A 72,089-nucleotide genomic window follows, 5' to 3' on the forward strand; every position below is an offset into this window, starting at 1 on the left:
ATTTTGGTGATCAGGCCTACATTTTATTCCCCTATCCTTTGATATCAAGGCAACCTGGGTCAAAATTATATCAAAATCTTTGGACAGCATGGAACAAGTGGCAATGACTGAGGGAAACCCATATCGATCGGCATGTTTCCACCATAGGGCAAGCAACAGCACCATGTGGTTGTTTTATGTAGTGAAATGGTGTGAAGTTAGCTTTAAATCTTCCCTCTGCTTCTGTCAGTGCCCTGATCTGAATTGGATACCTGAGCCTATTCAGTAGACTCACTCCTGGTGTTATCTCATGCTCTGAGCACTGGTTTGACCTGGCTTTCACTCTTGGAACTCCCCTCAGACTCTGGCATTAAGGTTTGGACTTGAACCACCCTGCTTGGGCTGGCCCAGCCCATGACAAAGTCACTGGCAGATCACCTCCACGTCTCACCTGCCCTGACAGCCCCTTGCAGGAGTCGCCAAAATTTGATTGTGTCTTGATGACACATACAGACATATTTTATATTATTATAGTATATTATATTCTTGACACTCAACTCGGAAGAGTGGCAGACACCCTTGAAGATTGACACAGTATTCAACAAGATCTGAACACTCTGGGAAAGTGGGAGACTTGACTGATGCAGTTTAACATGGATGAGTTCCAGTTTCTGCACCTTGATAAAACAAAGCTCTGTGAACAAGATCTTGAGAAATGGGTGGATTGGAAAATAAATATGAGCAGTCAATGTAATGTAGCAGCAAAAAAGGCAAACACAGTCCTAGAGTATATCTACAAAGGCATTACATTCAAATCACAGGGTGTTGTTGTCCCACTGTAAGAGTTACCCTTCAATTGCCTTGTTCTGGCCCATATGCCAACCTGTGTCTGGCATGGTCAAAGTAGACACTTGGGTGTGCCTAGACTCCTTCAATCTTTGGCTAAAGTCAAATTTTAATCCTTTGATCCTTAAAGACAGCTATGAGTCTGTATGGCTAAAGGCAGTCAACAGTAAGTTACAGAATTTGGGTTTTTCTCATTCTTTGTTGGAGTTGGGAAACAAACGAACAAAACAAACCCTAAAACAAAGGGTATCGAGTGGCAGATGAACTTAGAAAAGTCACTGATCTTCTTATCAGTAGATAAATATGTACTTTCCCTGGCCACCTATTTGGCAAGACTTCATAACCTGACTCCATAACCTGACACCATAGATGTATCGTGTCAAGTTTGATGATATGATGGATGGGCCCAGTGATGTCATAGCGTAGAACTTGGTGATGTCAGACTGAATAGCTCAATGAGATTGAAAGGTTGATTTGATGCTACTGTTTTTAAACATTTGGGTTGGCAATGGGGTCTCTTTAAGAAGACGGTATATGTGATTGCAGGACTTTATCCCAGTGGTGAGTATATAACTGCTAGTAAAAAGACACTCTCAAAATGGTTGCTGAAATGAATTAAATGCTTTATTGGAAGGCAAAATGCATAAAAAGCACAATAGCCGAAGGACTCAAATGCATAATACATGAATAAATGGCAATAATGGTGGTTGTGGTTTTTCCGGGCTGTATTGTGGTGGTCTGGGCATTGTAGTTCCAGACGTTTTGCCAGCAGCTGTGGCTGGCATCTTCAGAGGTGTAGCACCAAAAGCTTCTTTTGGTGCTACACCTCCGAAGATGCCAGCCACAGATGCTGGTGAAATGTCAGGAACTACAATGCCAAGACCACGGCAATACAGCCCCGAAAAACCACAACAACCATCGTTCTCCAGCCGTGAATGTCTTGGACAATACAAATGGCAATAAATCATTATCTACAGCTAATAATATGGATTACATATATTTTATGTATATAGCAAGTAACATGGAATAGATATGCAGTAAAAAAGCAAATCAGGTGGGAATTTTCAGAATTCTTTCTCAAACAGCCCTCAGTAGGAGACGCACTGGGCAGTGGAGAGATAAACCATCGAGCACTATGAAATATGAATATATCTGGAAAACCTTGCCAGGAGATTAGAACCAGCATAGTGCTTGAGAATGCTAGTCATTCTCAAACCTTCTAAATATGAAAAGTTTATTAGCCTCCCTACCACCCTCTTATGCTCCTACTATACAGCTCAGGGCCAAGCTACACATGATGAATGACACTTGAACGGCAAGTGTATTTCTTCCTGTTCACTTGCCCTCCACTCAATCCACTTGCCGTTCAAGTGTCATTCGTCATGTGTAGCTTAGCCCTAAGTTCCATAAGGAGCAAAAGCTCTATTCAAGAATCCAGTCATCTTGGAAGGGCTTGTGGGACTCTCAGACTCCTGAGCTCTAGGAAGAGGTGGGGTCAAGACATAGCATAGCCCTTTGCAAGCCTTAAGAGACAGCAAGAACGTATCTCCAAGGAAGGCACCGAGAGGAGGCTGGTTTCCCAGTCATCCTTCTACTGTCTGCAGCGGCAATACAGCTTGTGAGGGCGAGGGGACAAGAAGTTGCAGCAGTGCTTGGTTCTCGTGTCATTCTTACATGCCCAGGGGAATGCCGACTGCCACCTTGGGGATAGGTAGCAATTTACCACAGGCCAGTTTGGTGAGAGATACTTTGCCATATTCTGAGCATGGAGCAAGGGTCACTGGGGCAGTCAGAGGGGGGGGGGGTAGTTGTGAATTTCCTGCATTGTGCAGAGGGTTGGACTAGATGACCCTAGAGATCCCTTCCAACACTATGATTCTAGGATTCTATGAATACAATGGTGGCACCACACTCATTACTTGCCCAACCAGGAGTAATATCCATATATCCATAACATCTTCCAGCCCCCCCCCCCCAATATGCCAGCCAAAATGCTGTGGGGAGGGAAGGGTATGATACTAGAAGGTATATTCATTATTGAAGATGGGTAAGATTTCTCTTGCTGTTAGTGTTCGGTCTGGAGTGAAAGGAATCCATGCCATCCAACGATCTGCATCTACGTAGATTTCCCCTCATTATTAATTAGGAGATAGAAGAATGAGAAGGAATTGACTATACAAATCTGAACAAATGTGCCAGTTATTTTTTTTCCTTCCTAGCTGCTCCCTGGTATTTAGTTGAGATCTGAATATAATAAAGTATCATTTGGGGAAGAAGATAGAAGCCAATAAGCCTCCACTAGAGGCCAAGATGGTAGCACTGCACTCATTAGAGGTGGGTGCAGAGATGTGGACTTAATTCCCCTCATATGTGGTTTCCTTTCCCTCCCAGGGGCAACAGCCTCATTCCCATAATATCTCCCAGTATGCCCTAAAAACAGGAGACCAAAAGGCTTGTGGAAGAGGGCATGACAGCTGAAGGTATGTCCATTATTGAAGACGGGTGAGATTTCTCTTCGTGTCATTATTTGGTCTGTAGTGATCGGACTCCATGCCATCCAAGGATCCTGGACCAATACAGCCTTCCCCTCATCATTAATATGGAGAGAGATAGAAGAGAAGAAATCAATTTGAATTTTTTAAAAAAAATTAAAGAATTATGTGCCAGTTATTTTTTCCTTCCTAGCTGCTCCCTGGTGTTCAGTTGAGATCTGAATAAAATAATGTAGCATTTGGGGAAGAAGATACAAGCCAATAAGCCTCCACTAGAGGCCAAGATGGAGAAGATCTCCACAGCCACCATGTCTTTCCCTTTGGTGCTCAGATAGGTGGGGACAAAGGAGATCCAAACACTGCAGAAGACCAGCATGCTGAAGGTGATCAGCTTGGCTTCATTGAAAGAATCAGGCAATGTCCTTGCTAGGAAGGCCACCATGAAACTGATGGTGGCCAGAAGACCCATGTAGCCCAGTACAAGGTAGAACATGATGTCTGAGCCTTCATTGCACTGTATGATGATGTGAGAGATTTGGGAATGCAAGTCAAACTCTGGGAAGGGTGGTGAAGTTGCCAACCACTGTGCACAGATGCCAGTTTGAATGAAACAACAAGGAATGATGACTGATATGGCCAGTCTCTTCCCCACCCATTTCCTCATCCTATTCCCTGGCTCGGTGGCCATGAAGGCAACCACCACAGTGACTGTTTTGGCCAAAACAGAAGACAGAGCTATGGTGAAGATGATGCCAAACAGTGGTTGCCGGAGAAGGCAGGTCACCGTCCCAGGCGGGCCAATGAATAGGAAGGAACACAGAAAGCCAAGCAGCAGAGAGGAGAGCAGGACACAAGTGATGCTTCGATTGTTGGCCTTGACAATGGGTGTGTTCCAGTGTGTACGAAAGATCCCCATCACTATAACTGTGGCCACAAAACATAAAGCAGCGATAGAAGCCAAGCCTACTCCCATGGAGTCCTCATAGGATAAGTAGGTTATGAATTTGGGAATGCACTGATCCCTCTTCTGGTTTGGATATTCATCTTCTGGGCATTTCTCACATTGGTCTGCATCTGAAATTCATAATTTTTCCTATCATTTATGAATGTACTGTTTTATATTGTGCCAGTCCAAAGATGCTGCTGAGAAGGGCTTTTAAGGGAAATTCTCTTAATTCCTCTTTGCTCAGTTCCTTCCGGGAATCCACAATTCCCATGAAGGAAGGAAATAGAGGGATCCTGACCAGGATTAGGCACAGATGTCACCTGCTGCTCTTGCAAGAGAAGTTCAGATTGGCTGTAGAAGTTAGCAGAACTCAGGAGAAACTTCAAAATTGGGCAAGTGCTTCAGGGTAATCACGGGAATCTCAGAGGAAGGAAAAAAGGGGGTTGGGAGCATCCTGTCCCACCTGATCCTTACAAACCCCAGCCCCTGCTGAGTATAATGATTCCTTGACTTATCAGATACTATTGGATGCAGTGGTTAAACTGTCAGAATAGGATCGAGGAGATCCGGGTTCTAAAACTACCAGGGAAGGTTGTTGACTGATTGTGGGTACGTCACACTCTCTTGGCCTGATCTGTTTCATAGGGCAGTTGTGCTGGTGAGATCATGGAGAACAATGTCAGTTATTTTGGGTCTCCAATGGGGAGGAATTCAGGTGATGATATTTGTTATCAATCTGTTCTGAATTACAGCTCACTAGCAAAAACAGATGGTTCTTGATGTTGCTCATTCTGCTATTGCTGTAGCTCTCTTGGCATGAGGAAGAAGTGCTTCTTCTCTATTCAAACTACTGTTAAATATGACAAACAGATAGAGCTTCCAGGTTGTTATACTGAGCCCCAGTAAAGTATAAAACAAATACCCGGGCTGATGTTGCAATAGGGCTCATTAACTTCTTTTTCAAATGGAAATAACAGAAAAAAATGGCTCTTTTAAGAGGCAATAAGAGGAACTGTAGTTAAGGAACTGAAGTTTGGAAAGGAAATTCCCCTCCCTGTACCAAGCCTGCTAATAGAGTTTATGCAAGGAAACCTTGTTTAATACCTGTTGAGAATACTTTGTCAATACTGCATGCATATGTGTTAAAGTGAGTTAGTATTAGAGGCAGGCACGATCCCTCCCAAAATACCGATCAAGACGATTGCCGATCGCCAAACCCAGGTCACCGATTTTCTCCAATCAAGTCCCGTTTCTGATCTGGAATCAGGAATCGGGAACTGGGGAGGCCAAAGCAGGAGGGTGTGCCACTATTTCCAGCGATATAGAAATGGTGGTTGGTGGCAACGACCGCCAGGCCTGGGGGTCACGGGGAGGTGGTGATGAGCTGCCTCCCCTCAGGGGCTGGTGGGTCTGGCTGCTCGCCGCCGACACTCTCCATGTGCCTGAGGTGCCCACTGAGCTTGGCCCCAGAGCTAGGCAGCAGCCCTGGAACCAGAGAGAGAGACTAGAGCCCTAGCCCACCACCACTCCCCCAAACCTGACCAGGCAATAACGTATGTAGCTGAGCCCTCAGCCGAGGTTGCCACTGAGCTTGGCCACAGAGCTAGGCAGCAGCCCAGGAACCAGAGGGAAGAGATCCCTAATTCCGTATCCGCTGAAGCCCAGCACAAAGCTAAAGCTCTCTCTCTTTCTCTCTCCAAAAGTGGCAAGCAAGAGCTCTGTGTCCCACTCCACCTCAAGCAGAAAGTGAAACTTAGCCATGGAGCACATGGCTATTTAGAAGCCTGGGTCCCTATCTGCAACGCAGCAGGGCTGTGTTTGGCCATCAGAGCTGCCTCTCAGGGTTTGCAGGGATGAGATTCGAGTGCCCATGGCTACAGAAGAACACCCCCTCCCCTCCCTCCCCTCTCTTCTCCCAAATGGTGATGTGTTGCTGGCCGCTCTGTGGCTGGAAGGAAGGCCTGCTGATCAAGGAAAGTTGGGCTTCCATTCGCATTTCCAGGGCAACAGAAGGAGGGTGAACATGGCTCAGGCATTCCCCGGGCTCCGTTTCCCCAGAATAGATTACTGATGCCAGACTGTGTGCAATCTCGAATAGAAACCACTTGATCCAATCAAGCCACGAATGAGCGCCCCCCCCTCCTGACCGCTGATCAGTTGCCATGGATGGAACCAATCAGCAGGGTCCCGATGGCGCAAACACCATTATTGGGGTTTTTTTTCAAATCGTGATTCCGATCGTGCCCATCTCTAGTTAGTATAACAGAATATGAAGCCCCTGTTGGGAATTGCTATTGTGATGCTGCTTCACATTCCCTTGGAGCTGATCTCTTAGGCTGCACCCACCTTGGATGGACCTGGGATGGTTTCCAATCCTTTTGTGCACATATCACTTTGTCTGGCCATCACTCTGACAGAACATATATTTTAGTACTAGCCCATTGTGGGGGGAAATACAATAGGTACTAGAAAGGGTGGGGCAGGCAGGGCAGGCATTGCTGCTTCCACCACGGTCTATCTATCCCAGGTCTATCTGTAGGGCGACCTGTCCTCAAAATCCCAAGAGTTGCCATGGACTCAACTATGTTAAGGAATGCTGTCCTTAGTGGACACATTGTTTAAACATTATAAAATTGGTGGGGAAAGGGGAAATTCTACATCAGGTGGAAGCAGGCCATGAGACTCACTGACTGTCCATTTTCCAGAAGGTAGAGATTGGCAAATCCATTGTATAGGAAAGCTCGAGTAACTGGAGTAGCAGCACATTTGAAACATTTGGAGCTTTTCTCTTGTAGCTTCATATCCTTTTACTTACCAATCTGGAGTGCAATTTTCCCTTCCGGGCAGTGAGCACAATCGTAGCAGCAAACTTGCTTCCCCTCTTGAACAATCCTGCTGTGCCCGGTGGGGCAGCTCTCGACACACGTACTGCGTGGGACACTCTGAGAGAAAAGCACCAGAAAGGGGTGGGAGATGGAAATGTGCTGCTTGTCCCTTCCAGCTATGATTCTTGATTCTAACCCCTTTGCCCAAGAACACACCAGAAATGACAAGCTCCCCACTTGTATACGTACATACGTAGCTACAAAGATCAAGCAAAGTGATAAGAGAAAGAAAAGGAGCTGTGTAAGCAGAGGGACAAGTGTTATGTCCTCCACATGCATTTCTACTTCCCTCAACAGATATCCCTCATTGTGCATCTTCATGAGCTAGAAATGTTGTTATTCTTGCATCAGAATTCCTGTTCTGAGGAAATACAGATTTGGGATCTTTTGAGACAAAAATTGCCTGCAAGCAAGAAAACTAGCACATCAGGGAAGAAGTTGTTGTGTAACTTGTTCTAGTTTTTCATTGCTAGAGAATTTTCACATTGAAACTGTGACTCTCCGTCTATATAAGTACAGTGTAATCTCTCTCAACTCATCCCCATCTCTTCTGGTTAGTTTGTAGAGTCCAGGGCAAAAACTAAGCAGAGTAATATTGTCTCTGGATTCTTGCATACATTGGATCCATTATGACTGCACTATGAAATTTGGCCAATGGAAATCTTCCAATAGATCCAGAACCATTCAGTGTCCATCCCATGTTACTTTTTTATACATTATGGGAAAGGGTGCCATTCTGAAAAGTCAAGTGACATAGCACAAATCTCGTGTGAGAAAACGGGATCTTCTGCGTTTCTTTCGTGACGTTCCGTGTTGTTACAAGCAGCGGGGGGGCCGTGTGGAAACAGCCCCAATCTGATAATGGTGGCTGCTGTTTGATGGCTGCAGTATAGAGGAATTGGCTGCAGCTTCGAAGGACATATCCATGGCTTTGATTTGCAAGGATATAGGAGGTAACTAAATGCTTCTCCTCTATTCCAAAGAAGTATCATAACGTTGAAAAAACATCATCCATACCTGCTGAAATTTGTGATTCCATATCAGCAAACTTTGATTAATAGTGAACTCTTCACCTGCAGTTGTCTTAGATTCCATCGAACCAACTTGGATTTTTTGAAAAGATTGATTCGAGAATGTGACCAAGTTCACAATATCATAGCCAGCCACCAGGTCCCCGTCTTCATCAAAAAAGATTTCATCTCCAGCAGAATTGTTAAAGCGAACTTTTCTCAAAAATGAACAAAGCTAGGTTGGTAAAGAAGCAGTTCACGTATTTAAAAAAGGTAGCGGTAAATAAATGAATATACCTTTCTGAAATTTGTTAACATGGAACTACTTGTTCTGCGATAATGATTTGCAATTTTATTAATATGACTAAATATGAATTAATCTGGTTTTTGAAATTTGATTGAAATGCTAAACTGAAAAATGAAGCATTTTTTGAGAAAAGAAATGATTACTATTATACTTAATACTGTATATAAATTCTGTTATACTTAAGGGTGCACTGAATTTTCAGATGGAGCCAACTCATAGATCTGACATCAGATTAGGAGCCAGATTGAAGATGGCAGCGCTGGTGGGAACATGGGTAGCTGCTCATGCCATTTGAGTTGTTTTAATTTGCTCTCTCTCCCTTTTATCACCTTACTGAGTGTTTGTCGCATAATAGAGGGAAGATTTTATTATTCTATTGCAATATACTTTACCAGCTGCTTTGCAGTCTACCAAACCTCAGATGCTGAGTGAATTATTCCAGCACTTACTATTGATACCTTGACGCCTCTGTGATGAATTTAGCATTCGGATTGCTCTCTCGTGTTCTCATGCATGATATGAGCCATCACAGATATATGCTATCTATGTAAGGGGAGGGGAAGAGAGGGAAAGGCTCTTTGCTACTGGGGGGAGATTCGTGACAAGGACAAAGGCTATGCGAGAGGGGTAACTCTGTGATGAATTCACCAATTTTTATGGGGTCCCTTCCCCAAGGTTGTAGACGAGGCTGGTGATCTTAAGCAAAAGGAATATTTTTTAATTAACTGATGAAAATACACACACACAAGAAGCAATGCACAAGCACTCAGGCTCCTAAGAAAAGCTGCGGTGGAAGTGGGATAGAGTTGATGGATTTCAGGGCAATGATTACGTATCCAAGGAGAGGGAATCCATGGAGGAAGAAAGTTCCATTCTTTCTCTCCTGTTGCCTCAAAAAGGGGCAGTTTGTTCATGGATCTTCCCAGAGCTGAGTTGATGAATTTAGATATGAAATGCATTTTCCCAGAGACAAATAAAACTTATTTGTGTTGATTGATTGCTCTTTGGTTGCAGGCTGGCGATCTAATCATAGAAGGAGGATATTGGAATGTGCTCAGGGGGAGACTTGGCAAGGCCCTCTATTCATTTATTTATTATTTATTTATTTTATTCAATTTATATCCCGCTGTCCCCACAGATGAGCTCAGGGTAGCTAACAACATTAAAAAGTACTTTAAAATTGGGACTTCTGGTTTGGGATTCATGAAGGTCTAATGCAGCTTGGGGAGCTGAGCTGTCCGTGTTGCTGTTTGTAAGGGCTGGAGGGGCGCAAATTGCCCGTAGCCCCCTGCTCTCAGGTGGAGAACAGACAAGTATGCTCAAGACATTGAGGGCACGTTGATCTCGGGTGTGAGGGGGGTTCTACGCAATGAGCCCCCACCCACCCTTGAGGTCCCACCTGAAGAAAGGTTGCCAAGATCTCTGCAGTGGCTCTGGAGTCAATTTTTTTTGGCATAAGACCTACATGCCCAAGCTTCAGGAAACTAAGAAGGGAACCTGAATCGATTGGATAATCGAAGCAGCTATTACAAACCAAGAGAAGCATCTAAGAAGGTAAACATTGCTATCTCTCAATATGGGACAGATTACAATAAGAAATAAAGTGACAAAGAGAATTAGAAAACTGCAAAAGACTCGATATATAATTGAGAAAATTCCGGCACATGAATTACTAAAAAGTGACATTGTAAAGAAAAGTTAGTACGGAAAAACGATCATTGTTTACATACCTGCGGCTAGGAAGAGATAGCGGACTGTGAGAAAGTTTTAACATCGCGAGAACTGCTGTGAAACAGAGAGAACAGGAAGTGCGTCAGAACTATAAAGAGTCTGGCGAGAAGTGGCTTGTAAACAACGGAAGTGGAATATCACCATTTTGAAGCAGGGCAAAGCTGCGGCTTCAAGGAAAACAGAAGTAGGCCATCTTTGATAAGGGTAAGGGCGGCTGCCTCAAACAAAAACCATAGAGAAAAGACGCTCGACATTTTGCATTTCGTAAATATTAGCTTTCAGAAAAACAACCTAAATTTTGACTTTTAAAAATAAAAGAAAATAATAATGTAGTGCCATGGAGTTAAGGAAAAGAGCAGACTCGTGGGAGCAAAGTAGAGCTAGCCCCACGATGTCAAAGAAGGAATGGCAAACGGCGCTGAAAAATTTAGACAAAAAAGTTTCGGAAGGAAACAAAGAGCTTAAAGATATGATGCAAGAGCTGGCAAAAAATTTGAAAGACTTTAAAGAGGCACTTAAATCAGAGATGGCAGAACTAGCTAAGAATATGGATCAAGTTCAAAAAGATATGCAAGTCACACAGCAGAGAGTTAACGCAATAGAAAATGCGGCTGACACCTTGGCAGATGTGCAGAGAATGGAGTTGAGAGGCGTGAACGGAAGAATGGCCGTAGCTGAATGTAAACAAATGGAAAGACAAGTTAGATTTCGTGAAATCCCGGAAGTTTTGGAAAAAACACCCCAAGAACAGATTACTGAAATTTTGGCGGGATACCTGGGAAAAGAAGAAGAGGAGATTGCAGCGCTTCTGGACGTGGCATACAGAATTAATTCAAAATTTGCAGCTCAAAAGAAGTTACCAAGAGATATGATTGTGCAATTTACAACTAGAAATACAAGAGAGCCAATTGTGAGTAAACAATTTCAGGATCCATTAGAAGTTGATGGGAAGGTGGTGAGAATCATGAAAGAACTGCCCAGATCGGTGTTGTTGGAGAGGAAAAAGTATAGAGAGTTGGTCCAGATGTTAAAAGATTTGAAAATTAGATACAGATGGGAAATACCTGAAGGACTGTCTTTCGAATTTGGTGGAGTAAGAAGAAGCATCTGATCTGGTCAGGAGGTGGAAAAGTTTATTAAGGACAATGAAAAAGACTTACCCGAAAGAGCTAAAATTTGATCATGGAGTGTAAAATTATATCTTGGAATGTAAATGGACTAAATTCACCTTTTAAATGTAAGACTATTTTCCACTGGCTTTTAAAACAAAAATGTAATATAGTGTGTTTGCAAGAGACACATATTAAAAAGCAGGATGTAAAATATTTGAAACTTGCAAAACTTGGAAATGAATTTGCAGCAGCTTCCAAAAAGAAAAAGAGAGGAGTTGTATTGTATATAAAGGAGGAGCTGCAGCCAAAATTAATTTTAAGCGATACAGAAGCCAGATATATAGCAGTGGAAATAATCTGGAATTCTAAGAAGATTTTGGTGATTGGAATTTATGCGCCTAATGGGGCAAAAGAAAACTTTTTCAAGGACTTACAGAAACAATTAGATGAACTGACCTATGATCAAATCATTTTGACAGGTGACTTCAATGGAGTTACAAACTTGGAAGAGGACAAGAAATCTAAAAGTGCACAGAAGAAGAGAGGACTTTTGCCAAAAATGTTTTTTGCGATTAAGGAACAAGAAAGTCTGGAAGATGTATGGAAGAGACAAAATCCTAAAAATAGACAATATACATTTTACTCTGCAAGACATTTTACACTATCAAGAACTGACATGATCTGGGCCTCCAAAGAATTTGTGGTATGGACTAGAGATGTGGAGATAATGCCGAAGGTAGGCTCAGACCCTAACCCAATTATGTGGAGATTTGGGGAAAATACTAAAAGAAGAGGATGGAGGATAAATGAAGACTTGCTGCAGACGGAAGAAAACATTGCGTTATTATGAAGAGAAACCAAATTCTTTATACAGTACAATTTGAACAAGGATGTACCAACTTATAAGGTATGGGATACATATAAAGCTGTGATTAGAGGAATACTAATGGATCTGAATGCAAGAGCTAGGAGGAGAAGGGAAGAAAAGAGACTTGAAATTATGGAAAAAATTAAGGCCAAAGAGATACAACTCAAAAAAAGACCAGGGAAAAGGAAAATATATCAGGACATGAAAATCCTGCAGGAACAATTGACGGCAATGGATAACAGAGAATTGGAGTGGAATTTAAAAAAATGAAACAGAAGTCGTTTGAAGGTGCAAATAAACCTGGGAAATATCTAGCGTGGCAATTAAAAAAAAGGGGGAGAAGAAAACCAAAACTAAGAAGAAGACAAAACATTGATGGATCAATCAGCCATTAGCAGAGCTTTTTTAAAATTTTATGCAAAACTGTATCAAAAAAAGGAGGTGAATAGAGATTCAATAGCGGAATATTTGGAGAAAGTGAAGCTTCCAGTAATTTCAGAGGAACGGAAAGAGAAGTTAAATAGGGAGGTGACAGAGGAAGAAATAAAAGAAGCTATACAATCAACAAAATTAGGGAAAGCGCCGGGACCGGATGGAATAACAGCAAAGTTTTATAGAATGATGGCCAATGATCTGACACCGTTTCTAAGGGAGGTAATTAATGGAATATTACAAGGCCAAAAGATTCCTGATTCATGGAACGAAGCTAATATATCATTGATCCCAAAAGATGGACAGGATTTGACTAACGTTAAGAACTATCGGCCAATTTCGTTGCTGAACAATGATTATAAAATATTTGCGAAAATTATGGCGGAAAGATTAAAGGGATGGATGTCGGAATTTATTGCAGAAGAACAAGCTGGATTCCTACCTAATAGACAAATTAAGGACAATTTAAGGACAGTAATAAACACTATTGAATACTACGACAAGCACTGTGATAGGGAAGTTGGTTTCTTTTTTGTGGATGCGGAAAAAGCTTTTGACAATTTGAACTGGGACTTTATGTTTGCCACTATGGAAAAGCTGCAAATGGGAGAAAAGTTCATACAAGCAGTTAAAGGAATTTATAGAGACCAGTGTGCAGCGATTGTAGTTAATGATGATTTGTCTAAAAAATTGAAAATAAGTAAAGGTACAAGACAAGGCTGCCCATTGTCTCCATTGTTGTTTATTTTGATTTTGGAAATTTTGCTGATTCAAATTCGAGAGGACGACATAATTCGTGGCATAAAAATAAAGGAATTTTCCTACAAAGTCAGGGCATTTGCGGATGATGTAATGTTGATAGTGGAAGATCCAATAGACAACATGCCAAAAATAATGGATAAAATAAAGGAATTTAGTGATTTGGCGGTATTTTATGTGAATAAAAAGAAGCCGAAGATACTGTGCAAGAATATGACGAAGCAAAAACAGCAAGAATTAATGGAGACAACAGACTGTGAGGTAACTAATAAAGTGAAATATTTAGGAATTGAGCTGACTGCGAAAAATATAGACTTATTTAAGAATAACTATGAGAAACTGTGGCAACAAATAGAAAGAGATTTGATAAAATGGAATAAATTAAATTTGTCATGGTTGGGAAGAATAGCAGCAGTGAAGATGAATGTGTTACCACGAGTGATGTTTTTTCTGCAAACAATTCCAATTATCCGAGACTTCAAACAATTTGACAAATGGCAAAGAAAAATTTCAGACTTCGTCTGGGCAGGCAGGAAACCCCGAGTGAAAATGAAAGTATTACAAGATTCGAAAGAAAGAGGGGGACTGCAACTGCCAAACATAAGATTATATTACGAAGCAATTTGTCTGGCCGGGTTAAAAGATTGGATAACATTAAAAGACCGTAAATTGCTGGCCTTGGAGAGACACAAAAAATTGTTTGGATGGCATGCCTACTTGTGGTACGATAAAGTTAAAGCGGACTCTATGTTTTTGCATCACTATATTAGAAGAAGCCTTTCACAATCTGGAAGAAATACAAGACTTACATGGAAAGTGGTATCCCGTTGTGGGTGGTACCATACGAAGTAATAGATCCAAGAGCTGTTTATATTTAAGTGGAGGAATAAGACTGAAAAACTCTGAGTTAGAAGAAGTGATTTTACAAGAAGGTAAAAAAGACATTTCGAAAATATATAAAATACTTTTAAAATGGTATACGGAAGACGAGACAGTTAAAGTCGAGATGGTGAAATGGGGAATAAATTTTCATAAAGAAATGAGATTCGGTTTCGTTTTCTCAGCCATGTCGGACGCTCCTCTTCGCGGGCTCGAGAGGAAGCGCCCGAGCACCCTGTCCGGGCGGCTGATCTGCGAAGATTAGCCCCCAAAACTCCCAGTGAGGGAGGCTGGGTCCGGGACGCTGCGGGAAGAGCCCCCCGGAATCAATGCAGGGGGTTAATTGCCCGTTTGTCTCTACGGAGGCCGGCGGACGTGCGCGGCACCTCGAGTGCTGCCGGGCCATGGAAAACAGCAAAGAGCAGAATTAGGCGAGAGCCTGCAAGTAAGCGAATCCCTTCTGTTACTACAAGCGTACGTGAAGGAGTGGTGGGATCTGAAGCTAAGAAGGTTCGTTCTTCCCCTTTGCTGAGTTTCAGAATCCGGCAGGCGGTTCCCCCCCCCCTAAAATGGCAACAAAAAAACAAAGTCCTGCCCTGGGCAAGTAAGTTTCGGCTGCCCTAAAGGGAGAGTCGTTGGAGGAGGTAGTGCGGAGGGCGGTTGGTGAAGCTATAAAACCCTTTGTTGACAAGCTGAATGAAATAGATCAAAGGGTGGGCTTAATTGAGAGCGAAGTGAAAACCATTAAGGAAGCAGCGGGGGGGGGCAGAGAAGTCTGCTCGGGAAAGTGCGTCACTCGTGAAGGCTACGAATAAAGAGCTTAAACTGGTGGAGAATCAGCTGATCAGGCTACAAGTAGAACGAACACAGACAATTTTGCGCCTCCAGAATGTGAAAGAGGAGGAAAATGAGGATTTACGGGGTCTGGTCTCGGAACTATTGGCGACACCCACGAGGGCAACTAAAGAAGAAGTAAAAAACGCCATTTTGGAAGTCCGTTGGGCTACTTCAAAATATGCAATGAAGCGTCAGTTGCCTCGTGAGATCATCATTGATTTTTCATCTAAGAGGATCCGGGACACTATCCTATATAATTCATACAATGCGGATTTGGACTTTTTGGGTAATAAAGTTAAGATGTTGAAAGACGTCCCATTTCTAGTTCGGAAAAGACGCTTTAAGTATAAAAAGTTCGCAGCTCTTCTGAGAGAACATGGAATAAAGTACAAATGGTTATTTCCAGAAGGAATCTGGTTCAGTCACAAAGATCAAGCTTTCAAGTTATTATCAGAAGATCAATTAAGGGATTTTGAGGATAAAAATCCGGAATTTCAGTGCACCAAGCAAGACGAAAAGGAGAAGTCTGAGGGGGGGGGAGGAAATGAGCACTGCGGCTGCAGCTGCTCAGAGAGAATTGCGTCCGGGACCCAGGAGGGGAAGAAAAATTTAATTTGAATTTAAATTGTAATTTGCATTTAGTAAGGTCAACCACTCCATCAATATAACATAAAGCTTTAACTTTTGAATAATGGCAGTATGAAGGGAAAACATTTTGTGTAGCATAGCTGTTGCATGTTGTAGTTGTTGTGGTTTTTTTCCTTCCTCCCCTTGTTCCCTTTCTTCCCTTTGTATTGTTAGTTAATGTAGTTAATAAAAAATAAAAAATATATATAAAAAAAAATTCATAAAGAAATAACAATGGAATCATGGGAATATCTGTGGAAAAATACTTTGAAGACTTCAACTTGTACCAATATTAAAGAGAATGTTTATAAAATGATGTATAGGTGGTATTTAACGCCTAAGAAGATTGCGCTTGGAAATGCAAATATGTCAGATAAATGCTGGAAATGTAAAAAACACGAAGGATCATTGTATCATATGTGGTGGACTTGTGAGGTAGCTAAGCAATACTGGGGAGATATAATTAAAATAATTAATGAGGTGTTGCAAACCCAAATAAATAAGAACCCAGAATTGCTGCTACTGAACTTGGGAATGGAAGATGTTCCAAAGCAGCATAGAACATTGCTATTTTACATGATTACAGCAGCAAGACTTTTGTTTGCGCAGAAATGGAAAGTGCAAGAAATACCAACTATAGAAGATTGGATTTACAAATTGTTGTACATGGCAGAAATGGACAAAATGACAAGAAAATTGAAAGATCTTGATCCAGGAGAATACATTGCAGACTGGGAGAAGTTGAAAAAATATCTAGAAAAAAAATGGGATGTGAAAGGAGAGCTGTGGCAGTTTGAGAATTATTAATATGTGACTTTATAAAGGGGAGAGAGAAGTAACTTTAACATTAATGGGGAAATTTAGTTATTAACTAATCTAAGCAAATATTTGTAATAAAAAATTGTATTAAAAATAGTTTAAACAGTGAAATGTAGATTGATATATTAGAAAATTGGATATATAGAAGAATCTGAATATGCTTAGAATAAGTGATACAATATATATAAGATTTAGAAAAATTATAGTTAAGAGTAATTTAAATAATAAGGGGCTAGGGGTTGGAAAGCTGTTGGAAGTCAATAAGGAGGGGGGAAAGGGTAGGGGCTGATAGATAAGACGGGAAATTTGTGTATTTAATAATACTTTATGTACTCACCAATAAAATTCTTTTTAAAAAAAAGTACATTAAAATCACAAAAACAGAAAACCAATAATAATTTTTAAAAAATCATTAAAATAGTCCAGGAGCAGGCTATTTAAACAAATATTGAGAGTCCGTATATGGGCATAGCGGATGGCCAAGGGCAGCCCCAGAAGAAGTGGTTGTCTTAGATGAAAGAAGGAGGATAACCGCTGGCACTCAGCCAAAGGCCCGCAGGAACATCTCCGTTTTACATGTCCCGTGAAATTGTAACAGGTCCCGCAGGGCCCCGGATCTCCAGCAGGAGAGCATTCCACCAGGTCTGGGCCAGGGCAGAAAAAGCCCTGGCCCTGGTTCAGGCCAGATGGATGTCCTTTGGGTCAGGAACCACCAGAAATTGCTTTTCTGAAGAGCACAACACTCTGCAGGGGACGTAGTGGAAGAGGCGGTCCCACAGGTATGCAGGTCCCAGTACATGAAGGACCATGAAGGGTTGATTTTAGTACTGTTGTTTCTTGTTTTTATCGATTTTAACTGTTCACCACCCAGAGCCCCTTGGGATGGGTGGTATATAAATTAAAATATAAATATAAATAAATAAATAAACACCAAAACCTTGAACCAGATCTGGAACTTCACTGGGAGCCAGTGCAGCTGGCACAGCACAGGATGAATGTGTGCTCGGATTGGCGTTCCAGTCAGGATGCTTGCCACTCATTCTGGACCAGCTGTAACTTCTGGGTGAGGCCCAAGAGCAGCCCAGCTTAGTCTAGCTTGGAGGTGACCGTTGCACGGATTACTGTGGCCAGGTCCCAGGGCGAAAGATAGGGCACCAGTTGCCTGGCCTGTCGAAGATGAAAAAAGGCAGACCTGGCAATGGTTGTGTGACCTGAGCCTCCAGTGCCCGTTGCTGGGAGGATAGTCAATCAATCACCACCACCCCCCAGCATTAACATGCGTCAGACTGTTCTTAACTCAATTTCTCGGGTGGGTTTCTGCATTGCTCTGCCCAGCCAGCTTGGAATTCCCTCTGATGCAGATCAACCTGCATTAATCCAGGGCCCTGTGATTTTGATAGCACAGGCTTCTATCAAATATGGTGGAGGCCTGGGCCAACTACTTACACCATGTGTGAGGAACAGTTAGTCAGCTCTTTTCTCTGACACATTATTGTGCCCACCTTTGCTTCTTCAATGCACATGGAACAGTTTTATTACGGAGTCTGAATCTATAAAATGAAGTTTGTGTTCTTGCAAACAAAGCAGTTCATAATATATAATATAACAACAACTGGGCTTATATAAAGCTTTTCCCGACAGATTAATATAATCTGGCATTGTTATTAGTATCCCCTCAATACAGCTAGGGAGTTGAGGCTCAGAGGAGTGGATTACCCAAGGCCCCCTGCACTGGGATTCAAAAAAGCAGAGCGCTGATTCACAGTACAACTACTTAACAAATTTGCTATAGCAACTCTCAAAATGGATGAAAACTGTGACTGACCTGCCATGGCTGAGCATAGAGAAGACCTCCTTTCCCCATCACTCTGTGCTCAGATCTTGGACTTCCGGTTTGGGATTTATGGAGGTCTGATGCAGCTCCACTTGCGGAGCTGACCGGACTGCCGTTTTAAGCGGCCGGCGGGGGCAATTTAGCCCGCGGCTGACTGCTCTCAGGCGGAGATCAGGCAAAGAACGCTCAAGACCTCAGGGCGCGTCGATCTTGGGCGAGGGGGGGTTCTGCGCAATGGACCCTCTCCCGACCCTTGAGGTCCCACCCTGTGACAGGTCGGCTACGATCTCTGCGGCAGTTTCGGGGCCAATGCGGTTGGCATAAGACCTACGTACCCAAGCTTCAATAGGGGAAAGAAGAGTAGAGGAGAAACTAAGATTGAAACAGTGATTACAACCCAAGGAAAGTGGATGAGAAGGTAAAGATCACTATCTTCTGATACGGGACAGATTGTTAAAAGTAAAGAAGAATAAAAGTAGAGTTTCAAACTGCAACAGGCTAATTACAAGGAGGGGAAGACTCGGCAAGAGTTGTATTAGAAAAAAGACTAAGTTTAAAGAAGTTATTAAAGAAATTGGACTATTGTTTTGAATACTTGCGGTTATGGAGCTGTGAGAAAATTTTACCATCGCGAGAGCTACTGTGGGAAGTCGGGAAACAGGAAGTACGTAACAACAATAGAGTTGCTGGAGAGAAGCGGCCCCTGCCGGAGGGCAGGAAGAAGGGAATCACCATCCTTGAAAGGGGAAGAGTCGCGGCTTCAGCGGAAGAGGAAGTAAGCCATTTTGGATTACAAAAATAATAGAAGAACCATAGAGAAAAGACGCCCGACATTTTGGATTTTCTAAAAGCTTTTTTGCGAGAAGACTGGGACATTTAAATTAAAAAGACATTAAATTTTACGCCACAGAGTTAAGGAAGAGAGCGGACTCGTGGGAGCGAGCTAAAGCAAGCCCCACGATGTCGAAAAAAGAGTGGCAATCGGCAATAGAAAATCTAGACAAAAAACTCTTAGAAGTGATTAAGGAACTTAAGGACATGAAACCGGAGCTGATCAAAGAGGTTAAACAGACAGTGAAAAGTGAGCTGTCAGAAGTGAAGAAAGGTATGGAAACAATGCAAAATGAATTGCAAGGAACACAGCAGAGAGTCAAAGTAGTGGAAGGCACGGTGGAGAATTTAGCTGATACGCAACAAACAGAGATGAGACTGATGAGGGGAAGAATGGCGGTTGCGGAAAGTAAACACATGGAGAAGCAGCTGAGATTTCGCGGCTTGCCGGAAGTGGAAGGAAAGACAGCGCAAGAACAGATTACTGAGGTGTTAGCTGAATACCTGGGAAAGGAGGAGGAGGAAGTTGTGGCTATCCTGGACGTGGTATATCGTGTAAATTCAAGAATTGTGACCCAGAGGAAATTACCAAGAGACATGATTGTGCAGTTCACGACTCGAAATATGAAAGAGAAGATTGTGACTAAACAGTTTCAAGATCCATTGGAGATTGATGGCAAGATGATTATCATTATGAAGGAACTACCCAGATCGGTGTTACTAGATCGGAAAAAATACAAAGCGCTAATTCAGATTCTGAAGGACATGAAAATCAGGTATAGATGGGAATTACCAGAAGGAGTGTCCTTTGAATTTGGAGGGACTAAAAAGCGTATCAGATCTGAACGAGAGATGGAGCGGTTTTTAAGGGACAATGAAAAGGACTTACCAGCAACAAGATTATGATTATGGAGTGTAAAGTTTTATCTTGGAATGTAAATGGACTTAATTCACCGAATAAGAGAAAAAGCATTTTCCACTGGCTATTAAAACAAAAATGTGATATTGTATGTTTGCAAGAGACCCATATTTGAAAACAGGACGTAAAATATCTAAAATCGAAAAAATTGGGTAATGATTTTGCAGCGGCCTCTAATAAGAAAAAAAGAGGAGTGGTGCTGTATATAAAAGAGGAGCTGCAGCCAAAGTTTGTAATGAAGGATGTGGAAGCCAGATTCATAGCAGTGGAATGTATATGGAATTTAAAGAGAGTGCTGGTAGTCGAAATTTATGCACCTAATGGAGCAAAAGAAAGCTTCTTTGAGGATTTGAGGAAGCAACTAGATGAACTTTCATATGACCAGATAATTCTTGCTGGAGATTTCAATGGAGTGACAAATTTGGAATTAGATAAAAAATCGCCAACTGCACAAAAGAAAAGAGGACTGCTACCAAAGCTGTTTTTTGAATTGACACAACAGGAAACCTTAGAAGATGTATGGAGAAGACAAAACCCTAAAAGTAGACAATTTACGTTTTTCTCCGCAAGACATTCTACACTATCGAGAATTGACATGATCTGGGCCTAAAAAGACTTAGCGTTATGGACTAAGGAGGTGGAAATAATGCCGATGGTAGGCTCGGATCACAATCCAATTATGTGGAAATTGGGGAGAAGGAGCAAAAGGAAAGGATGGAGAATAAATGAGGACTTGTTACAAGAGGGAGAGAACATGGAGATGCTGAGAAGAGAGACAAAGTTCTTCATACAATACAACATGAATAAACAAGTACCAACCAATAAGGTTTGGGACACCTACAAGGCGGTAATTAGGGGCATACTAATGGACTTAAATGGAAGAGCCAGAAAAAAGAAAGAGGAGAAGAGACAGGAGATTATGGAGAAAATAAAAGCCAAAGAAATACAGTTAAAGAAGAGATCAGGGAAAAAGAAAATTTATCAGGACATTAAAATACTTCAAGAACAGCTGACAGCAATGAATAATAAAGAATTGGAGTGGAATCTTAAAAGATTGAATCAAAAAGCGTTTGAAGGTGCAAACAAACCTGGGAAATATTTGGCATGGCAACTGAAAAAGAGAAAGGAAAAGAAAACAATAAATAAAATTTGTGAAGATAACAAAACGTATTTGGAACAGACAGCCATTAGTAGAGCCTTCTATAAATTTTATGCTAAATTGTATAATAAGAAAGAGGTGAACAAAGAATCAATAGCGACATATTTGGAGAAAATGAAGCTCCCAGTAATTTCGGAAGCTTGGAGAGATAGATTGAATAACGAAGTAATGGATGAGGAAATAAGAAAGGCAATACAGTCAACAAATCTGGGAAAGGCGCCAGGGCCAGATGGACTTACAGCTAAATTTTATAAGGTAATGGCCAACGAACTGGCACCATTCCTAAAAGAGGTGATCAATGGAGTCTTAAAGGATCAACCGATTCCAGATACCTGGAATGAAGCTTACATATCATTGATCCCCAAAGAGGGCCAAGATTTGACTAATGTGAAAAATTACAGACCTATATCGTTACTTAATAATGACTATAAAATCTTTGCGAAGATACTGGCGGAGAGAGTGAAGGGATGGCTTTCGGAAGTTATTGAGGAGGAACAAGCAGGCTTCTTGCCAGATAGACAAATCAGAGATAACCTAAGGACAGTGATTAATGCTATTGAATATTATGATAAGCGTTGTGATAAAGAGGTTGGTTTCTTCTTTGTTGATGCTGAAAAAGTGTTTGACAACTTGAACTGGGACTTTATGTTTGCCACTATGGAAAAAAGCTACAAATGGGAGAAAGATTCATAAGAGCAATTAAAGAAATCTATAGAGACCAGAATGCAGCAATTGTGGTGAATGACGAGGCTACTAAGAAACTGACTATAAGTAAAGGAACAAGACAAGGTTGCCCGTTGTCTCCGCTGTTATTTATTCTGGTATTGGAGATTCTGATGATACAAATACGACAAAATGAAGAAATTCGTGGAATAAAAATAAAGGATTTTTCTTATAAGGTCAGAGCATTTGTGGACGATATAATGTTAATTGTAGAAGATCCAACGGAGAACATGCCAAAAGTGATAGAGAAGATTAAGGAGTTTGGAGATTTGGCAGGGTTTTATATTAACAAAAAGAAGTCAAAGATATTATGTAAAAATATGACTAAGCAAAAACAACAATTGTTAATGGAAATAACAGACTGTGAAGTAACAAGCAAGGTGAAATATTTGGGAATTGAACTGACTGCAAAGAACATAGATCTATTCAAAATAATTATGAAAAATTATGGACTCAGATAGAGCAAGATCTGATTAAATGGAATAGACTGAATTTGTCATGGTTGGGAAGGATTGCAGCAGTTAAGATGAATGTGTTACCAAGAGTAATGTTTTTGCTACAGACAATACCAATTATCCGAGATTCTAAGCAGTTTGAAAAATGGCAGAGGAAAATATCAGATTTTGTTTGGGCAGGCAAGAAGCCTCGAGTGAAAATGAAAGTTTTACAAGATGCAAAAGAAAGAGGCGGAATGCAATTGCCCAATCTAAGACTTTACTACAATGCAATCTGCCTAGTGTGGTTGAAAGACTGGATGATGCTGAAAAATAAGAAATTATTGGCCCTAGAAGGATATAAAAAAATATTTGGATGGCATGCATACCTATGGTATGATAAAGTAAAAGCGAACTCTATGTTTTTACACCATTACATATGGAGAAGCCTATACGCAACTTGGAAGAAGTACAGAGACTATTTACAAGAAGAAACCCCCCTATGGGTAGTTCCATATGAGGTAATAGATCCGAGAGCTGTCGATACTGAGCAACAGTGTTTAACGTATAAGGAGATAACCCGAATAGAATCTTCTAAACTTAAAATAAAGACACAGGACGAGTTATCACCAAACTATGATTGGTTTCAGTATAGACAGATCAGAGATCTCTACAATTCGGACTGTGCAAAGGGAGGCATAAGAACAGAGAATTCGGAACTAGAGCAGACACTTTTAAAAGAGGATAAGAAGGAAATTTCCAAGGTATACCAAGTACTGCTGAAATGGTATACTGAAGATGAAATAGTTAAAGTACAAATGGTGAAGTGAACCATAAATTTCAACAAAGAAATAACAATGGAGGCATGGGAATACTTGTGGAAGAATACAATGAAGACTACGACGTGCACTAATATCAAAGAGAACATTTACAAAATGATTTATCGTTGGTACATGACACCAAAGAAGATTGCGCTAGGGAATTTGAACACTTCTAACAAATGCTGGAAATGTAAAAAGCATGAGGGTTCCCTGTATCATATGTGGTGGATGTGTGAGGTACCTAGGCAGTACTGGGGGGAAATAATAAGAGTAATAAGTGAGATTTTACAATTTCAAATTAATAAGAACCCAGAACTCCTGCTACTGAACTTGGGAATGGAGGACATTCCAGCTCAACACAGGACATTGTTATTTTACATGACAGCAGCGGCTAGACTTTTGTATGCGCAAAAATGGAAAGTACAAGAAGTGCCAACTATTAAGGATTGGATTTACAAATTGCTGTATATGGTGGAAATGGACAAAATGACAAGAAAATTGAGAAACCTTGATCCAGGACAGTTCAACACAGACTGGGAGAAGCTGAAACAATATTTAGTGAAGAAATGGGAGGTGGGAGGAGAACTGTGGCAGTTTGAGAACTATTGAAACATAATAAAATGCAGAGGGGGGTGACTTTACCGGGGGGTGGAGAGGTAAATGAGAATTTCTAAGCAGTTACTTTGTTAGATTATTATATATAGAATAATATATAGAATAATGATAGAAAATAACTAATTATAAGGACTGACTAATTAATACTACTTTTGGTAAAAATTGTATAATGTACTAAATTGAATAAGTCTGCCTGAAGATATATATGGGTCAAATTGATTGATAACTTTTGACGATAGTTATATAGATGTATAATCAAAGTAGAATAAAAATAATAATATAATTAAATATAACTAAAGCAGAATGAAGAAAAGATGTGCAGAAAAAGTAACATATAGAGTATAAGTTAAATTGGTTGACTTATATGAATGTATGGTTTATATGGTTTATGGTTTATAGAAATATTTGAAATTATGAAAAATGGGACAAATTGTTTGTCTAATATGGAAGAAGGGACTTAAAGATAGGGTACAGAGTATTAAAAATAGTTAAAGAATTATTGCTTAGAGTAAAGGGAAAGTATATGTTTGTTAGATAGATGAATTTAAAATGACTAAGGGAAAAGGGACAAAGGGTTGGAAAACTGTTGGAAGTCTACAAAAAGGGGGGGAAAGGGAGGGGGTTAGAAATTGGGAAATGAGGGAATTGATTGTAATGTGAAATTAAATGATTCTAATCCAATAAAAATTTTATTAAAAAAAAACTCTGTGCTCAGATCTTGATGAATGAACGGCATGGAGTGCATGTGCCACAGCATGGACAGCATTGTAGATGCCATAGCTGTGACCAGACATTCCCATTTCAAACATGGATGTTGTTAGGCCCCCCTCCCTCATTTTGAGAGGTGTGCATTTATATCTGGAAGAATTATGCCTGCCACAGATGGATTGATGAACATATGGACAGACGGCCATATAGACTGAGGGATGGTTCCTTACACTATGATAGATTCCTCTTCATGGCTTTTGTGAACAGACTCCACTGAAAATAAAGCAAAATTGGCTGAGACGATATGGAAGATCTAATTTTTGATGTTAGACTTATGACCTTTGTTTCACACTTGGAAATCATCGTTTGATGAGGCAGTTAGCAAGTACTGAACATGAAATAGCTCTTTGCACTCAGAGTCCCCTCTCCTGTGTATTCTCATTTCTCAGTTACACGAGAATGGTTTTAAAACTTTGTGCAGATCTTTTATACAATAACGAGTTACTTAACACCCTACTACGTCATACTTTGGTGGTGCTGTAAAGTTGAGTAAAAAATTTTTAGGGAATACAGTGGATACACATCCTCCAATGATAATTACTTAACCACAACTACTTAACCACTTTGCTACAGCAACTCTCATAGTGGATGAACTGTGACAAGAAGAACTGGGACTGACCTGCCATGGCTGAGCATGGAGAAGACCTCCTTCCCCCATCACTCTCTGCTGAGTTCTCGATGAATGCATGGCATGGAGTGCATGTGCCACAGCATGGACAGCATTGTAGATGCCATAGCTGTGACCAGACATTCCCATTTCAAACACAGTTCCAGGGACGCTGTCAAGCTTCTCCTCCCCTGTGCAGTTTTTGTTTCGGGAAGCATCAATGCTATACAGTGGTAGTGAACAGCGAAATACATACAACCAAAACTGCTGAATGAAATAAATCTCTGATTGGTATGGATTCAGGGTCTCAAGGAAATCCTGAAATCCTGGCACCTTATTAGTATGCAGTGTAAAGGACAAACTACCATTGAAGGATTTGGGTGTGAATTTACGGCCAAAGAAAATATATGTGACATCCCATTGAGCTGTTGCGATCCAAACTCGCTCTATTGGCAGCTGCTGAAGAATTTCATAATTTTCTAGAATTGTTCGTAAACCTTCCATAGACTGATCATTCCCATAGGCAATAATGACGTTGAGTTTGCTAAACCAGATTCTTTGAGCTATCCTGGCCAAGATGTTAGCACGATTTATAATTTCCATGTAAGTTATTGCTGGTGGAATCATTTCTTTCAAAGCAATGCAAATATTACTCCAGAACAACTTTGGCATCAAGTTTTGAAGGAATGTTTCTCCACTGTCGTCATCTGATGTGAGGAGGCCAATCCAGTTCCATCCAAAATGCTTCAGGAGATGAACAATCCCAACACATTGAGATGTTTCAGATGGAATCATCCGGAATAAATGAGGGAACTGAGTTTTATCATTCATTGTTGTATGAAAGGAACCATAAGTGACCTAAGATGGTAGACTTTATGAGACATGACGAAACTCTTCATTTATTTTTGAAAATATCATTCATCCAAATACAAACATAAATAAGTCATTTATTCTGTTTGGTTATCTAGGAAATATTATAGTTTGTAACAATCATAATCTGAAATTTCTAATCAGGCTATCAAGGGAGGGCCGTGGAGAACCCCACTTGTTTATGGCTCCTTCAGGGCTTGAGCAAAGAATGGCCGTGGATAACATGGACCTCGGGAAGGGCCGTATTATTCCAGCAGTCATGAGTTGACCTCAGGATCCTGAACAGTGGAGTAAACTTAGAGATCTGAGAAAGACAATTTCCTCTAGAGGATTTCTGTAGCTATGCCTACATTTCAACATCTCCAGGTCAGACCACACCTGGAGTACTGTGTGCAGTTCTGGAGGCCTCGCTTCAAAAAGGATGTGGACAAAATCGAGAGGGTGCAGAGGAGAGCGACAAGAATGATCAGGGGTCTGGAGATTGAGCCCTACGAGGAAAGGCTGAGGGCCTTGGGAATGCTTCGTTTGGAGAAGAGGAGGTTGAGGGGGGACATGATTGCTCTCTTTAAATATTTGAAAGGCTGTCATTTGGAGGAGGGCAAGGAGCTGTTCCAGTTGGCAGCAGAGGGCTTAAACTACACGCACAAAGGTACCGGCTGGATATTAGGAAAAACTTTTTCACAGTCAGAGTAGTTCAAAAATGGAATCAGCTGCCTAGGGAGGTGGTGAGCTCCCCCTCACTGGCTCCCCCTCACTGGCAGGCTGGATGAATACTTGTCAGAAATGCTTTAGGCTGATCCTGCACTGGGCAGGGGGTTGGACTAGATGGTCTGTATGGCCCCTTCCAGCTCTATGATTCTATGATTCTATGATCTCTGTAAACATTCATACCTGTGGAATCTTGTATGTATTTAAAATGTTGGCCATCTGGATGGAGTTTTGGGAGGTGAAGCCACCAATGAGAGCCATTACTTTCTTCTTCCTGTCACAGTCATAATTGACATGAGTTGGATTTTCTCTGAAGATTATATCCAGAATGCCTTGGAAGGTTCGCAGTGAGATGAAAGCATTTTCATATATCTTTGATCCCAGCGTGGTGTTGGGTAAGAGTTGGGAATCCTTGATTTCATTAAAGGCAAAAACAAAGGCTAGGATATGCTGATATTGTTTAGTTATTAACCTGTAATGAGAGTTTTGTGTAGTCTCTCAGGCCTGTATCATGATAAACATTTGTGGCTTTTCCACTAAAATACTTGTTATGGAAAGAGCACTCACAGGCAGTTGTTCCACTCCTGCTAGAGCTGCTGTGCCTTTTTCCCCTCAAGAAGGGGAACTTGAACTGGCTCTACTCTCTCCAAGTCAGGAATTCAGTCACTGATGGAAAACACTGTCTACAGAATATTTGCTTTTTATCAGTTCTCCTACGATTTTAATCTCAGTAAGATCTCTTTCTGAGTCCCAGTGCTCCAAATATGAGGACTGACTAATGATAGGAATGTGAACAGATAAATATAAATAAGAAATATCTTGATGGCCATTGCAGAAGATCAAACTGAGAGTCTTTTATGGTCACCTCAGGAGGAGAGGAAAGGCCCTGAGGATTGCTCATAGGTCAGGCCTCGGAAGGACTCTGCTTGATCTGAAGTCCCTGGCCAAATCTAGGCCCAAGCCTCAGAGCAGCCACTCTCCCAAATGGTGGCCCATTGTCAGGTGACGGGTTAGAAAGAACCTCTAAGGGGTTTTGGCACCATGAGTTTGGCAGAGACACTCTCCGCCAGGCACCGACAGGCATAATAAACGTGCCCAGGAAACTGGGGAGAGTCGCATTTTGTAGCTTTCAGGGACGAGCCTGAAAACGACCTTCTAACTTCAGAATGGTGACGGGAGCTGCATGGCTGAAAAGAGAAGGAATAGAAATGTTGCAGCGCACTGCCAGAAGCCCCACTATGATATCTGCAATGGAAGTAGAAGTTGACCTCGGCAAGCGTAACCCCTGCAACGATAGCCCCTTGAATGGAATCCTGCCCTCAAGTCGTAGTTGACTTATGGCGACCTCTGGTGCGGGTTTCATGGCAAGAGACCAACAGAGGTGGTTTGCCACTGCCTTCCTCTGCAACCCTGGTCTTTGTTGAAGGCCTCCCATCCAATTACTGACCGAGGCAAACCCTGCTTATCTTCTAAGGTCAGACAAGGTCAGACTTTCCTGGGCTATCCAGGCCAGGGTGCAACTGTAGCCAGGAGCCTAAAAACTGGCCACCGGCATCAGGAAGATAATTGGGATTGTAGTGCCGGAGGAGAAGGGAATAGAAATATCATGGCCCAAATGTTATCGCTACAACCTGCACCTCAATGGAAGCAAAAGTTGTCTAAGGTAGGCATAACTCTGAGCCATCATTTTCAAGATGGTGGCAGGAGATGCAGTTCCAAAATAAAGGGAATCGGGGCATCCTGGCTCAGATTATCTCAAATACCCATGATGTTCTGCAATGGAAGTAACATTGCACATATCTCAAAAAAAGCGAAGGGTCACATAATTTGTCACCAGCCTCGGAGTTATGGTTGCAGGGCCAAAAATGAAGGGAGCCAGAACATCTTTGCCCAGGTTACTGCAATAATGCCCCTTCCTTGCTGTTTCCCATTGAAATTAAGGTACTCCATTTGTGACAGGCCTAACACATCAGAGCACAAATACAGGGGGGTTCACGGCCAGCTGCCAGCTTGAGGATGATCCAGGGTTTTGCAGAAATGAATAGAACTGCATTAACACATCAGACCACTAAGCTTGGAGTTTTAAATGAGGGCACGGTTCTGAGTGTGAGTGGGTCAAAATCAGGCAGCAACCTTATGTGACATAAGGGGAATTCAACCCTGGATCTCCTTGATCCTAGTTCTAGATTCTAACCACTATACAACATGGGCTTTGATAGGTCATGGATGTTGTTAAGCCCCCCTTCCCCATTTTGAGAGGTGTGCATTTATATCTGGAAAAATTATGCCTGCCACAGATGGATGAACATATGGACAGATGGCCATATGGACTGAGGGATGGTTCCTTACACTATGATAGATTCCTCTTCCTGGCTTTTGTGAACAGACTCCACCGAAAATAAAGGAAAATTGTCTGAGACAACATGGAAGTTCTAATTTTTGATGTTAGACTTATGACCTTTGTTTCACACTAGGAAATCATCGTTTGATGAGGCAGTTAGCAAGTGCTGAACATGAAATAGCCCTTTGCAATCAGAGTCTTCTCTCCTGTGTATTCTCTTTTCTCAATTGCATGAGAATGGTTTTAAAACTTCGTGCAGATCTTTTATACAATAAAGAGTTACTTACCACCCTACTACGTCATACTTGGGTGTTGCTGTAAAGTTGAGTAAAAAATTTTTAGAGAATAAAGTGGATACACATCCTCCAATGATAATTTCCTCTCCAGAGTTCTCCGAACGCTGTGGATCTCCTGGCTGCCAACTGCTAACGGAATCTGACCTCTTGCCGAATGTATAAGGCAGCAATGGCAGGAGGAATGACAGCAGCAACATACTTCTGAATGCTAGACAAACACTGATCCACTTCCAGCTGTGGTCCTTCGTTTTCTCACATGCATCTGCTAGCATATTTGAGAAAAGGAGTAGCCAGTTGTCTGTTTTGTAACGCTGACTCTTCGGTTTTGCTATTTATATACTTATAGTTTCTGACATAAATATACAAAATATATGCATGACATACAATATCATTTACTAAGGTATACACAAAATAGCCACTTGAAATGTTTACGAATAGGAAAAATGATATGAAATTAGAGATTTTTTATGCACAGAAAGGAAGAGAAACATTGTAATTATTATTTAAAGCGGCAAAGATTAGACGTTGAAAAAGAAAATTCATAGATGGCCGATACAACTCATCTGCCCAATATTGGCAGAAAACCATCAACTCAGACATCAGATGTTTTTTCCCTCGTCTCTTTTCCAACATGGGCATAAAGTATAAAATCGGAGAGCTACGTATGACTGATCGAGCCTGATGCAATTGAATCTCTCAGATCTCTGAGCTACAGTTTGCTTTTATAGACTGAATGCAGTATAGCACAAGCTCTTGAGCTGCCTTTGCCTCTTGATTTTCAAAGTAATCATTATTCACTAGCTGTGCGCCTTTTTTAAAAGGAGTTTAATTATAATGTTTTTTTCTAATTACAGGGCAAATAATCTTCTTTCCCAAGGCCTCAAGTTTTCACCATGCCGCTGTATACCTTGTTTTTATCAAAAGTTGTTAATGATTTTTGTGAGGCTCCAGCATGGCCATTGCTTTTTTTCAGGCCTCTGATATGGCTCCGTTGCTTTCACAATACTTTCAATCTCCTACTCTCCATTTGGGTGACTAGGCCTTCATTTTATCCCTCTATCCTTTGATGTCAATTAAACCTGGTCAAGATGATATAAAATCTGTGGACATCATGGAACACGTGGTAGTGATTGAAGGAGACCCATATTGATATGCATATTTCCCCCCCATAGGGCAAGCAACAGCTTCATGCGTTTGTCTTAGGTAGGGATATGCTGTGAGGTTAGCTTTACATCTTCCCTCTGCTTCTGTCACTGCCCTGATCAGAATTGGACTCCGGAGCCCATTCAGTAACTTTCTGAACCATTTTGGTATCATATGGTATGAGATATTATTGATCTAATTCATAGGAAAAGCCCTCAAAGAAAGGAGGTGCTAGTAGTTATTCAGCGGTGTGAGAAATCAGGAGGCACGAAATGTATAAGAAGGATAGATATCTAGAAAAATGGGTGTTCCATTCCTGATACTTTGAAGAATCTCAGAAGAAATGTACATGTGCTACAGAATGGGGTGGTCATGTCACGTGTCAGTCACCTGATGGACTTCAGATGGTAGAGGATCCTGATTTTACTTTTTAAGGAATTTGTTGGCCTCTATGTTTTTTTTAAATGAATCATAGTTCAATGCTAAGCTCTTTGAAGAACATTGACTTTAATGAACCTATGAGGGTGTAAGTCTCCCTAACTAGCACTGCTTAACTTTATGGTGTGTATGTCTACATCTTTAGTGCCTGTTGACTTTGATTTGTCCCTGGTGACTTTTTATCTTTGTCTTTTATAACAACAACAACAACAACAATATTGATTTATATACTGCCCTTTAGGACATCAACTCCCACTCAGAGCAGTTTACAAAGTATGTTACTATTATCCCCACAACATTCACCCTATGAGGTGGGTGGGGCTGAGTGAGTTTCAAGAAAGTTTTGACTGACCCTGAGTGGCAAAATAGACTTGGCAGGACCCCATCACACTCCACAACCTGACACCAGAGATTTATTGAGTCAAGTCTGATGATATGACGGATGGGCCCAGTGATGTCATAGGCTAGAACATGGTGATGTCACACTGAGTAGCAGTATTAATAGGTTTACCCCCACATGGTACTAGGTTCATACTTCAGAGAGAGGGGGTAGTTAGTTAACAATTAAAAACAATATTTTTAAAAAAAGAAATAAAAATGTAATGAGTAGTTGAACTGTTTGTATGAGATTATTCTGGATTCCCATTTCTGATGTACATGTGCAGTGGTTGGTATGCAATACACATAGATTATAGCACAACAACAGCTTACTAAAGAAAGGGGATTGCCTCGTACCCATATTATGAGTCTTCTGCTGCTTTAGTTAGAGTTTTTAACACAAGAGAGGTTGTAGGCCAGGGCGTCCAACCTTGTTGAGCCTGCGAGCATTTCTAGATCACTTCCCCTAAAGAAATTGGCTGCTTTGTAACAAAAGCCTATATTTCATTATAAGCCACTGAGACCCCTTTCCTCCACAAACCTCCCCTTCTCAAGCTCCACCTCCAAATCTCCAGGAATTTCCTGAGATGAAATGGGCACCTCTGGATCCACTGGATGCCCCTTAATGGCTCTTCTCACTGTGCTGTAAAGCCCCATTTATGACTGTGGGCCTGCCAGTCTTGGCCTAGCCGGTCTCAGAGAATTGTTTTGAGGATCTTTTCATTAGAATATTCACAACAATTGTCTTGGTTGCATTATCTATTCCTCATTCTCCACTTTTCATTTTCCAAAAGCCTTGGCAATGAACGGTTTCTGATATATCTCCATTTAGAAATCTCCCTTCTCTGCAGATGGAGTTCTGTCAAGTTCTTTTTACTATACTTTTGATCATTCCGAAATCTGAGCAATGGTAGCTTAGTGAGATTGAAAGGTTGCTTTGATGCTACTGTTTTTAAACATTTGGGTCGGCAATGTGGTCTCTTTAAGAAGAAGGTATATGTGATTGCAGGATTTCATCCCAGTGGTAAGTGTGTGAATGCCAGTAAAAGGACACACTCTCAAAATGGTTGCTGAAATGAATTCAGTGCTTTATTGGAAGGCAAAATGCATAACAGCACAATAGCCAAAGGACTCAAGTGCATAATACATGAATATATGGCAATAAATCATTATCTACAGCTAATAATATGGATTACATATATTTTATGTATATAGCAAGTAACATGGAATAGATATACAGTAAAAAAGCACATTAGGTGAGAATTTTCAGAATTCTTTCTCAACCAGCCCTCAGTAGGAGAAACCCTGGGCAGTGGAGAGATAAACCATCAAACACTATGAAATATGAAGATATCTGGAAGACCTTGCCAGGAGATCAGAACCAGCGTAGTGCTTGAGAATGCCAGCCATTCTCAAACCTTCTAAATATGAAAATGTTATTCGCCTCCCTACCACCCTCTTAAGCTCCTACTATACAGCGAAGTTCCATAAGGAGCAAAAGCTCTATTCAAGAATCCAGTCATCTTGGAAGGGCTTGTGGGACTCTCAGACTCCTGAGCTCTAGGAAGAGGTGGGGTCAAGGCACAGGATAGCCCTTTGCAAGCCTTAAGAGACAGCAAGAACGTATCTCCAAGGAAGGCAGAGAGAGGAGGCTGGTTTCCCAGTCATCCTTCTACTGTCTGCAGCGGCAATACAGCTTGTGAGGGTGAGGGGAGAAGAAGTTGCAGCAGTGCTAGGTAGCAATTTACCACAGGCCAGTTTGGCGAGAGGTACTTTGCCATATTCTGAGCATGGAGTAAGGGTCGCTGGGTAGTCGGAGGAGGGGGGTAGTTGTGAATTTCCTGCATTATGCAGGGGGCTGGACTACAATGGTGGCACCACACTCCTTACTTGCCCACCCAGGGGTAACATCCCTAGACACATAACATCTTCCCGTCTCCCCTCCCCCCCCCCCCGCCCCAAAACATGCCAGCCAAAATGCTGGGGGAGGGAAGGGTATGATACTAGAATGTATATTTGTTATTGACGATGGGTAAGATTTCTCTTGCTGTTAGTGTGTTCTCTGCAGAGATAGGAATCCATGCCATCCAACGATCTGCATTTACATAGATTTTCCCTCATCATCAATTAGGAGATAGAAGAATGAGAAGGAATTGACTAAACCAATCTGAACAAATGAACCAGTTATTTTTTTTCCTTCCTAGCTGCTCTCTGGTATTCAGTTGAGATCTGAACATAATAATGTAGCATTTGGGGAAGAAGATACAAGCCAATAAGCCTCCACTAGAGGCCAAGATGGACTAGTTCTCCACGGCCACCATGTCTTTCCCTTTGGTGCTCAGATAGGTGGGGACAAAGGAGATCCAAACACTGTAGAAGACCAGCATGCTGAAGGTGATCAGCTTGATTTCATTGAAAGAATCTGGCAACGTCCGGGCTAGAAAGGCCACCATGAAACTGATGATGCCTAGAAGACCCATGTAGCCCAGTTCAATGTAGAACATTGTGTGTGGGACTGGCCCGCTAATGCGTTAGGTACCAGACTTCACCCATAGACTTCACCACTATGTTGCTTTGAATATATGCTCCTATGTCAATCGTAGAATTGCTTACATTCTGTTTCAGCATTTCTTCGACTCTGTATTGGATTCTTGCTAAGGTTATGTCTCTGTAAACTTGTGTTTATTTACCCTACCACTTTGTTTATGAAATTGTCCTTGATACTGACTATACCACTCTCACACTGTATAATCCACCTCGAGTCTCAGTGAGAAAGGCAGACCAAAAATGACATAAAGAAAAGAAGAGAAAAAAGAAAATGTAATCTTGTTATGTTCTTTTTACTGTACTTTTTATAATTCTGAAATTTGAGCAATGGCACTTAATGAGATTGTAAGATTGGTTTTATGCTACTGTTTATAAATGTTTATCTCATTGGGTTGGCAATGGGGTCCCTTGAAACAGGAGGTCGTTGTGATTGCAGGACTGCATCCCCGTGGTGGGTACGTGGTTGCGAGCAGAAAGCCAGTCTCGGAACTGTTGCGGATATGAATTAAATGGTTTATTGGAAGGCACTATGCATGAAACAGCACAACAGCAAAAAGGCTGAAATCAAATGCCTGATAGAAAAATCAATGGCGGAAATGGCAAAAGGGGTGGATAAAATACCAAGAAGGTGTATATAGCTGCAGCTAATAATATGGATTACATAGTGTAGAGTTAATGCAAGTAGCTTGCTATACATATGCAGTAAGTAAACAAATCTTTCTCAACCAGCCCTCATTATTGGACACACTGGGTAGTGGAGAGATAAACCATCAAGCACTATGCAACATGAATATATCTGGGAGACCTTGCCAGAAGATTAGAACCAGCATAGTGAATGCTAGCCATGCTCAAAGCTTCTAAATATTAAAGTATTATTAGCTTCCCCACCACCCTCTTAAGCTCCTCGGTTACTGCTAAGTTCCTTCACCAGCAGAATCTGTTTCATTCCTATCTATATGAGAAACTAGAAATCTTGGGAAGGATGGATGAATTCTCAGATTCCTGAGGACATGGAGAAAGGGATGAAAGGAAACAGGATGCCTTTTGGAAGCTCCAAGCAACAGAGAGACAGCATCTTCAAGGTAGGCAGAACCCAAAGAGAGGAGCCTGGTTTCGCAGTTGTCCTTCTTCCTCGTCTTTCCTTCCTTGACCATCCGCAGGGACAATACAATGGTGGCACTGCACTCATTAGAGGTGGGTGCAGAGATGTGGACTTAATTCCCCTCATATGTGGTTTCCTTTCCCTCCCAGGGACAACAGCCTCATTCCCATAACATCTCCCAGTATGCCCTAAAAACAGGAGACCAAAAGGCATGCGGAAGAGGGCATGACAGCCGAAGGTATGTTCATTATTCAAGACGGGTGAGATTTCTCTTCCTGTCATTATTTGGTCTGCAGTGATCGGACTCCATGTTGTTAAAGGATCCTGGATCAATACAGCCTTCCCCTCATTATTAATATGGAGAGAGATGGAAGAGAAGAAATCAATTCGAAATTTTTAAAAAAACATTTAAAGAATTATGTGCCAGTTATTTTTTCCTTCCTAGCTGCTCCCTGGCATTCAGTTGAGATCTGAAAATAATAATGTAGCATTTGGGGAAGAATATACAAGCTAATAAGCTTCCACTAGAGGTCAAGATGGAGAAGATCTCCACGGCCACCATGTCTTTCCCTTTGGTGCTCAGATAGGTGGGGACAAAGGAGATCCAAACACTGCAGAAGACCAGCATGCTGAAGGTGATCAGCTTGGCTTCATTGAAAGAATCAGGTAAAGTCCGTGCTAGGAAGGCCACCGTGAAACTGATGGTGGCCAGAAGACCCATGTAGCCCAGGACTATGTAGAACATGATGTCCGAACCTTCATTGCATTGAATGATAATATGACCCACTTGGGAGTGCATGTCAAACTCTGGGAAGGGGGGCGAAGATGCCAACCACAATGCACAGATGCCAGTTTGAATTAAACAACAGGGAATGATGACGGACATGGCCAGTCTCTTCCCCACCCACTTCCTCATCCTGTTCCCTGGCTTGGTGGCCACGAAGGCAACCACCACAGTGATGGTTTTGGCCAATATGCAAGACACGGCAATGGAGAAGATGATGCCAAACAGGGTTTGCCGGAGAAGGCAGTTCACTGTCCCAGGATGGCCGATGAATAGGAAGGAACACAGAAAGCCGAGCAGCAGAGAGGAGAGTAGGACACAAGTGATGCTTTGATTGTTGGCTTTGACGATCGGTGTATTCCAGTGTGTGGCAAAGATCCCCATCACTATAACTGTGGCCACAAAACATGAAGCAGCGACAGAAGCCAAGCCTGCTCCCATGGGGTCCTCGTAGGATAAGTAGGTTGTGAGTTTGGGAATGCACTGATCCCTCTCCTGGTTTGGATATTCGTCTTCTGGGCATTTCTCACATTGGTCTGCATCTGAAATTCATAATTGTTACTATCATTTATGAGTGTACTGTTTTATATTGTGCCAGTCAAAAGACGCTGCTAAGAACGGCTGTTAAGAGAAATTCTCTTAATTCCTCTATGCTCAGTTATTTCCTGGAATCCACAATTGCCATGAAGGAGGGAAATGGAGGGATCCTGAACAGGGTTAGGCCTAGATGTCACCCGTTACTCTTGCAACAGAAGTTCAGATTGGCTGTAGCAGTTCCCTCAAGAGAAACTTCAAAACTGGCCAAGGGCTTCAGGATGCTCACAGGAATTGCAGAGGCGGGGGAAAAGGGGGTTGGGAGCATCCTGTCCCTCCCGATCCTTAGAAACCCCAGCCCCTGCTGGTTATGATGGTTTCCTTGATCTATCAGATACTGTCTGATGCAGTGGTTAGACTGTCAGAACAGGATCAAGGAGATCCGGGTTCTTATATTGCCAAGGAAGGTTGTTGACTGACTGTGGGTAAGTCACACTCTCTCGGCCTGATCTACCTCATAGGGCTGTTGTGCTGGTGAGAATGTGGAGAATAATGTTATTTAGGTCTCCAATGGGGAGAAATTCAGGAGATGACATTTGTTATGAATCTGTCCTGAATTACAACTCACTAGCAAAAAAAGATGGTTCTTGATGTTGCTTATTCTGCTATTGCTGCAGCTCTCTTGGCACGAGGAAGAAGCGCTTCTCCTCTACTCAAACTACTGTTAAATATGGCAAGCAGATGGAGCTTCCACATCGGCATGCTGAGCCCCCAGTAAAACATAAAACCACTACCTGGGTTGAAGATGTATTAGGGTGCATTAATTTCTTTTTCCGATAGAAACAACAGGAAAAAATGGCTCTTGTAAGAGAGAATACTTTGTCAATACTGCATGCATATTTGTTAATGTGAGTTAGTATAACAGAAGTATGAAGCCCCCATTGGGAATTGCTATTGCGATGCTGCTTCACATTCCCTTGGAGCTGATCTCTTAGGCTGCATCCACCTTGGATGGACCTGGGATGGTTTCCAATCCTTTTGTGCACATATCACTTTTTCTTGCCATCACTCTGAGAGAACATATACTTAAGTACTAGCAACAAAGCCCATTGTGGGAGGGAAATACAATAGGTTCTAGAAAGGGTGGGGCAGGCGGGGCAGGCATTGCTGCTTCCACCACACTCCAATCTGGTCAAATGGAAGGGTAGGGCAGCCGGGCCTGGCATTGCCACCCTCTGCAATGTCCCGATCTGGGTAAGGGCAGGGCAGGGTGGCTGGGCCTGGCATTGCCTACTCCATAGGGCCAGCCGATCATGGCAGGAAAGGGCTGGGAGGTCGGCCGATCCGTCCTATCACCTCCTCACCCCAATCGAGCTATAGAGGCTTGGCAGGTGAGCAGGCCCTTCTCTCTGCTGGCCAATTTCAGACCTGATTTAGGCCGCTGCAGAGCCCAGGAGTGATGCTGGAGAGGAAAGGGCCCTGGAGTGCTACTGCACCCCACTGCCACCCAATTCACCCCTGATTTGGGCTTCTGCTAAGAGTGCTGCCAGGGTAGGCAGAAAGGGCTCTGGAGTGCTCCTGTGCTCCAGAGCAGGTCTAATTGGGCTGCTTTGGGCTGAAATCACTGGACTAGGCTGTGCAGGAGCATGCTGCACCATCAGGGAGCGTGCCTGGGGAGCTGTGTTCCCCCCGCCTCCCTCCCATTGGCCTGGCCTCTGAGAAGACAGAGACCAGGTCTCTTTGCCCTGCAAGTCTATGGCAGATCGACCTGGGCTCTGGGGTCCAGAGGTCCGGTTAACTCATCTCGCAAAGCCATGATAAGTAGACTTGGGCTCTTCCGGTCCAGCAGGCAAGCCACAGTACCCCCCTCATGCCCCCTCCCTCTTGCGGCAGATCGAAGCTTGGGGAGAAAGACTTGGGAGGTGAAGCGCAGGCAAGTCAGGCATGCCCCATGCGGTCCTGGCCCAGTCGGGGCTGGGGAGGGAGGGGCTGGCCTGCAGGCCCTTCTGAGGCCCAGTGGCTTTCCAGGACTGCGCCTGCAGTGGTGAGTCATCTCGAACATGCTTGCTGAATTATATAGTAAGCCTCATTGTGTCTTACATGTGAATTCTGACTAGAGAGATTCCCTCGTTATGTGTATTTTGGTCTCTAGTCTGCATAGAGTCTCTGAGGATTTGGTTTGATTACAACAATGTGACTCATGTGAAAAAGGGAAGTGTGAGAATAACATGGTGGGTGCTTACTTTCTTCTTCCTCAATGTATCTCTTCACCGAAGCAAAGAGGTCTTCTTAGCTTGCCTCTACCACAGTTAAGTAACACCTAGTGCTTCAGAAGAGCCCAGGAGACATCACCCGTGGGTCTGGAGGAAGCAATAGTTCTGAAATGGCTGCCTCCATCGCAGGAGGACACTCCAAACATTTTATAATTGGCAGGAGTCCCCATGGAAGCCATGCTGGCCACAGCAGTCATTTTATCACAGTACCCACAACCTGTCCTCAAATTCCCAAGAGTTCCCATGGGCTCAACTATGTTAAGGAATGCTGTCCTTAGTGGATATCATGTTTACGCATTATAAAATCGGTAGAGAAAGGGGAAATTCTACATCAGGTCGAAGCAGGCCATAAGACTCTCACTGACTGTCCATTTTCCAGAAGGTAGAGATTGGCAAATCCATTGTACAGGAAAGCTCGAGTAACTGGAGTAGCAGCACATCTGAAACATTTGGAGCCTTTCTCTTGTAACTTGATATCCTTTTACTTACCAATCTGGAGTGCAATTTTCCCTTCTGGGCAGTGAGCACAATCGTAGCAGCACACTTGCTTCCCCTCTTGAACAATCCTGCTGTGCCCAGTGGGGCAGCTCTCGACACACGTACTGCGTGGGACACTCTGAGAGAAAAGCAAAAGGAAGGGGTGGGAGATGGAAATGTGCTGCTTCTCCCTTCCAGCTATGATTCTTGATTCTAACCCCTTTGCCCAAGAACACACCAGAAATGACATGCTCCCCACTTGTATATGTACATACGTAGATACAAAGATCAAGCAAAGTGATAAGAGAAAGAAAAGGAGCTGTGTAAGCAGAGGGACAAGTGTTATGTACTCCACATGCACGGCTTCGTGGTTCGCGGGCATCAGAACAGCCCCCGTTGCACTTAGAGAACCCATATTCACAGGGAGTGTTTAGCAGGCTCTTCTCGAGCCAGCACCCAAGTTTGGTCAATATTGCAAAAGGGATCTTGGAGTTATACCCTCTCCAATCCAAGGCCCCCAGGAAACTCCCATTTGATACAATTAGAGCCACCAGTTGATGCTGGCCCAGTGTACAAGGGGTTGGCCATCAGAACTGCCTATCAGGGTTTGTAGGGATGAGATTGGAGAGCCGGTGGCTACAGAATACCCCCCTTCCTCCTCGCTCCTCCGGGTGTCTTCTCCCATGTAACCAATTGTAACCAATTTGCAGCTCCATGGTTGGAAGGAAGACCTGCCAATCAAGGTAACCTGGGCTTTGATTTGGGTTTCCAGGGTGACAGAAGGAGTAGAGACAGAGTTCAGGCATTCCCCCAACTCCATTTCCAAGGGAAGTGATTGATGATGCCTGACTGTCTGGCTTTACAAACCATAGGCGAACGCAATGAAACGGGCTTCCATTGCACCATGGACCCTCATGAACCGCTGTATTGCAAATAGATGATCAGGCGGTTCGTGGGTTTTTTTTGGTTCGTAATGTGGTTTGTGCCCGTGTCTAGTGCCAACTGACCAAGATTTTTTTTTAAAAAAAGTGCAGTGCTATTGCTATTGTCCCTGCGAAATTGGAAAAAAACATCATCCATACCTGCTGAAATTTGTGATTCCATCTCAGCAAACTTCTATCAATAAAGAACTCTTCACCTGCAGTTGTTTTAGATTCCATCGAACCAACTTGGATTTTTTGGAAAGATTGATTTGAAAATGTGACCAAGTTCACAATATCATAGCCAGCTGCCAGGTCCCCATCTTCATCAAAAAAGATTTCATCTCCAGCAGAATTGTTAAAGCGAACATTTCTCAAAAATGAAAAAAGCTAGGTTGGAGGAGAAAGAGTTTCCGTATTTTAAAAATGTAGTGGGAAATAAATGACTATACCTTTCTGAAATTTGTTAACATGGAACTACTTGTTCTGCAATATTGACTTGCAATTGTATTAATATGACTAAATATGAATTAGCCTGATTTTTCAAATTTGAACAAAATGCTAAACTTAAAAATGAAGTGTTTTTTGAGAAAAGAAATGAACACTATTATACTTAATACTGTATATAAATTCTATTATAGTTAAGGGTGCACTGAATTTTCAGAGGGAGCCAATTCATATATCTGACATCAGATCAGGAGCCAGATTTAAGATGGCAGTGCTGGTGGGAACATTGGTAGCTGCTCATGCCATTTGAGTTGTTGTTTTAATTTGCTCTCTCTCCTTTTTATCACCTTACTGTTTGCCACTTAATAGAGGGAAGATTTTATTATTCTATTGCGGTATACTTTACCAGCTGATTTGCTGTCTACCAAACCTCAGATGTGGAGAGAATTATTCCAGCACTTACTACTGATACCTTTACACCTCTGTGATGAATTTAGCATTCGGGTTGCTCGCTTATGTTCTCACACATGATTTAAGTCATCTTGGTTATATGCTATCTATGTAAATGCAATTCAAGATACCTACCATTGTTACCTGGAGGGCTCTTTGCTAGTGAGGGGGGATTAATGGCAAGGAAGAAGGCTAAACAAGAGGGATAAGTGTGGGATAAATCCACCAATTTTTATGGGGTCCCTTCCCCAAGGTAGCAGATGAGGCTGGTGATCTTAAGCAAAAGGAGTATTTTTTATTAACAGATGAAAATATACACTCATAAGAAGCAATGCACAAGCACACAGTCTCCTAAGAAAAGCAGTGGTGAAAGTGAGATGGAGTTGAGGGATTTCAGGGCAATAAGTACCTATCCAAGGTGAGGGAATGAGGCAGTCCATGGAGGAAGAAGGCTCCAAACATCCAACATTATTGACCGGGAGAGACAGAGGAAGTCTTAGGGAAGTAACCCTAAGGGAGCAGTTCTTGAATCAAGGAAGTGTGCACAGTTTGAAAGGGACCAGAGCCTTAGTTTTCATTCATTCATTCATTCATTCATTCATTCATTCATTCATTCATTCATTCATTCATTCATTTTTATTCATGTGTTTATGTCATTTATATTCTGCCTTTCTCACTGAGATTCAAGGTGGATTACATAGTGTGAGATTCGTAAAATCAGTGGCAAGGACAAGGACATTTCCATACAGTGTCAAGAACATTTCCATAAATAATGTCAAAGGGTAAATGACTACAGTGTCAAGAACATTTTCATAAACAATGTCATGGGGTAAATTAATATAAATTTACAAAGACATAGCATTAGCAAGGATCCAGTATGAGGATGAGGAATTGCTGAAACAGAACATAATCTATTCCAGGACTTACATTAAACAACAGAAAGCACAGGTAGTATATAAAGCAACAGAAAATATGTAAGCAACATAATGGTGAAATCTATGGTTTCTAACTCATTAGCAAAACTTCTGGGCCCCCTTTCCTACTATACCAAGCTCCTTTAGCCGTTCGAACAAAGACCATGAAGGCCATCTCTAGGCAATAACTAAGTTTGATTACTTTGATTACTTGCTGCTGGGGTGTGTGAAAGGAAATGCAGAATCTCTCCTGCTGCCTCAAAAAGGGGCAGTTTGCTAATGGATCTTCCCAGAGTTAAGTTGATGAATTTAGATATGAAATGCATTTTCCCAGAGACAAATAAAACTTATTAGTGCTGATTGACTGCTCCTCAATTGCAGGGTGGGGCTCTAATCACAAAGGAGGATATCAGAATGTGCCCAGGGGGAGACTTAGCGAGGCCCTCTACTGTTACGATCTCACGCCTGTTGCTGGGAGGATAGTAAATCAATCAATACCATCCCCCTGCATTAACATGAGTCAATCTAGTGGACATTGCCACATGCTCTGCTCCTGGTCCCAGATGGCTGAAGGGGAGTGTGCCGTGCCACCTGCCATGCTCCTAATACCATCTGGGTAACGCAGGGGGTGCACATTGCCCCATTATTTACAGCTGAAAAACTCCAAGATTGAGCTACAAAAACCTGTATGATCTTGTTCTTTGTTCTGTTTAAAAGCTGTTGATATTTGTTTGAAGTTTCAGAACTGTTGATATCCGTATGGAATATCTTTACACAATAACATGGCCCAGTGGTTAAAGCTGAGACCATCCAAAAATGGGCTGTAAGAGCCTGACGGCTATCGCCAACCTGCTTTCCCATTTCAACAATGCCTTTTTCAAACAAAGAACAAGATCATACAATTTTTCATAGCCCAATCTTGGAGATTTTCAGCCGTAACCACTAGGCGATGATGTCATCTGAGGATATTCCACACTGATATTTATAGTTTTCAAGCTCCACACAGATATTAACAGGTTTGAAATAGAACAAGAACTAAGAATATATAGTTTACAACTCTGGCATTTGGAATCCAAAGTAGACTGGAAGGATTGGATGCTTGATGAATATTTATGATTATTTATGAAGGTTTATTAGCTGTACATTTATTGTAGTATATTTATTGTCGAATATTTATCACATTTGAGAACTTGCACTTTTGTAAAAATCATAAATATTAAAATTTACAAAATATATTTCATATATAACCTTCGAGGTTTGTAATTTGTTTTGGAGTGTTCTACAATCAGAGGACCCCTCTTATCTGGCTATTGTCGATACGTTGGTATTTGGGGATATGGCTACTTACAATAGTTGTTTTGCATATTCTACAGAAGAAAGAGAACAAATATTAGCAAAATATCCATCTGTTTCTACAGGGAGTCAACCTAAATTGGATGATTGGGCATATATTCAACCATTACTTATTAAGCGTTCCAAAATGAACATTCATTCAGCCTATTTAACAGAATATTCGAGACTTAATATTAGACCTAGAGGGTTAAGAATGTATAAACCTCCAGGTTTATTTAAGGAGAATGAAACATTTAAATCAAAATGGTCTTCTATTTTGAACAAATGTGCTTTGGACTTGATGTTGTTATTAATAGATATGTATAGTGATGAGACTGAAAAATTAACAACAGAAATTTCTAAAGTGTAAGATAGAGTTAAACCCCTAGTTACCTCAGGAGGGTATGAAGCTAGAACCAAAGAAGTTGACCGGTTAATCAAGGAAGGAGAGGCTACACTTAAGGAATACTTAAGTACACTTAAGTTAAAAAGCTGACTAGAGACAAGAAAGATTACAACACAGGCAATGTATATACATGGTGCAATGAAAATAGGTCCAATATGCATAGAAAAAATGCTCAGGAGAGTGCTTCTGAATAGGAACCTACAGAATTATCAGAGACAGATACATCAGGTGACGAGTATGGATAGACTAGGACTTTAAGAAATAGAACTATACCTTATTATAATAGGGGATGTTTTTTAGGAAAACGTCAGGATCGCCCACCTTGAAGGGGCAGACACAGGACTTAATTTTCAACCTCTCTAAGAGACCTTTAAGTGAAGCTGAAAGATCAGTCCTAAATAAGGGTTTAGGATTCGTACCTACACCACCATACAATGCTTTTAGAACTAGAGTAGATGACTTTAAATTAATCAGATTAATTAAATTAAGAAAATGCTTTGGAATTCAACAGACTCCACATGAAATAACATCACTCCAGGTCAAGTAATCTTTTATGCCATCAGTTACTGACCTGGCAACAGAAGTTTTTGAGAAATTAGTTGCCAAGGATCTAGACCACATTGAGAAAATGCCTAGAAAACATTGTCAGAATTTAACAAGAGCAGAATCTGAAGTAAAAAATTGAACAGTGACAAAACAATCATAATTAAACCAGCTGACAAGGGGCGGGATAGTTGTTTTGAATATTAAGGATTACATCCAGGAAGTGGACAGACAATTGAGTGATTAATCCAATTATCAACCTATCAACTATGTCCCCCTAAGACACATTCAGAAAATTATCAAGGTGGTACTCAATGAAGGTCTAGCTAACAATTATATAAATTACCAAACATATGGAGCTTTACAAAACAGGTACCCCCGCACACCAGAGTTTTACATTCTTCCAAAGGTTCACAAAGGGGGTAACTCACCACCGGGACGTCCAATAGTATCAGGTTCCAATTCTGTATTGGAACCTCTTTCTTGTTATCTAGACAGTTTCTTGCAACCATTGGTTAAAACTAAACCAGTTTACATAAAGAACACAACTTCCTTTATAGAAAGGTTAGAAGATGTGACAGCTCCTGAGACGGCCTATTTATTAACATGTGATGTTAAGTCACCTTATACAGTTATACCACACGAAGGAGCTAGAGAAGTTGTGAAAACAGCATTACAAGGCAGAGATAATTCATTACTTCCCACTCACTTTCTTTTGGATCTATTAGATATTATTCTAGAAAAAAACTACGTTAAATTTGGTGATCTGTTTTATTTCCAAATGAAAGGGATTGCAATGTGGTGCTCAGCTGCTCCATCAATTGCTAACTTATACATGTCTGACATTGAAGCACATTGTATTTTGAATGAAGAAATGAACCCATTTTACCATGATGTGTGTTTTTATGTTAGATTTATTGATGACATTTTTTCTGTATTAAGGACACCTTTATATGCAAGGGAGTTTGTGAATTGGCTTAATAGTTTGGATGATAACATCAAGTTCAACTGGGAAGGAGATCTTAATTGCATAAACTTTTTGGACATTACCGTATTCAAGGAAAAGAATGGGAAATTGGATGTTTGTCCCTTTAAGAAATGCACAGATAAATACTCCTATTTACATTATACATCATTTCACCCACTACAATTAAGGACAATATTCCAAAGGGTCAGTTTTTGAGAATGAAGAGAAATTCCAGCAAGTAGAATGACTATAAGAGGGAAAGTCACATTAGTTATAAATCTTTTCAAAACGGGTTATCCAGAAAGGGTAATAGTGAGAGCTCAAAGAAAAGCAGATCAGACAGCTAGAGACAGCATGTTTATCCCCAGAAACCAAGCAATGAAGAACCAAATAAAATGGGCATTGGATTAGACACCCTTTTCTATGAGAATAGCAAAAGTCATACAGAAACACTGGTAGATTTTAAAAGATATAGAGGGGTGCAAGGAGAAACCATTAATTGGTTATCGAAAAACCAGGAGCCTGAAGGATATTCTCATACACTCTGCCTTTGATAATCGCCAATCACCATGCATACACCCAGGGGGACATTTCCCTTGTGGCAACTGTACGATTTGTGACATGGCAGTTAATTTGAAGGAGATAGAGAATCCTGTAGGTATGAAACAGCTCAGTAATAGAGACTTTTCTAACTGTAAAACACCTTATGTTATTTATGTGTTACAATGTGTCTGTAAAAAATTATACATTGGGGGTACCACTCGACCTTTGAGAGTGGGGATTCAAGAACACACAACTAGAATAAAGAATAAAATTACAGATGCCCCTTTAGTGTCCCATTTCATTGAAAACAACCATGGGGAGAAAGACCTTAAAGTTTCAGTTTTAATAGTAATGAAGCCCTCCTTGAACTATGACGTCCAACAAAAGTTATTGCAAAGGGAGTCAGAATGGATATTCAAATTAAAATCATTGTTTCCATATGGATTAAACAATGAGATGGAACTCTCTTGTTATTTGTGATATAATTATGCATCTGTGTAATACAACACTGGACCTTTAAATCTGTAATTTATGGCTGCAGAAGTGTATTTGTATGACATCATGAGCATTAGAACCCTATGGCAATGGTCCGTCGGCTCTTTCATCTTTCAGGAAGTGAGTGCGGTGGTGTTGGAGTGATTGTAAGTAACAGGCATACATATGGTTTGATTAAGGGAGGTTATAATAGTGTCATATTTAATGCAACACCATATGGTTTGATTACAGTGTATGTTGATTTGAGCCTTTGAAAAAGACATTGTCGAATTGGGAAAGGAGGTTGGCGACAGCCGTCAGGCTCTTACAGACCATTTTTGGTTGGTCTCAGCTTTAACCACTGGGAAATGTTGTTGTGTGAAGATATTCCATACGGATATCAACAGTTCTGAAACTTCAAACAAAGATCGACAGCTTTGAAACAGAACAAAGAACAAGATCATACAATTTTCATAGCCCAATCTTGGAGATGTTCCACTGTAACTACTAGGCAATGCTGTCATCTGAGGATACTCCACACAGATATTTATAGTTTTCAAGCTCCACACAGATATTAACAGCTTTGAAATAGAACAAGAATATATAGTTTACAACTCTGGCATTTGGAATTCAAAATGGACTGGAAGGATTGGATGCTTGATGAATATTTATGATTATTTATTAGCTGTATATTTATTGTAGTATATTTATTGTCGAATATTTATCACATTTGAGTACTTGCACTTTTGTAAGAAACAAAAATATAAAAATTTACAAAGTATATTTAATCTATAACCTTTGAGGTTTGTAATTTGTTTTGGAGTGTTCTACACTCGGAGGACCCCTCTTGGTCATTGGCATTAGAATCAGAGCAGGTGGCAACGCACACCCCCAGCACTTCACACCCCATGCCTTAACCCAGCCAATATTAGAAGCAGAGCACAACGCAATGCCCACCCCCACCTAAACCCAGCTGGTATTAGGAGTAGTGCAGGTGGCAATGCCTGTCTCTGCCTTAACCCAGCTGGTATTAGAAGCAGGGCAGATGGCAATACCCACCACCTCCTTAACACAGTGGGAATTAGGAGCGGAGCAAATGGAAATGCCCACCCCCACCTTAATTCAGCTGGTACTAAGAGTGGAGCAGGAGGCAGTGCCCGTATAATGCCTTAACCCTGCTGGTATTAGAAGCGGAGTAGGTGGCAATGCCCACCCCCTGTTTTCACCCAGCTAGTATTAGGAGCAGAGCAGGTGCCAATACCAACCCCTGGTAATTTTAACCCCTGCTTTAACCCAGCGGGTATTAGGGGTGGAGCAGGTGGCAATGCCCGGCCCCCATCTTCACCCAGCTGGTATTAGGAGCTGAATGGGTGGCAGTACCCACCTCCACCTTAACCCAGCTAATATTAGGAGTAGAGAAGGTGGCAATGACCATCCAATGCCTTAACCCAACTGATATTAGGAACAGGGCAGATGGCAATGCACCCCCCCCCCGGCTTCACTCAGCTGGTATTAGGAGCAGAACAGGTGGCAATACACCCCCGCCCCACCTTAACCCAGCTAATATTTGGAGCACAGTAGGTGGCAATGCCCATCCATTGCCTTAACCCAGCTGATATTAGGAGCAGAGCAGGTAGTAATGCCCACCCCACCTTAACCCAGCTGGTATTAGGAGCAGGGCAGGTAGCAATACCCACCCCCATTCAGCCATCTGGGGTCAGGAGTGGAGCAGGTGGCAATGCCCACCCCCTTCAGCCAGTTTTGATCAGGAGCAGAGCAGGTGGCAGTGCCCACCCCTGCCTTACCCAGCTGGTATTAGGAGCGGGGCAGGTGGCTATGCCTGCCCCCAATATAACCCAGTTAGGATTAGGAGTGAAGCAGGTAGCTTGGATCAGGTGCAGACCAAGAGGTAATGCTCTTCTTCCCTTCACCGCAGCCAGGAAAAGGAGTGGAGCAGGTGGCAATACTCACTCCCTTCAACCTACCGTAATAAGGCACTGAGCAAGTGGCCATACCCACCCTCCTTCACCCATCTGTAATCAGCCATGGAGCAGGAGGCAATTTCCATTTCCCCTTCACCTGTCTGCAATCAGGAGTGGAGCAGATGACAATGCCATCCCTCTTTACCCAGCCTGTATCAGGTGTGGAGTAGGTATCAAAGCTGCCCACCCATTCACGTGACCGAGATGAGGCATGGAGCAGGAAGCAATGCCCATTTCCCCTTCACCCAGCTGGAATCAGGAACAGAGCAGGTTGCAACACCTGTCTCCCTTTACCTAACCTGTATCAGGCATGGAGAAGGTAGCAAAGCCTACCCCCCTTCACGTGGCCAAAATCATGCGTGGAGAAGGGGCCCACCCCCCTCTGTTACTGGCCAGGATCAGTGACAGAGGAGAAGGGAATACCTTCCTATCTGCCCTCCACTTTCTACAGCCTGTTGTATTTTTTCCCTACAACAGGCTTTGTTGCTAGTAATCCTACTATATAATTGAGTAAGTGTGTTTCAGACAACTCACTTTATACCCTGGTGCACCACCAGAGGTTGCTGCTGCAGAGGGAAGCCCAGGCAAGCCACCATGTCTCTCCAGAAAACATGTTGTGGCAGGAAGTCAAGGCTGGGATCAGGATGGGAACAGGTGACAATGCCAGCCCCCCACTTTCACTCAGCTGGTATTAGGAGCGGAACAGGCGGCAATACTCACCGCCCATCTTAAGCCAGCTAATATTAGGATTGGAGCAGATGGCAATGCCCACCCTTCCCTCAACCCAGCTGGTATTAGGAGTGGGGCATGTTGAAATGCCCATCCAGTGCCTTAACCCAGCTGGTATTAGGAGAGGGGCAGGTGGCAATGTCCATCCCATCTTTACCCAGCTGTTATTAGGAGCAGAACAAGTGGCAGTACCCACCCCCACCTTAACCCAGCTAATATTAGGAGCGGGGCTGTGGCAGTGCCCACCCCCCATCTTCACCCAGCTGGTATTAGGAGCAGAACAGGAGGCAATGCCCACCCCCACAATAACTGAGCTGGTATTAGGAGCGGATCATGTGGCAATGCCCATCCAATGCCTTAACCTAGCTGATGTTAGGAGTGGAGCAGGTGGTGATGCCCACCCCACCTTAATCCAGCTGGTATTAGGAGCAGAACATTTGGCAATGCTCAGCCCCCTTCAGCCTTCTGGGATAAGGAGCAGAGCAGGTGGCAATGCACACCCAGCTGGTATTAGGAGCAGAGTAGGTGGCAATGCCCATCCAATGCCTTAACCCAGCTGTCATTAGGAGCAGACCAGATCATAATGCCACCCCACCCCTCACACACACACACCTTAACCCAGCTGGCATACCTTAACCACACTTGAATGCCACACCATAATTCCAACCCCCCCACACACCTTAACTACACCTGTTGGATTTATAAGACTTTAAGGAGCGATTTGCCTGCTATTGATTTATGTATATTACTGTTTCTTTACTTGTAGTGATATGTTCATATGAAGTGATGTTCATTATATAACATCAAAGCCTTGAAATTAGTACTTTGGGTGCCATGATTTTCTTATTGTCCACTTGCGGTTAGTCTGCTTTTTGATTTACTAGTTTACATGGAGATACCTGTTAGTTTTGAGAATCGGTATTAGGAGCAGGGTGGGAAGTAATGCCCACTCCCCTTCAGCCATCTGGGAACAGGAGCAGAGCAGGCAGCAATTCCCACCCCCAGCCTTACCAAGCTGGTATTAGAATCAGAGCAGGTGGCAATGCCCACCCTGGCAATTCCCACCCCCTGCCTTAAACCAGCTAACATTAGAATCAGGGGAGGTGGCAATGCCCACTCCCACCTTAACCCAGCTGGTATTAAGAGCAGAATAGGTGGCAATGCCCATCTAATGCCTTAATCCAGCTGGTATTAGGAGCAGACCAGATCATAATGCCAACCCCCCATATCTTAACTCTGCTGGTATTAGGAATGGGATAGGGAGTTGCTGCCCTCCCCCAGCAATTCCCAACCCCACATTAACCCAGCTAATATTAGAAGCCAGAGCATGTGACAATGCCCACCCCTGGTAATTCCCACCCTCCGCCTTATCCCACTTGATATTAGAAGAGGACCAGATGGGAATGCCTGCCCACTGCCTTAACCCAGCTGTTATTAGGAGTGGTGCATATGGCAATGCCCTCCCCCGCCATAATGCAGCAAGTATTAGGAATGGAGCAGGTAGCAATGCCCACTCCCCTCCACCCAGGTGAGATCAGATCAGAAATATCAGAGGGTAATGCCTGCCCCACTTCACCCGGCTGGCATCAGGAGGAGAGCAAGTTGGAATAACCACCCCCACCAACACCCAGTTAAGATCAATAGTGGAGCAGGTGACAATGCCCACCCCGTGTCTTCACTTGGCTAGCATCAGGTGCAGAGCAGGAGGCAATGCCCTTCTTCCCTTCATCCAGCCAGGATAAGGAGCGAGGCAGGTGGAAATGCCCGCCTCCTTCAATCTATGGGAAGAAGGCACTGAGCAGACTTCAATGCTCGCCCCATCTTCACCCTGCCGGAATCAGGTGCCAAGCAGGCAGCAATGCCCATCCCCCTTCAACCTGACACAATCAGGAGCAGAGCAAGTGGCAATACCCACACCTACTTCACCTATCTGGTATTAGGAGTGGAGTAGATGGGAATGCCCACCCCTTGCCAGGATAAGAAGCAGAGCAGGTGTCAATACTTACTCCCTTCAACCAACTGGAATAAGGCACTGAGCAAGCGGTGCCTTCACCCCTTCACCCATCTGTAATCAAGCGTGAAGCAGGATGCAATGCCCATTTCTGCTTCACCCATCTGCGATCAGGAGCTGAGCAGGTGGCCATGCCCTCCTCTTTACCCATATCCAAAAGAGAGGCAATCCCAGGAATATCATCCAGAATATCACAACAACAATCCCCAGGAAAAAAACCCGCTGAGCTCCTAACCTGTATCCAAAAACCATTAATAAGATACTCACAATGCTAATGTCAATCCAATGATATTAATCCAATATACGTAAAGTACAACTAGTTACATTCCCATCATAGATTCTAAACACAGCTACTATATACATATATACAGAACATAGACTGTGTGTTATCTTTCTTGACAAACAGTACAACACACTTATAAGACAGTGTACCCACACAAAGTCCATTAAACATGAATTCGTAAGTCTTCCTTTCAAATTGTTTCGTGGGACAATATAATTGACGTAGTTGAAGATCTGCCAAAATGAGAGGGCTCTGTCATGAGCCGTTCCGAAGATGACTCAATGTCATTTTCATAAATGCTTGTATCCTTCCGGTGGAGAGAAACAAACAAAGTAGGACCCCAAAGAGCCCCTTGCTGTCTGCCCTGCAAGCGGCCGGCAATAATTAATCGGCTTGTTTCACAGATGTCCACTTTTTCAGGGGCAACTATGTAATCCTCCGATTGAGACTCTCTGATTTGATATATGGAAATTGAAGGTTTATTATAGTGGAGGGTTACATAGTTGCCCGTTTCCCCTTCACTCAGCTGGAATCAGGAGCGGAGCAGATCGCAATGCCCGCCCCCCCTTTACCTGACCCATATCAGGAATGGAGCAGGAAGCAAAGCCCACCCCCCTTCATGTGGCCAAGATCACGTGTAGAGCAGGTGCCCAACCCCCTCTGTCACTGGCCAGGATCAGAGAGGGAGGAGGAGGGGATGCCTTCCTAGCCCCCCTCCCCTTTCTAGAGCCCGTTGTATTTTTTTCCCTCAACGGACTTTGTTGCTAGTATATAATAAAATAACAACTGCGCTTATATAATGCTTTTCCCGACAGATTAGTGCCCCACTTAGAATGGTGAACAAAGTCAGTGGTATTAGTATCCCCCTCAATACATCTGGGGAGTTGGGGCTCAGAGGAGTGGGTTACCCGAGGCCCCCTGCACTGGGATTCAAAACAGCAGAGCGTTGATTCACAGCACAACTACTTAACCACTTTGCTACACCAACTCTAATGATAGACAAACTGTGACAAGAAGAACTGGGACTGACCTGCCATGGCTGAGCATAGAGAAGACCTTCTTCCCCCATCACTCTCTGCTGAGTTCTTGATGAATACATGGCATGGAGTGCATGTGCTACAGCATAGACAGCATTGTAGATGCCATAGCTGTGACCAGACATTCCCATTTCAAACACAGTTCCAGGGACGCTGTCAAGCTTCTCCTCCCCTGTGCAGTTTTTGTTTCGGGAAGCATCAATGCTATACAGTGGTAGTGAACAGTGAAATACGTACATCCAAAACTGCTGAATGAAATAAATCTCTGATTGGTATGGATTCAGGGTCTCAAGGAAATCCTGAAATCCTGGCACCTTATTAGTGTGCAGTGTAAAGGACAAACTACCATTGAGGGATTTGGGTGTGAATTTACGGCCAAAGAAAATATATGTGACATCCCATTGAGCTGTTGCGATCCAAACTCGCTCTATTGGCAGCTGCAGAAGAATTTCACAATTTTCTAGAATGATTCGTAAACCTTGCATAGACTGGTCATTCCCATAGGCAATAATGACGTTGAGTTTGCTAAACCAGATTTTTTGAGCTATCCTTGCCAAGATGTTAGCATGATTTATAATTTCCATGTAAGTTATTGCTGGTGGAATCATTTCTTTCAAAGCAATGCAAATATTACTCCAGAACAACTTTGGCATCAAGTTTTGAAGGAACGTTTCTCCACTGTCGTCATCTGGTGTGAGGAGGCCAATCCAGTTCCATCCAAAATGCTTCAGGAGATGAACAATCCCAACCCATTGAGGAGTTTCAGATGGAATCATCCGGAATAAATAAGGGAACTGAGTTTTAGCATTCATTGTAGTATGAAAGGAACCATAAGTGACCTAAGATGGTAGATCATGACTTTATGAGACATGACAAAACTCTTCATTTATTTTTGAAAATATCATTCTTCATCCAAATACATGTAAACATATATAAGTCATTTATTCTGTTTGGTTATCTAAGAAACATTATAGTTTGTAACAATCATAATCTGAAATTTCTAATCACGCTATCAAGGGAGGGACGTGGAGAGCCCCACTTGTCCATGGCTCCTTCAGGGCTTGAGCAAAGAACGGCCGTGGATAACATGGACCTCGGGAAGGGCCGTATTATCCCAACAGTCATGAGTTGACCTCAGGATGCTGAACAGTGGACTAAACTTAGAGATCTGAGAAAGACAATTTCCTCTAGAGGATTTCTGTAGCTATGCCTATATTTCAACATCTCCAGGTCAGGCCACACCTGGAGTATTGTGTGCAGTTCTGGAGGCCTCACTTCAAAAAGGATGTGGACAAAATCGAGAGGGTGCAGAGGAGAGCGACAAGAATGATCAGGGGTCTGGAGACTGAGCCTTACGAGGAAAGGCTGAGGGCCTTGGGAATGTTTAGTTTGGAGAAGAGGAGGTTGAGGGGGGACATGATTGCTCTCTTTAAATATTTGAAAGGCTGTCATTTGGAGGAGAGCAAGGAGCTTTTCCAGTTGGCAGCAGAGGGTAGGACACGAAGCAATGTGCTAAAACTACATGCACAAAGGTACCGGCTGGATATTAGGAAAAACTTTTTCACGGTCAGAGTAGTTCAAAAGTGGAATCAGCTGCCTAGGGAGGTGGTGAGCTCCCCCTCACTGGCAGTTTTCAAGAAGAGGCTGGATGAATACTTGTCGGAGATGCTTTAGGCTGATCCTGCACTGGGCAGGGGGTTGGACTAGATGGTCTGTATGGCCCCTTCCAACTCTATGATTCTATGATCTCTGTAAACATTCATACCTGTGGAATCTTGTATGTATTTAAAATGTTGGCCATCTGGATGGAGTTTTGGGAGGTGAAGCCACCAATGAGAGCCATTACTTTCTTCTTCCTGTCACAGTCGTAATTGACATGAGTTGGATTTTCTCTGAAGATTATATCCAGAATGCCTTGGAAGGTTCGCAGTGAGATGAAAGCATTTTCATATATCTTTGATCTCAGCGTGGTGTTGGATAAGAGTTGGGAATCTTTGATTTCATTAAAGGCAAAAACAAAGGCTAGGATATGCTGATATTGTTTAGTTATTAACCTGCAATGAGAGTTTTGTGTAGTCTTTCAGGCCTGTATCATGATAAACATTTGTGGCTTTTCCACTAAAATACTTGTTATGGAAAGAGCACTCACAGGCAGTTGTTCCACTCCTGCTAGAGCTGCTGTGCTTTTTTCCCCTCAAGAAGGGGAATTTGAACTGGCTCTACTCTCTCCAAGTCAGGAATTCAGTCACTGATGGAAAACTCTGTCTACAGAATATTTGCTTTTTATCAGTTCTCCTACGATTTTAATCTCAGTAAGATCTCTTTCTGAGTCCCAGTGTTCCAAATATGAGGACTGACTAATGATAGGAATGTGAATAGATAAATATAAATAAGAAATATATTGTTGGCCATTTCAGAAGAACAAAATGAGAGCCTTTTATGGTCACCTCAGGAGGAGAGAAAAGGCCCAGAGGATTGCTCATAGGTCAGGCCTAGGAAGGACTCTGCTTGATCTGAAGTCCCTGGCCAAATCTAGGCCCAAGCCTCAGAGCAGCCACTCTCCCAAATGGTGGCCCATTGTCAGGTGACGGGTTAGAAAGAACCTCTAAGGGGTTTTGGCACCATGAGTTTGGCAGAGACACTCTCCTCCAGGCACCGACAGGCATAACAAACGTGCCCAGGAAACTGGGGAGAGTCGCATTTTGTAGCTTTCAGGGACGAGCCTGAAAACGACCTTCTAACTTCAGAATGGTGACGGGAGTTGCAGGGCTGAAAAGAGAAGGAATAGAAATGTTGCAGCGCACTGCCAGAAGCCCCACTATGATATCTGCAATGGAAGTAGAAGCTGACCTCGGCAAGCGTAACCCCTGCAACGATAGCCCCTTGAATGGAATCCTGCCCTCAAGTCGTAGTTGACTTATGGCGACCTCTGGTGCGGGTTTCATGGCAAGAGACCAACAGAGGTGGTTTGCCACTGCCTTCCTCTGCAACCCTGGTCTTTGTTGAAGGCCTCCCATCCAATTACTGACCGAGGCAAACCCTGCTTATCTTCTGAGGTCAGACAAGGTCAGACTTTCCTGGGCTATCCAGGCCGGGGCGCAACTCTAGCCAGGAGCCTGAAAATTGGCCACCGGCACCAGGATGATAATTGGGATTCTAGTGCCGGAGGAGAAGATAATAGAAACATCATGGTCCAAAAGTTATCGCCCCAACCTGCACCTCAATGGAAGCAAAAGTTGTCTAAGGTAGGCATAACTCTCAGCCATCATTTTCAAGATGGTGGCAGGAGATGCAGTTCCAAAATAAAGGGAATTGGGGCATCCTGGCTCAGATTATCTCAAATACCCATGATGCTCTGCAATGGAAGTAACATTGCACATATCTCAAAAAAAGCAAAGGGTTACAGAATTTGTCACCAGCCTCGGAGTTATGGTTGCAGGGCCAAAAATGAAGGGAGCCAGAACATCTTTGCTCAGGTTACTGCAATAATGCCCCTTCCTTGCTGTTTCCCATTGAAATTAAGGTACTCCGTTTGTGACAGGCCTAACACATCAGAGCACAAATACAGGGGGGTTCACGGCCAGCTGCCAGCTTGAGATTGATCAAGGGTTTTGCAGAAATGAATAGAACTGCATTAACACATCAGACCACCAAGCTTGGAGTTTTAAATGAGGGCACGGTTCTGAGTGTGAGTGGGTCAAAATCAGGCAGCAACCCTATGTGACATAAGGGGAATTCAACCCTGGGTCTCCTTGATCCTAGTTCTAGATTCTAACCACTATACGACCCAGGCTTTGATAGGTCATGGATGTTGTTAAGCCCCCCTCCCCCATTTTGAGAGGTGTGCATTTATATCTGGAAGAATTATGCCTGCCACAGATGGATTGATGAACATATGGAGAGACGGCCATATGGACTGAGGGATGGTTCCTTACACTATGATAGATTCCTCTTCATGGCTTTTGTGAACAGACTCCACTGAAAATAAAGGAAAATTGTCTGAGACAATATGGAAGTTCTAATTTTTGATGTTAGATTTATGACCTTTGTTTCACACTTGGAAATCATCGTTTGATGAGGCAGTTAGCAAGTGCTGAACTTAAAATAGCCCTTTGCACTCAGAGTCTTCTCTCCTGTGTATTCTCATTTCTCAGTTACATGAGAATGGTTTTTAAACTTCGTGCAGATCTTTTATACAATAAAGAGTTACTTACCACCCTACTACGTCATACTTGGGTGGTGCTGTAAAGTTGAGTAAAAAATTTTTAGAGAATAAAGTGGATACACATCCTCCAATGATAATTTCCTCTCCAGAGTTCTCCGAACGCTGTGGATCTCCTGGCTGCCAACTGCTAATGGAATCTGACCTGTTGCCGAATGTATAAGGCAGCAATGGCAGGAGGAATGACAGCAGCAACATGCTTCTGAATGCTAGACAAACACTGATCCACTTCCAGCTGTGGTCCTTCGTTTTCTCACATACATCTGCTAGCATATTTGAGAAAAGGAGTAGCCAGTTGTCTGTCTTGTAACGTTGACTCTTCGGTTTTGCTATTTATATACTTATAGTTTCTGACATAAATATACAAAATATATGCATGACATACAATATCATTTACTAAGGTATACACAAAATAGCCACTTGTAATGTTTACGAATAGGAAAAATGATATGAAATTAGATATTTTTTATACACAGAAAGGAAGAGAAACATTCTAATTATTATTTAAAGCAGCAAAGATTAGACATTGAAAAAGAAAATTCATAGATGGCCGATTCAACTCAGCTGCCCAATATTGGCAGAAAACCATCAACTCAGAAATCAGAAGTTTTTTCCCTCGTCTCTTTTCCAACATGGGCATAAAGTATAAAATCGGAAAGCTACATACGACTGATCGAGCCTGATGCAATTGAATCTCTCAGATCTCTGAGCTACAGTTTGCTTTTATAGACTGAATGCAGTATAGCACAAGCTCTTGAGCTGCCTTTGCCTCTTGATTTTCAAAGTAATCATTATTCACTAGCTGTGCACCTTTTTTAAAAGGAGTTTAATTATAATGTTTTTCTAATTACAGGGCAAATAATTTTCTTTCCCAAGGCCTCAAGGTTTCACCATGCCGCTGTATACCTTGTTTTTATCAAAAGTTGTTAATGATTTTTGTGAGGCTCCAGCATGGCCAGTGCTTTCTTTCAGGCCTCTGATATGGCTCCGTTGCTTTCACAATACCTTCAATCTCCTACTCTCCATTTGGGTGACTAGGCCTTCATTTTATCCCTCTAACCTTTGATGTCAATTAAACCTGGTCAAGATGATATAAAATCTGTGGACATCATGGAACACGTGGTAGCGATTGAAGGAGACCCATATTGTGGTTGTTGTGGGTTTTCCGGGCTGTATTGCCGTGGTCTTGGCATTGTAGTTCCTGACGTTTCGCCAGCAGCTGTGGCTGGCATCTTCAGAGGTGTAGCACCAAAAGACAGAGATCTCTCAGTGTCACAGTGTGGAAAAGATGTAGGTCATTTGTATCTACTCAGGAGGGGTGGGGTTGAGCTGAGTCATCCTGTAAGAGTTTCCCAGGGTGTGGAATGCTAATGGCGGGAGGTTTCACTGTATCCTGAGGAGGTTCTTTTGCATATGGATTGGTGCTTGATGTGCTAATCTTCTCTGCAGGGCTATTGTCGAGTATAGAGTGTTTTGTTAGCCTGGTGTTTTTCAGAACTGGAAACCATGCTCTGTTCATTCTTAAGGTTTCTTCTTTCCTGTTGAAGTTTTGCTTATGCTTGTGAATTTCAATGGCTTCCCTGTGCAGTCTGACAAAGTAGTTGGAAGTGTTGTCCAGTATTTTGGTGTCCTGGAATAAGATACTGTGCCCTGTTTGCGTTAGGCTATGTTCAGCCACTGCTGATTTTTCAGGTTGTCCAAGTCTGCAGTGTCTTTCATGTTCTTTTATTCTTGTCTGGATGCTACGCTTTGTGGTCCCGATGTAAACTTGTCCACAGCTGCAGGGTATACGGTATACTCCTGCAGAGGTGAGGGGGTCTCTACTGTCTTTTGCTGATCGTAGCATCTGTTGTATTTTTCGGGTGGGTCTGAATACTGCTTGAAGGTTATGCTTTTTCATAAGCTTTCCCATCTGATCAGTAATTCCTTTGATATATGGCAAAAACACTTTACCTGTAGGAGACTGTTTTTCCTTGGATGTTTGATTCATCCTGGGTTTGATTGCTCTTCGGATTTCCAGTACCAAGGTTCCAGTAAAAGACACTATTGCACTTATTAATCAGATTTTCCCAGAGGATGTAACAGCCTTATTCCACCATTGTCTGACAACCAGTTACTTCCAATGGGACAACGAATTCTATGAACAGATGGATGGGGTGGCCATGGGGAGCCCACTCAGCCCAGTTATAGCAAACTTCTACATGGAACATTTTGAAAAAACAGCTCTAGAATCAGCACCCCACAAACCTAGTGTATGGTTCCAGTTTGTGGATGATACATTTATCATTTGGAGCCATGGGGAGGAGGAATTGATTGGGTTTTTAAATCATCTCAACAACATCCACCTGAACATACAATTCACAATGGAGAAAGAAATCGAGGGAAAACTCCCATTCCTGGATACCTTGGTCATCCGCAAAGCAAACTTTCAGTCAGGTCACAAGGTCTACAGGAAACCAACTCACACTGATCGGTACTTACACAAAAACTCCAATCACCACCCCCGACAGAAAAGAGGCATAATGAAAACCTTAGTGGATCGTGCAAGACGGATATGTGAGCCGCACTTTCTCAATGAGGAAATTAATCATCTAAACCACGCACTTCAGGCAAATGGCTACTCCAGAAATGAAATCCGAAGAGCAATCAAACCCAGGATGAATCAAACAACCAAGGAAAAACAGTCTCCTACAGGAAAAGTGTTTTTGCCATATATCAAAGGAATTGCTGATCAGATGGGAAAGCTTATGAAAAAGCATAACCTTCAAGCAGTATTCAGACCCACCCGAAAAATACAACAGATGCTACGATCAGCAAAAGACAGTAGAGACCCCCTCACCTCTGCAGGAGTATACCGTATACCCTGCAGCTGTGGACAAGTTTACATCGGTACCACAAAGCGTAGCATCCAGACAAGAATAAAAGAACATGAAAGACACTGCAGACTTGGACAACCTGAAAAATCAGCAGTGGCTGAACATAGCCTAACGCAAACAGGGCACAGTATCTTATTCCAGGACACCAAAATACTGGACAACACTTCCAACTACTTTGTCAGACTGCACAGGGAAGCCATTGAAATTCACAAGCATAAGCAAAACTTCAACAGGAAAGAAGAAACCTTAAGAATGAACAGAGCATGGTTTCCAGTTCTGAAAAACACCAGGCTAACAAAACACTCTATACTCGACAATAGCCCTGCAGAGAAGATTAGCACATCAAGCACCAATCCATATGCAAAAGAACCTCCTCAGGATACAGTGAAACCTCCCGCCATTAGCATTCCACACCCTGGGAAACTCTTACAGGATGACTCAGCTCAACCCCACCCCTCCTGAGTAGATACAAATGACCTACATCTTTTCCACACTGTGACACTGAGAGATCTCTGTCTTTTGGTGCTACACCTCTGAAGATGCCAGCCACAGCTGCTGGCGAAACGTCAGGAACTACAATGCCAAGACCACGGCAATACAGCCCGGAAAACCCACAACAACCATCGTTCTCCGGCCGTGAAAGCCTTCGACAATACATCGAGACCCATATTGATATGTATATTTCCCCCCCCCCATAGGGCAAGCAACAGCTTTATGCGTTTGTCTTAGGTAGGGATATGCTGTGAGGTTAGCTTTACATCTTCCCTCTGCTTCTGTCACTGCCCTGATCAGAATTGGACTCCGGAGCCCATTCAGTACCTTCCTGAACCATTTTGGTATCATATGGTATGAGTTATCATTGATCTAATTCATAGGAAAAGCCCTCAAAGAAAGGAGGTGCAAGTAGTTCTTCAGCGGTGTGAGAAATCAGGAGGCACGAAATGTATAAGAAGGATAGATATCCAGAAAAATGGATGTTCCATTCCTGATACTTTGAAGAATCTCAGAAGAAATGTACATGTGCTACAGAATGAGGTGGTCATGTCACGTGTCAGTCACCTGATGGACTTCAGGTGGTAGAGGATCCTGATTTTACTTTTTAAGGAATTCGTTGGCCTCTATGTTTTTTTTTAAATGAATCATAGTTCAATGCTAAGCTCTTTGAAGACCATTGACTTTAATGAACCTATGAGGGTGTAAGTCTCCTTAACTAGCACTGCTTAAATTTATGGTGTATATGTCTACATCTTTAGTGCCTGTTGACTTTGATTTGTCCCTGGTGACTTTTTATCTTTGTCTTTTATAACAACAACAACAACAATATTGATTTATATACTGCCCTTTAGGACATCAACTCCCACTCAGAGCAGTTTACAAAGTATGTTATTATTATCCCCACAACATTCACCGTATGAGGTGGGTGGTGCTGAGTGAGTTTCGAGAAAGCTTTGACTGACCCTGAGTGGCAAAATAGATTTGGCAAGACTCCATCACTCCACAACCTGACACCAGAGATTTATTGAGTCAAGTCTGATGATATGATGGATGGGCCCAGTGATGTCATAGGCTAGAACATGGTGATGTCACACTGAATAGCAGTATTAATAGGTTTACCCCCACATGGTACTAGGTTCATACTTCAAAAAAGGGGGTAGTTAGTTAACAATTAAAAACAATATTTTAAAAAAACAAATAAAAATGTAATGAGTAGAGATGGGCACGGACCGGCATTTCCCTACGGACCGCCGGTTCGGGGTTTGTGGGCTTCCACGGACCACAGTCCACAAACTTTTAACGGACCAGGCCCGGTTCGCGAACCGGTTCGCGAACCGGTTCGGGTCAGAAAAGGCCTTGTTTTCCCCACACATTTTCACTTCAGTCGACTTTCCCCACCAAACGTTCTCATGTAAGGCTCCTCGATTATCACTTTTCCAAAGAGACAAACAACAACTTCCCCTCCCCTATTCTCACTGACCCTTACCTGCCCTTGGGGGAAGGAGAAAGACTTGTGCTCCTGTCCAGCAGAGGTGGCTGCCCACAAAACCCACCTACACACAAAACCCACCTGTTGATAGGGCTGCATCAACAAAAGACACCCTCCCCAGGGGCGGGCAGACCAACTCTCCATGATGGGCAATGAATGGATGGACTTGAGTGAAAGCCAACTCCGCAACAGGAGATCATGCAGCAATTCAAAGGCCGCTTGCTGGAATGGAAGGCATGGGAGGGAGGGAAAAGATGTCTCCCACACCTTGAGGGAAGGAAGCTCATGCTACCCTGTTCAGAGGGAGCCTTTTTGGGCAGGGGACGAGTCCCACCTCAGTGATGTGGTATGTCAGCTTGCTTGCTATCAAGCAAGCTGACCTGGGCCACTGTCCTCCTTGTCACCGGACTTTTGGGGATTGACCCTCAGAGGGGCCCTTGCGCTCGCAGGAGCAGGACGGTCGGTTGCCGATGAAACCCACTTCACCAATCATGATGCAGTCAATCAAGGAAGCTCACCACGTGCCTTAGACTGTTTTGTAAGTATACAAATTCTAATGGAAGTAGTAGAGTTTATAAAGAATAAGAGGAGGTACTTAGAAGGTGCCAGGGACAGGGCTTGTCATCACGAGGAGGATAACAGGGACAGGGCGTGTCGTCAGGAGGAGGAAACCAGGGACAGGGCTTGTCGTCAGGAGGAGGATATCAGGGACAGGGCTTGTCGTTAGGAGGAGGATACCAGGGATAGAACTTGTCATCAGGAGGAGGATGCCAGGGACAGGGCTTGTCATCAGGAGGATACCTGGGACAGGATGTGTCATCAGAAGGATACCAAGGACAGGACGTGTCATCAGGAGGAGGACGCCAGGGACAGGACGTGTCGTCAGGAGGAGGATAACAGGGACAGGACGTGGCTGGAAATGCCCCCCCCCCAAGTCACCCACTATTTAGGGTGTAAAAACAGCTTTGAAAGAAGTGAAGCAGACAGAGAGCCCCCCAAAATGTGCTGCCAGTGGTCCTAGGGTGGATGTTTCACAGAGGCAAACAGCAATCTTCCCCCTGCACCTCATAAGCCAAGCTGGAATTGCCCCCCCCCCAAGTCACCCACTATTTAGGGAGTGTGAAAGGCTTTGAAAGGAGTGAGACGGAGAGAGCCCCCCCAAATGTGCTTCTAGTGGTCCTAGGGTGGGTGTTTCACAGAGGCCAGTAGCAGTCCTCCCCCTGCACCTCAAAAGCCGGGCTGGAAATATCCCCCCAAGTCACCCACTATTTAGGGAGTGAAAGGCTTTGAAAGGAGTGAAGCAGAGAGCCCCCCCAAAGCGAGCTGCCATTCACCAGAGAGTAGGTGTTTCACAGAGGCCAGTAGCAGTCTCCCCCTGCACCTCAAAAGCCGGGCTGGAAATATCCCCCCAAGTCACCCACTATTTAGGGAGTGAAAGGCTTTGAATGAAGCAGAGAGCCCCCCCAAAGCGAGCTGCCGTTCACCAGAGAGTAGGTGTTTCACAGAGGCCAGTAGCAGTCCTCCCCCTGCACCTCAAAGGCCAGGCTGGAAATATCCCCCCAAGTCACCCACTATTTAGGGAGTGAAAAGGCTTTTAAAGGAGTGAAGCAGAGAGCCCCCCCAAAGTGAGCTGGAAATATCCCCCCAAGTCACCCACTATTTAGGGAGTGAAAGGCTTTGAAAGGAGTGAAGCAGAGAGCCCCCCCAAAGTGAGCTGGAAATATCCCCCCAAGTCATCCACTATTTAGGGAGTGAAAGGCTTTGAAAGGAGTGAAGCAGAGAGCCCCCCAAAGTGAGCTGGAAATATCCCCCCAAGTCACCCACTATTTAGGGAGTGAAAGGCTTTGAAAGGAGTGAAGCAGAGAGCCCCCCCAAAGCGAGCTGGAAATATCCCCCCAAGTCATCCACTATTTAGGGAGTGAAAGGCTTTGAAAGGAGTGAAGCAGAGAGCCCCCCCAAAGCGAGCTGGAAATATCCCCCCAAGTCATCCACTATTTAGGGAGAGAAAGGCTTTGAAAGGAGTGAAGCAGAGAGCCCCCCCAAATCGAGCTGCCGGTCACCAGAGAGTAGGTGTTTCACAGAGGCCAGTAGCAGTCTCCCCCTGCACCTCAAAAGCCAGGCTGGAAATGTCCCCCCAAGTCACCCACTAAAAAGGCTTTGAAAGAAGTGAAGCAGAGAGAGCCACCCCAAACCTGCTGCCAGTGGTCCTAGGGTGGGTGTTTCACAGAGGCCAGTAGCAGTCCTCCCCCTGCACCTCAAAAGCCGGGCTGGAAATATCCCCCCAAATCACCCACTATTTAGGGAGTGAAAGGCTTTGAAAGGAGTGGAGCAGAGAGCCCCGCCAAAGTGAGCTGGAAATATCCCCCCAAGTCACCCACTATTTAGGGAGTGAAAGGCTTTGAAAGGAGTGAAGCAGCGAGCCCCCCCAAAGTGAGCTGGAAATATCCCCCCAAGTCACCCACTATTTAGGGAGTGAAAGGCTTTGAAAGGAGTGAAGCAGAGAGCCCCCCCAAAGCGAGCTGCCGTTCACCAGAGAGTAGGTGTTTCACAGAGGCCAGTAGCAGTCTCCCCCTGCACCTCAAAAGCCAGGCTGGAAATATCCCCCCAAGTCATCCACTATTTAGGGAGTGAAAGGCTTTGAATGGGGCCCTGCTGGGCTAGGCAGGAAAGCACCTTTTGAAACAAAAGGCTCCTCCTCTCCAGAGGCAGAGCAGAAGCACCTGAGCTGAGGCAAGAGCACATGGTGGAGAGCTGAAGCTAGAAGGTAAGGGTTTCTTGTCTTTCTGCCTTTTGTCTTTCCTAGCTACTGTGTGAGAAGCTGAGGGTGAGTGGTTCTGGGTAGCTTGCTAGAGAGTGGTTCTGGTTAAGTTCTGTTTGAGGCTGTTGGGGGATGAGTGAATTGCTGTTGTGAGGCTGTTGGGGGCTGAGTGAAGTGCTGTTGTTTGCAGCTGGTTGCTGTTGCTCGTGGTTACAAGCCCCGCCCCCTAGTGTCCTGGGGCCCTGCTGGGCTAGGCAGGAAGGCACCTTTTGAAACAAAAGGCTCCTCCTCGCCAGAGGGCGAGAGCTAAAGGGCTCTTGCCTTGGGGCTCTTAGCCTGGGGATCTGCCTGGGGGACCTGAAACTCTGCTTGTATACTGGTTCTGCTAGTACTCTAGGTACATTTGGAAGGCAATCATGTGTACTGACGCCCCCTTCGCAGTCACCTGCATGGAGTGTGCCATGTTTGTTTTCCTCCCAGAGGAGAAGACAGAGTTCACTTGCCAGAAGTGTAAGCTGGTCAGAGTTTTGGAAGAAAAGGTTCAGAGCCTGGAGGAAAGGATCACCACCCTTCAGGAGATCAAGGAGGGAGACAATTTTATCGACGACAGCCTGGGGGCTCCGCACAGCCAAGAAGAGGAAAGTCAAGGAGGAGGGGAAAGAGCCGATCTCCCTTCTGAGCCTCCTCTCAAATCTACAGTACAAACCCGAAGGCGTCAACGAAGAAGATGCTCTGGTCCACTTGAGCTCAAGAATCGCTTTGAAGTGCTAGGGATGGTGACAGAGGTGACAGTGGAAGGAGAACCGCAAAGATCTGGAAGAGGGAGTGCAGAAGACATGGGGCCTCATGGAAGTGGAAAAAAACGGAAGGTGGTAGTCGTCGGGGACTCCTTGCTCAGGGGTATGGAACGCCGTGTCTCTGGGCTGGATCCCCTATTCCAAGAGATGTGTTGCTTGCCAGGAGCCAGAATTCAGGATATTACCGACCGGCTGCCAAAACTCATCAAGCCTGCTGATAAGTACCCGTTTGTGCTGATTCATGTGGGAACGAACGACACGGCTTCGAATACTGTTGCAAGAATTAAAGAGGATTACGAAGCCCTTGGAAGGCAGTTGAAGACATTGGGGGCTCAGGTGGTATTCTCTTCTATCCTTCCAGTCACAGGAAGATGAGCACGCCGGAAGCGGACCATACTTGAGGTGAATCGCTGGCTGAGATGGTGGTGCCGGCAGGAGCGCTTTGGGTTCTGGGACCATGGGATAGGTTTTCTTAGAGAAGGCCTTCTAGCACATGATGGGCTTCACCTCTCAAGGGCAGGGAAGAAAACGTTTGGAACGAACCTGGAGAACTTCATCAGGAGAGCTTTAAACTGATGCCGCAAGGGGCAGGGGACGATCGACATGGCGACTTCAATGATGAAGTGGACACAGTGGGGACCCACCTGGATAGGAAAGGTCAAACAAAGGTACAAGGCTACAAGTGTTTATATACCAATGCCCAAAGTATGGGCAATAAGAAAGAAGAGCTTGAGCTTCTATTGCAAACAGAGGGCTATGACATAGTAGGAATTACTGAGACTTGGTGGGATGATTCCCATGACTGGAATGTGCTAGTGGATGGGTACGAGTTGTTCAAGAAAAAACGGAAGAGTAGAAGAGGAGGTGGAGTGGCGTTGTATGTGAGGAGAGGGCTTGATTGTCAAGAAGTTATGGAGAATGGGGTGGACAGCCCGGTGGAAAGTATATGGGTAGAAATAAGGGGAGGAAGGACAAAGGGTATTATTGTTGGAGTCTGCTACAGACCACCTGACCAGCGAGAAGAAACGGATGCTGCCCTCTTTGAACAGATTGGCAGAGTATCCAGACATCAGAACCTTGTAATTATGGGTGACTTCAACTTCCCCGATGTGTGCTGGGAGACAGGCTCAGCAAAGCGTCATGAATCACGCAATTTCCTGACCTGCCTGGCTGATAACTTCCTTTTTCAAAAGGTGGAGGAAGCTACAAGGGGTTCGGCCATACTAGACTTGATATTAACCAACAGGGAAGAATTGGTAGATGAGATGAAGGTGATGGGGACCTTAGGGGGAAGTGACCATGTCCTTCTTGAATTCCAGTTGCTGTGGGGAGCCAAGGAAGTTCGTAGCCAGACTCGTAGGTTAGATTTTCGTAGGGCCAACTTCGATGAACTCAGAGGCTTGATGAGAGTCATTCCGTGGGGGAGTGTGCTGGAAGGAAAAGGAGCGAGTGAAGGGTGGGCATTCTCAAACACGAGCTTTTGCAAGCTCAAGCCTTCACTATCCCAGCAAGACGGAAACATGGTAAGGGCTCCAAGAAACCGATGTGGATGCACAGAGAGCTCCAGAATAAGCTAAGGGAGAAAAAGGAAATGTTCAGGAAATGGAGAGAAGGACAGACCTCTAAAGAGGAGTATATGAGGGTTACTATGTACTGCAGATCAGCCATCAGAGAGGCCAAAGCTCAGTACGAGCTGGGTCTGGCCAGGAGGGCTCGCTACAACAAGAAAAACTTCTACAGATATGTGAGAAGCAAACACAAGGTAAAAGAGGCAATTGGACCACTGTTGGGAGTAGATGGAGAAACTCTGATGCAGGACAGAGAAAAAGCAGACAGGCTTAATGACTTTTTTGCCTCTGTTTTCTCCCTGAAGAACTCAGGCACATCTAGAGATAGTAGAAAATGTGGCAGGACACCTGAGTGGCTAATTGACATTGACAGAGAGGTAGTGGAGAGGCATCTGGCTGCACTGGATGAATACAAATCCCCTGGGCTGGATGGGGTGCACCCAAGAGTGCTGAAAGAACTTTCCAGAGAACTTGCAGAACCCCTGTCCATCATCTTCAAGGCCTCCTGGAGGACTGGGGATGTGCCACAAGATTGGAGAAGAGCTAATGTTATCCCAATCTTTAAGAAAGGGAGGAAGGATGACCCGGGAAACTACAGGCTGGTCAGTCTGACTTCTGTTGCTGGGAAGATATTAGAACAGATTTTAAAGGGATCAATCTGTAAGCATCTGAAGGACCGCTCAGTGATCCGGGGAAGTCAGCATGGTTTTGTTCCTAACAGATCCTGCCAGACCAACCTGGTTTCCTTCTTTGATCGAGTGACCAGCTTACTGGATCGGGGGAACTCTGTTGACGTGATTTATCTGGATTTCAGTAAAGCTTTTGATAAGGTCCGCCCTTGACATTCTGATGGGCAAACTGGAAGACTGTGGAGTAGACTATAGGACAGTTCGGTGGATAGGGAACTGGTTGGAGGACCACACTCAAAGAGTGGTGGTCAACGGCGTTTCATCAGATTGGAGGGAGGTGTCCAGTGGGGTGCCGCAGGGCTCGGTTTTGGGCCCAGTACTTTTCAATATTTTTATCAATGATCTGGATGAAGGAGTAGAAGGGCTGCTCATTAAATTTGCTGCTGACACCAAATTGGGAGGGGTAGCAAAACCCCAAGAAGATAGAATTAAAATTCAACAAGACCTGAATACTCTGGAGAAGTGGGCAGCTGTGAATAGGATGCAATTCAACAAAGACAAGTGCACAGTATTACATCTGGGCCACAAAAATGAGAAGCACAAATACTGGATGGGGGATACACTTCTGGGCAGTAGTATATGTGAAAGGGATCTTGGGGTAAGAGTGGACTGTAAACTGAATATGAGCAGTCAGTGTGATGCGGTGGCAAAAAAGGCTAATTCAATCCTGGGTTGCATGAAAGGGGCCATAGCATCGAAATCGCAGGAGGTCATAGCCCCTCTCTACACTGCCTTGGTCAGGCCACACCTGGAGTACTGTGTGCAGTTCTGGAGGCCTCACTTCAAAAAGGATGTGGACAAAATCGAGAGGGTGCAGAGGAGAGCGATGAGGATGATCAGGGGTCTGGAGACTGAGCCCTACGAGGAAAGGCTGAGGGCCTTGGGAATGTTTAGTTTGGAGAAGAGGAGGTTGAGGAGGGACATGATTGCTCTCTTTAAATATTTGAAAGGCTGTCATTTGGAGAAGGGCAGGGAGCTGTTCCAGTTGGCAGCAGAGGGTAGGACGCGAAGCAATGGGCTAAAACTACATGCACAAAGGTACCGACTGGATATTAGGAAAACCTTTTTCACCGTCAGAGTAGTTCAAAAGTGGAATCAGCTGCCTAGGGAGGTGGTGAGCTCCCCCTCACTGGCAGTTTTCAAGAAGAGGCTGGATGAATACTTGTCAGAGATGCTTTAGGCTGATCCTGCACTGGGCAGGGGGTTGGACTAGATGGTCTGTATGGCCCCTTCCAACTCTATGATTCTATGATTCTATGAATGGAGTGAAGCAGAGAGTCCCCCCAAAGCGAGCTGCCATTCACCAGAGAGTAGGTGTTTCACAGAGGCCAGTAGCAGTCTCCCTCTGCACCTCAAAAGCCAGGCTGGAAATATCCCCCCAAGTCACCCACTATTTAGGGAGTGAAAGGCTTTGAAAGGAGTGAAGCAGAGAGCCCCCCCCCCAAGCGAGCTGGAAATATCCCCCCAAGTCATCCACTATTTAGGGAGTGAAAGGCTTTGAAAGGAGTGAAGCAGAGAGCCCCCCCCCAAAGCGAGCTGGAAATATCCCCCCAAGTCACCCACTATTTAGGGAGTGAAAGGCTTTGAAAGGAGTGAAGCAGAGAGCCCCCCCCAAAGTGAGCTGGAAATATCCCCCCAAGTCACCCACTATTTAGGGAGTGAGAGGCTTTGAAAGGAGTGAAGCAGAGAGCCCCCCCAAAGCGAGCTGCCGGTCACCAGAGAGTAGGTGTTTCACAGAGGCCAGTAGCAGTCTCCCTCTGCACCTCAAAAGCCAGGCTGGAAATATCCCCCCAAGTCACCCACTATTTAGGGAGTAAAAGGCTTTGAAAAGAGTGAAGCAGAGAGCCCCCCAAAAGCGAGCTGGAAATATCCCCCCAAGTCATCCACTATTTAGGGAGTGAAAGGCTTTGAAAGGAGTGAAGCAGAGAGCCCCCCCCCCCAAAGCGAGCTGGAAATATCCCCCAAGTCACCCACTATTTAGGGAGTGAAAGGCTTTGAAAGGAGTGAAGCAGAGAGCCCCCCCAAAGCGAGCTGGAAATATCCCCCCAAGTCACCCACTATTTAGGGAGTGAAAGGCTTTGAAAGGAGTGAAGCAGAGAGCCCCCCCAAAGCGAGCTGGAAATATCCCCCCAAGTCACCCACTATTTAGGGAGTGAAAGGCTTTGAAAGGAGTGAAGCAGAGAGCCCCCCCCAAAGTGAGCTGGAAATATCCCCCCAAGTCACCCACTATTTAGGGAGTGAAAGGCTTTGAAAGGAGTGAAGCAGAGAGCCCCCCAAAGCGAGCTGGAAATATCCCCCCAAGTCACCCACTATTTAGGGAGTGAAAGGCTTTGAAAGGAGTGAAGCAGAGAGCCCCCCCAAAGCGAGCTGGAAATATCCCCCCAAGTCACCCACTATTTAGGGAGTGAAAGGCTTTGAAAGGAGTGAAGCAGAGAGCCCCCCCCAAAGTGAGCTGGAAATATCCCCCCAAGTCACCCACTATTTAGGGAGTGAGAGGCTTTGAAAGGAGTGAAGCAGAGAGCCCCCCCAAAGCGAGCTGGAAATATCCCCCCAAGTCACCCACTATTTAGGGAGTGAGAGGCTTTGAAAGGAGTGAAGCAGAGAGCCCCCCCAAAGCGAGCTGCCGGTCACCAGAGAGTAGGTGTTTCACAGAGGCCAGTAGCAGTCTCCCCCTGCACCTCAAAAGCCAGGCTGGAAATGTCCCCCCAAGTCACCCACTAAAAAGGCTTTGAAAGAAGTGAAGCAGAGAGAGCCCTCCAAAACGTGCTGCCTGTCATCAGAGAGTACGTGTTTCACAGAGCCTAATAGCAGTCTTCCTCCCCTTGCATCTCATCAGCAGCCAAAAAAAAAGTGGGGGAATGAAGGCAAGAACTCAAGCAGACAACACCCAAAGCTGCCTTGCACCCACTGTGGGTCTGTGAGTGGGGTGGCGTCACAGCACAATAGAACCCACCGGCAACCCTGAAAAAAGGAAGAGATTTGGGGGGGAGGGGGGATTAAGTCCGAGAAGAACCCAAGGACTCAAAACGCAGAAAGAAATCAGAGTAACCCAATTGTGCAGTAAAAGGATTTTTTAAAAAGTGCTCTAGAATAGAAACGAGGAGAAAAAAATTAGACAGGAATGGGGAAAAGAAAAAGCTCTCTTGCAGCAGAAACCCCAAGCCCCAAGACACACGCCACACTCTCACAAAAAAACAAAACCCTTCCCCACAGCAAGCAGTTGCTAAGCTAACTCGCGTCCCCGCACCAGCAAAATGGAGCGGCTCTTCGCGCGCTTTGTCTTTTATGCAGAAAGGCTGTGATCTCTGACAATCTCTTGATTGGCTGACAGAGCTGCCAATCAAGGTTTCCTGGGCTAAGATTGGTGTGTTCCAAACGGGGAAGGTGGCTCCACACCGCTGCCGAGGAAATTGTTTGAGCGGGAATCCTGGCATGACGGGCCAACGGACACACGGACAGAAAGCCCCAATGTTCGGCGCTTTCGTGAGAAAAACACAAGCCTACAGCCCGCGTGTTCGCGAAGCATGAACTGGGTAAGTTTGTGACGAAATTAGGTCCGTTATGCGGTCCGTGCCCATCTCTAGTAATGAGTAGTTGAACTGTTTGTATTAGATTATTTTGGATTCCCATTTCCGATGTACATGTGCAGTGGTTAGTATGCAATAACATAGATTATAGCACAACAATAGCTTACTAAAGAAAGGGGATTGCCTCATACCCATATTATGAGTCTTCTGCTGCTTTAGTTAGAGTTTTTAACACAAGAGAGGTTGTAGGCCAGGGCTTCCAACCTTGTTGAGCCTGCGAGCATTTCTAGATCACTTCCCCTAAAGAAAATGGCTGCTTTGTAACAATAGCCTATATTTCATTATAACCCACTGAGACCCCTTTCCTCCACGAACCTCCCCTTCTCAAGCTCCACCTCCAAATCCCCAGGAATTTCGAGAGACGAAATGGGCACCTCTGGGTCCACTGGATGCCCCTTAATGGCTCTTCTCACTGTGCTGTAAAGCCCCATTCATGACTGTGGGCCTGCCAGTCTTGGCCTAGCCGGTCTCAGAGAATTGTTTTGAGGATGTTTTCATTAGAATATTCACAACAATTGTCTTGGTTGCATTATCTATTCCTCATTCTCCACTTTTCATTTTCCAAAAGCCTTGGCAATAAATGGTTTCTGATATATCTCCATTTAGAAATCTCCCTTCTCTGCAGATGGAGTTCTGTCAAATTCTTTTCACTATACTTTTGATCATTCCGAAATCTGAGCAATGGTAGCTTAATGAGATTGAAAGGTTGCTTTGATGCTACTGTTTTTAAACATTTGGGTCGGCAATGGGGTCTCTTTAAGAAGAAAGAAGGTATATGTGATTGCAGGATTTCATCCCAGTGGTAAGTGTGTGACTGCCAGTAAAAAGACACACTCTCAAAATGGTTGCTGAAATGAATTCAATGCTTTATTGGAAGGCAAAATGCATAAAAAGCACAATAGCCAAAGGACTCAAGTGCATAATACATAAATATATGGCAATAAATCATTATCTACAGCTAATAATATGGATAACATATATTTTATGTATATAGCAAGTAACATGGAATAGATATACAGTAAAAAAGTAAATTATGTGGGAATTTTCAGAATTCTTTCTCAACCAGCCCTCAGTAGGAGAAACACTGGGCAGTGGAGAGATAAACCATCAAACACTATGAAATATGAAGATATCTGGAAAACCTTGCCAGGAGATCAGAACCAGCGTAGTGCTTGAGAATGCCAGCCATTCTTAAACCTTCTAAATATGAAAATGTTATTCACCTCCCTACCACCCTCTTAAGCTCCTACTATACAGCTAAGTTCCATAAGGAGCAAAAGCTCTATTCAAGAATCCAGTCATCTTGGAAGGGCTTGTGGGACTCTCAGACTCCTGAGCTCTAGGAAGAGGTGGGGTCAAGGCATAGGATAGCCCTTTGCAAGCCTCAAGAGACAGCAAGAACGAATCTCCAAGGAAGGCAGAGAGAGGAGGCTGGTTTC

At 43.6% G+C, this 72,089-nt stretch overlaps 2 protein-coding genes across 2 annotated transcripts; both read right to left on the bottom strand.

Annotated features, from left to right (window-relative positions):
- Positions 1-3,492: 3,492 nt before the first annotated feature.
- On the bottom strand, positions 3,493-4,380 carry LOC129327936 (vomeronasal type-2 receptor 26-like; the record flags this gene model as incomplete). The annotated part of the gene is made up of 1 exon (XM_054976683.1): positions 3,493-4,380. A coding segment is annotated over one exon (888 nt), but the record flags the coding sequence as incomplete, so codon positions are not given.
- A 31,110-nt stretch (positions 4,381-35,490) lies between these two features.
- LOC129327937 (vomeronasal type-2 receptor 26-like) lies at positions 35,491-52,981 on the bottom strand. The gene is made up of 4 exons (XM_054976684.1): positions 52,407-52,981; positions 46,523-46,562; positions 39,144-39,270; positions 35,491-36,389 (listed from the first exon to the last, which is right to left on the bottom strand). The coding sequence occupies exons 1-4, from the start codon at positions 52,979-52,981 to the stop codon at positions 35,491-35,493; spliced, it is 1,641 nt and encodes a 546-aa protein (XP_054832659.1).
- Positions 52,982-72,089: the final 19,108 nt, after the last annotated feature.

Source organism: Eublepharis macularius, chromosome 4, assembly GCF_028583425.1.
Source record: "Eublepharis macularius isolate TG4126 chromosome 4, MPM_Emac_v1.0, whole genome shotgun sequence".
Lineage (NCBI taxonomy): Eukaryota > Metazoa > Chordata > Lepidosauria > Squamata > Eublepharidae > Eublepharis > Eublepharis macularius.

Coding starts and splice junctions, on each gene's coding strand:
- LOC129327937 (XM_054976684.1), bottom strand. CDS start 52,981: ATGAATGCTAAAACTCAGTTCCCTTATTTATTCCGGATGATTCCATCT. Junction 46,563..52,406: donor TTCATTCAGCAGTTTTGGAT/GTACGTATTTCA, acceptor TCTGTTTCAAAG/CTGTCGATCTTTGTTTGAAG. Junction 39,271..46,522: donor TTTCAGAACTGTTGATATCC/GTATGGAATATC, acceptor CTTTTCTCTCAG/AGTGTCCCACGCAGTACGTG.